The sequence below is a fragment of the Chrysemys picta genome, chromosome 23 (assembly GCF_011386835.1).
Source record: "Chrysemys picta bellii isolate R12L10 chromosome 23, ASM1138683v2, whole genome shotgun sequence".
Lineage (NCBI taxonomy): Eukaryota > Metazoa > Chordata > Testudines > Emydidae > Chrysemys > Chrysemys picta.
In genome coordinates this window covers 2679641-2751729 of record NC_088813.1, presented here as the reverse complement: position 1 = coordinate 2751729, position 72089 = coordinate 2679641, and the positions used below count along the sequence as shown (strand labels likewise).

The window sequence follows — 72089 nt, the reverse complement described above, 5'->3', positions numbered from 1 at the left end:
CTCTGAGGTTCCCTCCAGCTCTCAGTAATTGTCAGCTCTTAGTGGGGAAACTTCTTTGTTGAAACAGGCTGGGCAGAAAGGCTGTCCCACAAGGAGTGATTTCAGCTCTAGTGAGCACTTAATAAAACAAAAGACTCCTAATGGAGCCATACTTAGCTGTGTCTTTGAACAGTGGGAGAGGAGCAGATTTAAACTGTGCCTGGGGCTCTGAGATCGAGCCCACAGCTTCTGGCAGGGACACCTGTCCCCACCTCTCTTACTTTCACAGGGGTCTGCATCCAAGCCCCCGGCTTAGTGAGTTCAGTTCAGCTGAGGGTGACTCCTCAATCAGGACAGGCTAAGCACAGTTCTGCTCCCCTTTACTCATACAAAAATGTTAGCAACACTGATAACATTTCACTACCTCTGCACTCAGTAACTGAAGTGGTTTGTAACCCAACACCAGCCAAAGTTGATCACTTTGAGCAACACCGCTCTATCTGCTGGATACCTAGGGAGAGTAGGTGTGTTCATGTAACTACAGTCTGCTCCTGAAGTCTTTTCCCCGCCCAGCTAGCTGTCAGTGGAGAACTCATTCAGACCCTGCTTACACCTAGAATGGCAGAGTCTGTGAGGACTTCTGTCTGTTCCCACTAGAAGGCAAGTTTGTGCTGCTGGAAAATCAAGATATGAATTACATGTATGAATGGTTCTATCCATCTGGTGCCTCTACTGAGGATCCAAGGAGAAGTACACAGGTTGAAGTGTAAATGTTCCAACCATGTTTCTTCCAAAGTGACAGACTGACAGAGCCAGACGAGTATCCAGAAGTCACCTCCTACAAGACAGGCCCAACAAAGAAAATAACAGAACACCACTAGCTGTCACCTTCAGCCCCCAACTAAAACCTCTCCAGCGCATCATCAGAGATCTACAACCTATCCTGAAAGATGATCCTTTACTCTCACAGATCTTGGGAGACAGACCTGTCCTCGCTTACAGACAACCCCCCAACCTAAAGCAAATACTCACCAGCAACCACACATCACTGAACAAAAACACTGACCCAGGAACCTATCCTTGTAACAAAGCCCGATGCCAACTCTGTCCACATATCTATTCAAGTGACATCATCATAGGACCTAATCACATCAGCCATACCATCAGGGGCTCGTTCACCTGCACATCTACCAATGTGATATATGCCATCATGTGCCAGCAATGCCCCTCTGCCATGTACATTGGCCAAACCGGATAGTCTCTACGCAAAAGAATTAATGGACACAAATCTGACATCAGGAATCCTAATACTCAAAAACCAATGGGAGAACACTTTAACCTGTCTGGCCATTCAATGACAGACCTGCGGGTGGCTATCTTACAACAGAAAAACTTCAAAAACAGACTCCAACGAGAGACTGCTGAGCTGGAATTAATATGCAAACTAGATACAATCATCTCAGGATTGAATAAGGACTGGGAATGGCTGAACCATTACAAACATTGAATCTATCTCCCCTTGTAAGTATTCTCACACTTCTTATCAAACTGTCTGTACTGGGCTATCCTGATTATCACTTCAAAAGTTTTTTTTCTCTTACTTAATTGGCCTCTCAGAGTTGGTAAGACAACTCCCACCTGTTCATGCTCTCTGTATGTGTGTATATATATCTCCTCAATATATGTTCCACTCTATATGCATCCAAAGAAGTGGGCTGTAGCCCACAAAAGCTTATGCTCTAATAAATTTGTTAGTCTCTAAGGTGCCACAAGTACTCCTGTTCTTTTTGCGGATACAGACTAACACGGCTGCTACTCTGAAACCTGTCAAAGTGACACTGTTTGTTCTGTATCCTTTCCAGGGTTGCTGTGATGTTCCTGACTAAGGACATAGGCACTGGGGTGGGGGAGTACTTTGGCCCCTTACTAAAACTCAGTGGGGGGATTTGGCGGCTAGCTCCCAGTACCAAAAGGAAGGGGGAGGGTCGGTGGGAAATCAGGACCCTGAGACTGACAGTCCCAGGAACAATGGGGAAAGGCCAATGCTCCAGGTCAGCCTGATTGACAGGACGGGCAGGCTAATGAGGGAATCAGGTGGCCAAGGGGGTCCCATCCTCCGGGTGAGCTGGCCTGGAGCTGCCTGGACCAGAACAGGGCCGAGCTAAGGGGAGAGCAGGGGTCCGAGCTGAGCCGGGGAGCAGGGCTGTGCCAGAGGGGCCAGAGAAGCAGCCCAGGGGGCTGGAGGCAGAGCAGCAGCAGCAGTGCTGGGGCAGAGTGGGGCTGGGGCTGGAGCAGTCCGGACCTGAGTGCAGTGAGCAGCTGGAGAGAATGAGAGGGACCCTGGGCAGAGGGCCCAGTGCAGGGAGATGCCCCCCAGCCAAGAGGCCCTGCAGGCCAGACTTGGGGGGGATCGTAACCCCGACAGGGCGGGGGCGACGCTGGGAAGAAGAGTCCTGCCACCTAGAGCCTGAGAGCGTGTGGCCACCGCCAGAGCAAGTGTCCAACCCACAGCATCCCTGCAGCACAGCCAGGGCCTGGGCAGGGGCCTGGGACGCGTGAGTAGGGTTACCATATCTGAACTTTCAAAAAAGGGGACACTCCATTGGGGGTGTGTGTGTAGCCCTGCCCCCTAGCCACTCCCTCCCACTTCCCGCCCCCTGACAGCCGCCCCAGAACCTCCAACCCATCTAACCCCCCCTGCTCCCTGTCCCTGACTGTCCCAACCCCTCTTCACACTCCTGCCCCCGACAGCCCTCCCAGAACCCCCGACCCATCTAACCCCCCCGCTCCCCATCCCTGACTGTCCCAACCCCTCTCCACACTCCTGTCCCCTGACAGCCCCCCCTCCGAACTCCCGACCCCCATCCAACTCCCCCCCACTCCCTGTCCCCTGACTGCCCCCCTTCTCCAACTCCCTGGCCCCCTTACCGTGCCGCTCGGCTTAGAGCAGGTGTCTGGCTCCGCGCCCCAAGGAGCGCCCCGCCCGAGCGCTGCCGAGCGGCGTGCTGAGGCTGTGGAGGAGGGGGGAGGCGGGGGAGGGGCTCTGGCTGCCGCTGCCAGCCCCACTGCCGCGATCCTTCATAGGCGCACAGCCCCGCCCCCCAGCGCTGCCAGGCAGCGTGCTAAGGCTGCAGGGGATGGGGGGAGCCGGGAAGGGGCTTTGGCTGCCAAGGCCCCAATGCGAGCGGCGCTCGGCCGCCCTGTCAGCCGCTTTTCGGTTGATAAATAGCCGACCGGGGGGAAATCCCGGACATTTTTAGATTTTTAGAAGTTCCCCCCGGATGGCTATTTAAAGAGCGAAAAGCCGGACATGTCCGGGGAAACCCGGACGTACGGTAGCCCTAGTGTGAGGAACAGACTGAACTGCTCTGACATTCCAGAGACGCTGGTTGTGACGTCCCCGTGCCACAGAGTGGGGTGATGTGTTTTCCTTAAACCTTTCCCATTTTTCCTTATTTTTTAAATTGTTTGCTGTTTAATAAATTGTATTTGCTTTGAGCTGTTGCAATGATCAGTGGATCAGGGAAGTGTCCAGTGCATAGAGAGCACCCCGGAGTGGGGACACCCTAGCCCCTGCCCTGAGTGACCACAACAAGGTTGGGGGTTGAGCCCCCCAGGAATCCTGGGCCCAGCCTTGTTGGGGTTCCGAGGACTCTGCCACACAGGAGAGTGGAAGGGGAGCCCTCAAGGTCAGGCAGGCTCTGGGTAAAGGAAGTGGGAGCGAGGACTCAGATCCTTTCACTAGCCCACTTCACCGGGAAAACCCGGTGTATAAACCCAGAAAGTTCCCCACAATAGTGGGACCATTCCCCCGCTTACACTTAGGAGACTGGTTACTGACTAGCTGAGAAGGGAAACATGTAGTGCCGAGACTACCACAGACTTGCAGACGTGCCCAGAGGGAATTTGGGAGCAGCTCCAACCTACCATTTCTACGCAGAGCTGGAGCTCAGCACATGCTAAGGAAGCCAGATAAGAATATCTGCTACATGACACTGAACTGGTGCCCTAGGTGTTTGTGAGCCTGTGCTTCCCCCTACACTGTTCATCTGTCTTCTCCTATATCTGCTCTAGGGGATTGGTTTCTGGATGCCAGACTTCACAGCACCTAATGCTCCTAGGCTAGGTAATGTGGATAATTAGTCATCATCCCAGGACCTGGATTCCAGCAGCACATTCCAGAGCAGGACATTCATCTTGAGGTTTTAATATTTTTTAATTTTGAATATTCAGCATTCATATTCATTGGGCATCATTTATCTTTTTTTCTGAACAACGCTTCTCCACCACTGGAATCCCTGGTAGCTGTGTAGCCCAGCCCCATCTCCCTACCGTGAGAAAGGCAGGCCCACTGTAGCCAATGCACCCTGCCTTGGTCTGGAAAGGTAAAAGTTTCTCTCTCCATACCTCTTCTGGGGCCATCTGTGAATGTTTGTGACATGCAGACATTTTTGGCCTGGGCTATAACATCTCACCCTCTAACCTCCGGGCATCTCTAGATTTTGATTTTTGTTTTTTAATTTAAGGAAGGCAAGAAAATTGTCCTTTTAATTTTTTCTTTCATTCCATGTAAACCACAATAAGTTCAAAGAGGTCAATGCCAAACTAGGTGAAGCATCATGAGTTACAGCCGTCAATCTCCTCAGCTATACATAGAATATATACAGCTTCTGAGGGATCTCGATGGCTTCTCAGAAGCAGGAGAAAAGTGCCCTTGCTGCATGATGGGGCCAGACTGCGGCTAGTGCTAGCTCAGGTCTGAGAGAGAGCACTGGGAAAGACTCTAGGGACAGACACTGCACTTGGAGAAGCTCAGGAATTGCCCCTTCCTACCATGCTCAGGTCCTGAAGACACACCAAGCTCCTTCCAGCAGATGGTCCTTCAGTCTATCAGCTGCTGCATACATAGGGGCACGCTGCCATTAGGCTGAAGCCCCATCTCCTACTTTGCAGCCACAATCTGTGTCTTCTGCAGACGCAAATGCAAGCTAGCTACACCCTAGGCCTCCCACACCCTTCACCCCCCTGGATTTGTGGCCTGCAGTTTGAGGTGCAGCAACTCATGTTTTCAACTACAGTTATACTGCAGCTGCAAAAGTGAGGGTGCACATTTTGCTGATGCAGGCTGTGCCTACAAGAGAGAAGCCACCGGAGGAAATGGGAGGCCAGGCAATAGGTTTACAGGAGACCAAAATGCCCGGCTAGGGGAGAGTTGTGGCACAGACTCATCACCTTTCTCCAGGGAAGTCCTAGCGGGACATATATGTGTCCAGTCACCTATATTGTCCTGCCCTGTATGAAGTGTTGTGCCTTGGCCCCTGCCCTTAGTTTTTCAGGAAAGATCCCCTTCCCTGAGACTGAACAGATTAAGGGGATTAGATCTGGGTGAATGGCAGCATTCAAGAAATCATGGGGCTTGAGGATGCACAGTGGCTCCTGGCTAGGCTTTTCTTGGCATTTATAATACTCCCCCTTTTGAGACAGTGCATCAACCTTACCATATTTGGCCCCTAGGTGGTAAGGTGATGGTCAAGTCAAAGCAGGAGAAGAACACAGCCCAGCAGAGTTGTCTCTGGTTCAGTGCTTTGGCCTTGCATAGATGTTCAAGGTTTTTGTGGTCCACATAGACCTCTACTGAATGATGAGCTCCTTCAGGGTAGTGACATCACTTTTCAAAAGTGGCTTTGATTGCCAGGAGTTCCTTATCCAAGACCTCATAATTTTGCTCCGTGGCAGAGAGCTTTCTGGAGTAGTACATGCATAGGTGTACTGACTGTTGAGGGCTGACCCTCTGAGAAAGGACTGTCCCAATTGCCACGTTGGACATGTTGGCTTCCACAATAAAGGCTGGTGTGGGGTCTGGGTGTACCAGGATGGGAGCAGTGATGAAAGTGAGTTTGAGTTGTTTGACAACATGTTGGATTTGGGGGACCATATAACCTGGCATTTTTACAGGGGAGGGCAGTCAAGGGCGCTGTTTGGCCTGAAAAGTCTGTGATATGACACTGATAGAAATTGGCAAGTCCTATGAAGCATTGCAGGTCTTGGGTACATCAACGCAATGTCCAATTTTAAATGATCTCCACCTTTTTCTGATACATCCTGATACCTTCTGGGGACAGGATAAGCTCTAGGAATGCTGTGGTGGGTTGGTCAAAAATGCACTTCTCCAACTTTGCACATAGGCCATGTAGCTGCAGTCTCAGAATGGTTCTAACATGGTGAGTGTGCTGCTCGAGATTTTCTGAGAAGACGAGTACATCGTCAAGGTAGATGTTTATGTATTGATCCACGATTCCCAGAACACATTGTTAACGAAATGCTGGAAGATCGCAGGAGTGTTCGTCAGTCTAAATGGCATCACTAAATACTCAAAGTGAGCATAGTGGTCCAGAAGGCAGTCTTCCATTCACCCCCGCCCCACACCATACAAGGTTGAAGGTCCAGTTTCGTAAATAGCTGAGCAGACCTTATGTGGCCCAGCAGTTCAGAGGTTAGAGCTAAGAAATCTCAGTTCCTGGATGTTACTTGGTTCCATGCCTGACAGGCCACACAAAGGCCTAGGGTTCTGCCCTTTTTGACAGAAAGGGCCCAAGCTTGGCAGAGTAGATAGATTGGCAAATAAACCCTTTCCTTGATGGACAGATGCCAGACTTGCCTGGGCTCAGGGATCTGGCCTGACAAGGATGGGGGAGGGATGTCGTGGGTAGGGCAACTGCAACATCCCCTTTTTCTCCTCTCCTCACTTGCATAGCCAGTTATCAATACAAATAGCTAAGTTGATGAAGGTGTTTAAGATTGCCAGTTTCTATATGGGCTACCTTGTCTTTGACCTCTTCCTGGAGCCCCCATCAAAACTGATAAAGCTGAGACACCTCATTCCATTCTGTGACAGTGGTAAGCCATTGAAAACACATAGCATGTAAGATAGCTGGGTCCTGTCCCTGTCCAAGCATCCACAGGGCAGTTTCAGCCAACCGGGCGCAGGGGGGGTCATCAAAGATCATCAAGAAAGCTTGGAGGAAAGTGTTCCAGTCTGACAGCACCGGACTGTTTTGATCTAACAAGGAGGATGCCCAGTTGAACACGTCTCCAGTCAAGACAATGATTACCAGACCCACCTTGGCCAGGTCCAGGGAATGGGTCCAGGGGCAGAGCAAAAAGAGGAGTTGGCATTTACTAAGGAAGCTTCTGAATTTTTGTTGGCTTCTATCAAAGCGCTCAGGCAGGGGTATTATGGGTCTTGTGTAGGAGGTGGGGCCACAATCTGCGCCAGGAGTACAGTCTTTTCTTCACGTGAGCCGCCCACGTGTTCCCAAAGGACCTGAGCTACCTGAACCTGCAGCAGGTGGTTTTCAGCTGGGAGATGGGCAACCCACTCCTGCAGTTTGGTGTCCCTTGTAATGCACTGGGTAGTGGTTAGCCGGCCGCTTCCATTCCCCCCTGGGCTGTTTCCGCAGTGACGCTAGGTGTGTGGTCTGTGAAAACAGTCACAAATGGGGCTTGGGCAGTCAGGCCTCATAGTCAGAGCAGTGCTGGTCAGAGGCCAGGAACAGCACCAAAGAGCAGAGCCAGAGTCAGGAGCCCAGAGTCAGAGCTGGATTCAGGAACCTGGAGTCAGAGCCGGGATCAAGAGTCCAACCACAAGCCAAGAGGTCTGTCACTAAAATGGGAGGGGAGTCCACCTTGTTGCACGGACACTTCCTGCTGGACTTAAATAAGGTGCCTGAATCAATTGGGGCTATGAGGGAAGCTGTCAGTCTGCACTTTTGAGGCGGTACTTCCCGTGGTATTTATCTTCACAGGGCCTACGCAATAATGCATGCAGCCCTGCCATGGCTGCCAGGTAGTAGCACAGAGGCATCAGCCATCCACAGACACGGGGTCCAGTCCTGTCTCCTCAGAAGCTCACATTGGGTCTCTGTGCCTCAGCTGTAGCATATGCAGTTCTTCCTCATGTGCTAGGTACGGGAAGGTCCCAGAGTGCAGATCAAAGCAGCAGACTGCTAACATCACTAGGGCTAACAAAGAACCGGTGCTCTGTCTTGGGAGGGGAACAGAGATTTGTGGTTATGTCATAGCCCCACTTCTAGTGTCTACCTGCTAAAAGTGATGTATATTATGTGTCCTGCTAATAGGGCCTGATCCAAAGACCATTGAACTCAATGGAAAGATACTCATTGACTTTAATGGGGTTTGGATCAAGTCCATGTTGTCTGTGCTCTCTATAGCCACCACCTGGCGTGATCCTTATGTTCCCACATTGAGTAGCTGACTCTGCCAGGCCTGGGATATGATATTGCAGCCACAGAGCATGCTTGCTAGCAGCACACTGGGTACTTTATCATTTGCCTGGCCTTTATTAAATATGCAGAGTTTAAGTACACTCAGCTAGACCAACAAGTTTATTGTCCTCGGTTCCATATGGACAGAAAACATTAATCTCATAATATGATTGGATTTGCTGTTCTTTAAGACCTTAGACTGTATCTGCTGACTTGCCCCATGGTGATTATCAAGTGTTGACAGGCACTCCGGACAGTTTTATGTGCTAGTTCATTTATTTGTTTAATTTGCTCACTGCAAAACATTGCAATTTAGTGACTGGGAAAGTCACAGACAGTGTATGCTCTTGTACAGCACAGTGGTTTTTAATGTCTTTTTCTTTTTGTTTTGCTTGTTTACCTTCTAACACGTTTTTCTTCTTTTTTAAACTTCCACTTACTCTTCCTTTCCCCTCCAGCTGCTGATGCACTAGTCCAGGACATAAGCAGTTCTGCAGCTTCCCCATGGGGCGGTGCTCACGGATAGGTGCTTGTTTCTTCTCCTGATCTCAGCCCTGGGCTCCAAAGCTCCTGTGTTAGTGGCAGTGACTATTATTTATTAGAGATCCAGTTAAAATAAATGGCTAGCACAGATTTCCCAGGGACATCAGGATGCTTCCTGATAAAAGGTACCCCCAGCCTGCCCTGCCACTGATCGGTGGTTAGGAAATTCATTGAATGAGAAGCTCAGCTAAAGAATCCTTTTGTAATAATAATATATGGAGATATCCCATCTCCTAGAACTGGAAGGGACCCCGAAAGGTCATCAAGTCCAGCCCCCTGCCTTCACTAGCAGGACCAAGTACTGATTTTGGCCCAGATCCCTAAGTGGCCCCCTCAAGGATTGAACTCATAACCCTGGGTTTAGCAGGCCAATACTCAAACCACCATTGAAATCAGTGGAGACAGAGCAAGATAGACACTGGCAATGGAAGAGTCCATGAACATCTGAATGTTAGGAGCCGGAGTCTAGGTCTCATTGAAAGCCAATGCGGCTTAAACAACTAAGTCACTGAGGCACTTTTGACACTTTACCCTATATCTGCAGGTCCTGCCAAAGACAATACAATAGTGATTCCTGAAGGACTCTCAAAATTCTACTCAACAGGGAAACTAACATTCTCAGAAATCAGTCTAGGTTCTGATACTACCCCAATTCCCATGGTATCTGAGAGGGCCTTGGTAACAGATGGTATCTCCCAGAATCTGTCTGCCTACATCATATTTTTAGAACACCCATCACCATAGTATTTAAGAATAATCTAAACTCAGATCATTGTGTCTCCTGGGCAGACACATGGTTTATAAACTGGGACCCACATATGGGGTCTAGCCAGCTTGATCCCTGCCACCTGTGATGACTGGTGGATACACACAAATTTACTTAAGGATGAATGGGCTAGTCTTGATTGGACCTTGGAAGGAATCTTCCAAACTTCAACTAAATACACTGCTAGCTGGTGTTCAATGCCCTCTGGGTTCCCCAGGTGAAGGTTGGGGCTGAGTGGGAGAGGATTGCTGTGTATCTGTTATATAGCTTCTCCTTCACTGCTGTGCAAACTGCCTGGCTGAGATATCCTGTTTAGATCAATGATAGATCACTGATTTATGGCAACAACAGGCACTGGACCAAGGCACTGAACACCTAACTAAAAACTTTCCTAGCATCTCTTAGGCTGGGTTCTTCTTGCAGAACTGGTGCATTCATGGTAGCTATGGGCAGCCCATGGGGAGAAGTTGGCAGCGGGCAATTCATTACCTGCAAATCTCTTGCCACTCTTCCATTTTGTATTTCAGCTCAGCTTGTATCTTTGCCAGATGGTGGAATTAAATATTTGGTCTCCTCTCAGACTCTCTTCGTTGCTGTTTGGCTCCCAGACAAATGAAACTGCTCCCTTTTTGGAGACACATTAGCTTTTTCAAGCTTACAAACTTTAACGACTTCCAATTCAGGAGTATTGATGTAGAAGCCAATTCAGCTAACAACTTTCCTTTGGAGAATCAGCAAGTCTCTGTAACTTGTCCGAGTTAATTACCGAGAATGCTACACTACTCACAACGGAGCTGCACACTGCTTCACCACTGCAAAGCTGTGAAAGGATGGAGTAGAGTCCTTTTGGGTGTGTATGCATGTCTCAGGCAGCCCTTTAATGGCTGGGACCAGTGAAAGACCAGGAGCACCAAACGCAGCTTCCTAAGCAGCTGAAGAGGCCATTGCAGAGGGACGTGTTTAGAGACCAATCCGTGGCCATGTGATCAGCAAGCCATTGAGGTTGAGAAATAGGGGCTATTGACAGCTGTCCAATGAGAGACAGAACAACCCTCTTATCTGTGACGAGGGGTTCATGGCACCTCTCCTAACCTCCACCCTACACATCTCCAATTCTGCCTTTTGCACACTGGCGGTGTGTCATTGTCACTGCTGGTTCAATGTATTTAACAGTCATTGATTAATGGTAGCCTATGGCCCCTCTCAGGTGCCAAGGGCCATCAAAAGAAACCATCTCTTTGGACAGGGGCCATCTTTTTGTCCTGGTTTGCACAGAACCTGTCACCCTGGGCTCTTAGGTGTTATTATAACAGAGGTAACAAATAATACTAATGAATCAAAGTCTCTTAGCAGTGCACTAGCGTGGCAGCGCATCATTGCTGCTCTCCCATGTGGGTGTTCCCCAAATGATGAACTTTTCCTTTCCGTGTTAACTCTCTCCTGCCAGCCCTCTGGCCAGCTCCCTAGCTTCCTTGCCTTGACCCATGGCATGAAGGGCTTGTGCTTGAAGGATTGGACTCGCTGTACATTTCAGTACCAGAACTGATGTTTGGAAATCAATAGCAGGTGTCTCCATGATGACAGGTGAGTCATTTGGGAGCTGGGGCATGCTGGGGAGAGCTATTCAGGGTCCTTTATTCAGAAAGGTTCTGGAGGCTGCCAAGAAAATGAGCGAGGAGATAGCAGTTTGTTGGCTTAGCCAGAGGCCACAGCATCATGGCATAGATACTGTAGCAAACAGGAACTCACCCGTCACGCTCCATGAAATCCAATAAATACTGGCCACAATTCCAATAACCCTCCTCAAAATAGGACAAACTTCCTATCCTTAGGCCATAGCTTACTGGGTTAGTGCATTGCTGCGCTTGTCTTCAATGGCCTGTGAAATAAGGATGAAACTGCTCAGGCATTCGGAGCCCTTTGGAATGTAAGGGGTTCTGGGAGGCAGATGCTTTTAGAGCTCTTTGACGTGGATTGCTTAGCAATGGGGGAAGAAGCAGGGAAGGTGAGAAAGCCAGGTGACTGAAAAGTAGGTGCAGATGGGCAGGGGACATGGATGAGAGGGAGAGATGAGTACTGGGATGGACCGGAATCTTTCCTGGAGGTGGATCACATTCCGATTATTTCAGAAGACTCCACGAAGAGTCAGAAAAGCCCAGGGGCAGCAATAGAGGTAAGGGGTTGTCAGGGCCAGACCATGGGCAGCCGAGTGGGGTACAAATGCCTAGCTGTATTCATTAGAGTTGGATTAGACAGAGATGTCAGCAGTGTGGGGAAAGAGCCAGGTTAGTGCGGGGATGCGTGTGCAAAGGCCTCCCATCTGGGGTCCGTTAGCTAACGCCTCCTCTTGAAATGACACTGGTGCAACCGCTCCGGGAATACTGAACTCTATTCCTGGGCTCATTTACCAGGCAGATATTGACAAACTGGAGGGAGTTCAGAGAGGAGGCGAGAATCGGCGGGATTGATTTATGAAGAAAGATTAAGGAATAGATTATGTCCAGCCACTGGCCTTGTGCATCAGGCTGTGCAGACAGTGTGTGGAAGGACCTTTCAGCTACTGGCCTCCCTCATAATGGCCCAGCATCATTGCAGCCACTGCATCTTAAGGGGCATAGGAACTACTCTGTCCTAGCATCTCTGGGGGCTCAAGACATTGCAATGGAGTCACAAGAGCTGAGGGCAAGGCAGGGCCACAAACTCACTGCATGATATGGGCCAGCACACTTAGCTAGGCATGAAGAGGGAAGCATGTTGCACACTTCCCCTGTGCTCTTGGCTAGGCTGTACCCAATACCTCCCTGTGACAGAATATACCCCTGTGTTCTCACCCTACACACTGTTGTAATCGTGTTTGTACAAGGTATGCCTTGTGAGCGAGCATTTAAAAACTCATAATTTGTGGATCAATGTTATCATGACCAAATGCACATGGCAGCGTTATATGTGACGTTATAAATGGAGATCATGACTAAAAGTAAATCTGGGGCGCTGCGGAACCAGTTCCTCAGACAAAGGACAAGCTGACCCCCCAGCCAGGTGTAAACAAGGCTGATGGGCCATTACTTGCTAAGTGGCCATGCTTTGGCAGGAAAGGGGACAGGGGCAAAAATCTACACTTTAGCATAGAAACAACATGGAGCTTCCTTCCACACAGATGGCCTGTCGCCTTGTTCCCGGCTGGAAATGCTTCTCAAAGGGGGGACAGAACTATAAAAAGAAGGGACAGACACTCCAAGACACGCCTCCTCTCTGCCCATCGCATTCTCTGCATCTGAAAAGACAAAGGAAGCAGCCAATGGACTCTGGGGGAGGGGCCAGAAAGACTGCTGGAGCATGTGGTGAGAAAACTTTGTTTTGAATCTAATGTTTGTAATAGGTTTGTTATGTTAGGCACCAGTCAGCATTTCATCTTGATTTTTCTTGTAACCATTTCTGACGTTTATGCGTCATTACTTGTACTCACTTAGAACATCTCTCTTTGTCGTTAATAAACTTGTTTTATCTAATCCAGTGTATTCAGGTTGAAGTGTCTGAAGAACGATTTGAAATAAGAAGCTGCCATATTATTAACTTACAGAAATAATGGACTTAATGTACATGAGTTGTCCGGGAGAGGGCTGGGCAGTACAGGACATGCATTTCTGGGGGGAACTCTAAGCATAGGGGGTATGCTGGGATCCCCCTGCAGTATAACCCAGGCTGGTGAGAGCTGGGTGTGACTGGCTGGCTGCAGACAGAGTTGGGAGTGACACACGTGCTCGAGGCTGTTTGTGAGCAGTTCAGACTGGTGGCTCCAGCAGCAAAGCAGGGCTGTAAAGGGCTCCCCAGGTTGGAGGGCCAGGATGACACAGCTACTCATTGGTCTGGATTGTGCCCTGGTATGTCACGCTCCCCATGCTCGCCCAGGGTGGTGGTGTGGCTCTTCACCGTCCACCCTGTACTGCAGCACCTGCCAGGCAACGAGAGCTAAAGGGCCTGGGAAAAAATTCGTATCCAGAGAGACTGAAAAGATGAGGTGAAGAATAAGAGGGGCCATGCTGAAGCTATGCAGAATGGTGCATGGTGCAGAGAAGTTAGGTCAGGGGCTGATAATGCAGGAACAAGGGCACATTCAGTGAAATGGAAAGGTGGTAAAATCTGATCTAAGGAAATAAACACTTTTTCACATATGCACAATTAGCTTGTGGAATTCACCACCCCAAGATTGCCTGGAGGGCAGGCGCTTAGCGGGCTTCAAAAAAGCAATCAGGCATTTCTATGAACATCAAGAATATCCTGGGTTAGAACTGTAAATAGTACAAATAAGGACAACAGAACCCCACGTACTGTGGAAGGGACCCCTTCCCTGGACCCGATTCAGGCAAACCCAACGTCTAACTAAAGGAGATTAGGAGGAAACATCCATGGGGCAGGTTATCTCATAACTGCCTACTGCAGGCTTCCTGCTCCTTCCTCTGAGGCAGCTGTTGCTGGTCAGACACAGGATACAGGCCAGGTTGGATCCCTGCTCTCCTCTGGTCTGGGATCTCCTGTGTTCTAGAAATAGCTGAGGGATGTAAAGGGCAAGGAGGAAGGTATCCAGAGAGATGCAGGGGATGTAACTAGGAAGACTGGGATGAGGAGAACAACAGGAGCACTGATGCTGATGGGGCCAAATCCATCCAGCCCTTCTCGCTGCTGCCACTGAGCCACTACTGCTCTGGGTGAATATTGGCCACTGAGCACTGTAGGGCCCGTTTTCAACACTTTATTGCACCTGAAACTGGTGAGGGCAGTCGTAGGTAGCAACAATGGCTGCAGGCAGCAGGCCTGAGAAGTGTCGGGCAGTCTCAAGGACTCTCTACAGCAGGTCATTTATGTCTTAACAGGCAGCCATGTCTCTTTGGGCACTGATGACAATCTTTGAAATGAAATATAACAATGAATCCAAATGACAGAAAGAATCCCCATCTTACCTGCTGAATGAATGAGACTCTCCACCCAAACTTCCGGGGTTTCTCTCCTCTAATGAATGTTAGACATCAACTTGCTTGTTCCTTGCCGTTCTGAAATGCAAACAGTGGTGACCTAAGCACGTCCCATGTGGTTTTGTTCTCTTCAGGGGTCAAGCTTCATTATTGTCGGGTCGCAGGGTCTGTCTTTTCATGAAACCGTCATTGAATTCAAATAATGCAGCTGTGAGTTTTATCATTAAGTGATCAGCAACTATGTAGGGGGGTTGAGAAAATAATGTCCATTTCAATTAGGTTTGCTCAAATCCATTGAAATGGGGGACGGCCCATAATGCTTTCAATTATTCCTAGCAACCAAATTAAATTTATACTTGCCATCAAAAAGTCAGCATTTGCCAACAGCTGCCAAACATTGCTGTCTGTGATTACCACAGTTGTTATCATTGCATGTGGAGTGAATTAATTCACATGTAACCTTTAATCTGCAGTTGGTTTTTATGGATGTCATTTGCTCATTTTTTAAAAAGTTCCTTTCTAGATGCAGGATTTGGAAAATATGCCCCGATTCAATGTATTATGGTGCAGGGAAATCCTATAGAAGGGCTTTGGGCTACAGGGGAAAATCAAAGCATTCTCACATTGTTTTCTTTTAAAGTCAGCGGCAGCAGCTTCAAGTAGTGGGAACTGTCTGAGCAGAATGCAAACAGGGGACATTACTTCATAAACTCACAAGAGCTCAGGTCCAGATCTTCAGACACTCAGCACCCATGGCTGGGGCCATATTTCAATATGCTCAGGACCCAGCAGATTCCCATTGTGACGCTTTAGGCCAGATTTTCAGAACAGCTCAGCACTGACGTATCTGAAATGCAGAACATTTTTGAAAATCTGGCCCTCAGTACAAAGAAGAATCGGTACATGCAGAATCCTCATCAATCTCAGAGGAAGATGAAATCACACGCTTGGCTTCTGGTAGCCTTGATGCAGCAAATGAAAAGCATGAATAACTCATGACCACCTCTTGCAGGGCAATCACAGCTGATTCTCCTATGCTACATAAGTGCAGAGTATCAGTATTGTCCCTAGAGCTTCATCCACACCTTTCAAATGACCGGCTTCGTGCACAAAGCTCCTGGAGCCAGCAGCAGTTACTTGGTATCATCTCAAAAGAAGATTTCCAATCCTGCCACAGGTGAGATGGTGAAGGGACACACAACCCAGCCTGGAGGTCTCTGGTCAGGGTGTAGTGAAGAGAAACAGCCTAGCAAGCTCACCCAAGGAAGCAGCATGTGCTCCACCAGACAAACAGATCCTTAGAGCCAATGCAAAGCCGGCATGTAAAGAAGGGGAACTGCTAATGCTGGGGTTACATGTTAACAGACATCAACTGCTGCCTTCTTGGAGTTCCCCTTCCAGGCTAGCTGGAGCACGCAGAGCCAAACAGCTTGACCAGTGTTCAGATAGACCAGGTGCATATGTCATTCACTGGTAATCAACTAAGCAACAAAATGGTTCTTGCTCCTTGGGCTGGGCGTCACCTCCTTCCTCAAGGTTAGACCTGTGGATATTCCTGATCCCAGATCTGTTTCCCTGCTGTCACAACACTGGGATCTTGCAGATCCCTGATGAGGCAGGAGCTCTAGAAGTTTTCACGACCATAAAGCAAACAGGCCACATATTCTAGGGCTGGATGCAGGCTCCCTGGGGCAGGGACCAGCTCTCTGTCCTGTGTTTGCACAGCACCCCACATCATGGGGTCCCGGTTCACAACTGGTTCTCCTAGAGGGCTACCACATCAAAAATAACCAGTAATGATCCTAGTAGATGCAGACAAAGCAAAGGTCACCGATGAGGTCAGGATGAGCAGCAGGAAGAAAATGGTTTGTGAGCTTTGTGTAATGCAGGCTGATGTCATGAACATGCCAGGCAATTGCCACAACTGAGTTGTGCCGTTCATTGGCCCAGTTTCATGTGACACTCAGAGACTTCAGCTGCAAAAACACTGAGAGTAGGTTCAGTTGTGGATGAGTCCAGAGATATTTTTTTTTCATTTATTGAGGAATTTAAAAATTATTTTTCATCTTAACTTTGCATTAGGTGTTGAGTTTTTCGTACTTAATTTCCTTGTAGTTATTAATATTTTTTTTTGCCTTTTTTTCAGCTACATTTCCTGTGTTTACTCAAGTCAGCACTGAAATGGTGGTAGTATTTCTGTGAAGGTCACATGACCTAGGGGTAACTGAGCTGCGGGAGGGGTTATTGTTTGGCTGGAGCAGGTTATTATCTGTAAGGCTGGGTTAACCCCCTTAATGCTGGTCTAATCCTGTTAACCTGGTACCACAGATATTTAAACTATGAGAGCTGTAAACAACATGGGAAAGGAGAAAAACTTAAAATATGTTTTTAAAATGAAAGCTTAGAGGCTAAAGGAAAGTGCAGGAGAAATGTCTGAAGCCCACGGTTCAACTGTGCTTCTTAGAATGTTTCTGTTTCTTTGTTTACACAATGGTGTAACCCTGGCCTGCCATGCACTCTTCGAAAATGGATTTATTTAATTCATTCATTTATCTGGGTTTTTACAAATGCTAAAAATGTTCGCCATTAATATCTGAAAATGGAGCCACATTTAATTAATTAATTAATTTAATTTAATTTAAATAATGAGAAAGTATTTGTATTTCATTCAGGCAAAATTGGAGCCCTGCTGTTATTATCATTAATTTGCACATAGCAGTCCCAGCTGAGATCAGGATTCCATTGTGCAGGGTGCTGCATAAACACATAGAAGAGAGATTTGCTGCTCAGAAGAGTTTATAGTCTCAACAGAGAAAGGAAGGATTATTATTCACAGGTGAGAACTGAGGCACAGGGCAGATTAAGTGACTTGTTCAAGGCCACACAGAAAGTCTGTGACAGAAACAGGAAGTAAACCCAGATCTTCAGCCTAGTGTCTTAACCTCAAGGCCACCTTTCCTCTGTTAGAATGAAAATGTTCCAGTGTTCATGAGTAATAAAGCAAAGCAAAGTCACCGCCAGCAGCATGTACCTGTCCATATGGTCTGGAACAAACTTCTGGCCAGTCTATTACTTGCGAAGTGTCTCTCAGGACCTCTGTAGATTATGGCAGCCCCAAACTGCCATACCATGACACTGGGGTCAGTCGTCACCCTGGAGAGGAGTCTGTGCCCATGGAAGGAAAAGGGGGAGTTCTGCCTTTGGAGCATAATACCCCTCCCCACAGAAGTAGGGTTACCATATTTAAAAAATAAAAAAAGAGGACACTCCACGGGCCCTGGCCCTGCCCCTTTCCCGCCCCCGCCCCAACTCCGCCCCTTCCCCGCCCCTTCCCCAAAGTCCCCGCCCTAACTCCCCCTCCTCCCTCCCAGCCACCGGAAAGGGCTGCCTGAGCGCTACCAGCTTCACGATTTGCCGAGCAGCCTCCAGACCCTGCGCCCCCGGCCGGCGCTTCCCCAGCGCAGCTGGAGCCCGGGAGGGGAAGCGCCCAGCCGGGGGCGCAGGGTCTGGAGGCTGCCTGGCAAACCATGAAGCCGGTAGCGCTCGGGCTTCGGGCAGCCCCTATGCCTCCGGACCCTGCGCCCCCGGCTGGGCACTTCCCCTCCCGGGCTCCAGCTGCTCTGCTCCTCCCCTGACTCTTCGGCTCTGTTTAAGAGCCGAGCTGCCCGAGCCAGCGCTACCGGCTTCGGGCAGCCCCCGTGCCTCTGGACCCTGCGCCGCCAGCCGGGCACTTCTCCTCCCCGGCTCCAGCTGGCAGGCAGGGCCGGCTCTAGGCACCAGCAAAGCAAGCAGGTGCTTGGGGCGGCAAATTTGCAGGGGCGCAAGAATCCAGCATGAGAGCTGAGAACCAACAGGGGGCCCTCAGAGCTGTAGTTCCTTGGTTAGCTCCCTGCCTATAGAGCCAGCCCTGAAGCAGGGAAAGAACTACATTTCCCAGCATTCCCTTGGCCACAATTAACCAAAAAGGGAGGGGGAAGGAGTGTAGAACTGAAACCTCATGCTACAGCTTGCTGTGAATGGTAGGGACAGAGCCAGCTCTAGGTTTTTTGCCGCCCCCCACCCCAGCCCTGGGCTCTCCCCACACCCCTGTGTTGCCCCAGCCCTGGACTCTCCCCCGCCCACACCCCCTGCCGCCCCAGCTCTGGCCCCCACCTGCACTCCCCTGCAGCCCCAGCCCTGGGTTCTCCCCCCACCCACATCTCCTGCCACCCCAGCCCTGGCCCCCACCTGCACCCACTGCCGCCCCAGCCCTGGGCTCTTCCCTCCCCCCCCCGCACCTCCTGCCACCCCAGCCTGGGGCTCTTCCCCCCACCCGCACCTCCTGCCGCCCCAGCTCTGGGCTCTCCCTCAAAGAAAGAATTGGGTGGACTAAATAGACAGTGCACCTCTCTATCTGAAGCCTAGCACGGGATACGTGGATCCCACTGGAATTTAAAATGAAAAGTAAGGGAGGGGAGTCTCTACTAGACTGGGCAGCTTTAAATACAGTATCAGGCATGTAGGAGGATTTACACTTCTGAGCCATGGAAGCAGAAATTGACTTTTCTTTTCCAGATTTAGCTAATATTCAGAAAAGGAATCCAGCACCTGCCTTCCAGATTTGAACACCCTCAAAATTCAGGAGTGCTCAACTCAATTTGGGCAGCTGTTACTTCATTTCTCCCAAATCAAATATACGGATCCACTGTAACTTGCTGTAGAAAAGGTAGAATAAATTGAGCAAGAAATGCTTCCCAGTGGTTATTAGGACTGGAATTGCTATTTTCAACAGCCATTGCCTTTTTTTTGTTTATTTGTTTATTTATTTAAAAGGAAGACAGTGATTGCATTGGCAAATTCCCCATAGAAACAAAGAATGGAACAAAAGAATAATAAAGGCACCTCAACTTTTCCTCATTTATGTAGGACAGTCTTATAATATGCATCCAGTTATCCTCCAATCACACAAGCTGAAAATTGTTCCACTTTACTGCAGTTCTGTAACCATATGGGAACCAATTCTGTCTGGGTTCTGTGCACATCCAAAATTCCTGCTGAATGACCCGCCCTGGGAGCGAGTTACCAGTGACCCAGGGTGCAGGGGGGGCAGCCAAAATTTTTTTTGCTTGGGGCAGCAAAATACCTAGAGCCGGCCCTGCTGGCAGAGGAACAGGCCAGGAGAGCCAGCTGTGCCCCAAGATTCTCTTCCGAAGCACCCAGCCCTATGGTAGGAAGTGCTGAAATGTAATGCAGGCCAAGGGGCATCAATTGGCAGTGCTCTTCCCCCGTACTGCGCAGGGGATTTGGGAGGTTGTGGAGGCAGCCTTGTAGGAGCCGTGCTGTCAGGGGTTGGCAGAAGCTGGTGGGGCCAGGCAGCGGCAAGGGGCACTTTTGCTCTCCACAAGCATTCTTGCCAGCAGAACTCTGTAGCCCAGCTGTACATGAGTGAAGGGACAAGGTGGGGGAGATAATGTCTTTTATTGGGCCAACTTCTGTTGGTGAGAAAGACAAGCTTTCAAGCTTACATGGAGCTCTTCCTCGGGGCTGTGTAAGCTCAAAAGCTTGTGTCACTGATATCCTGGGCCCAAGGCATGAGGCTGTGTTGCTTGTGCCCTGTTCTCAGGATGATGCCATTGATTCCAGAGTCATTCTACCACTGAGTTCCCTCGTTTATGCTTTTGAGACCATATACTTAACGCCGGGTGTATTCTGCTGTGTTGATTCTACTCTGCTTAAGCCCCGGAAGCTAATTCTAGAGTCCAGGGCTCTGCTTCTGGTATGCTTTCCTCCTTATCAGAGAGAAAGAGAACGAGTGAGGGACTTTTGTTTAAACATGAGAATCAGGACCCCTGGGTTCTAATTCTGTGTCCACACCAGACTGGCCTTGGCCAGTCACTTAGGCTGGTATTTTCAAAACAAAATAAGGAATAGAGGTGTCCAAATCCCACTGAATTTCAATCAGGTGCTTCATTCCCTTAGGCGTCATTGAAAATCTCAGCCTAGAGTCAGGATTTTCTAATGTAGGTGCATTAAATTTGGCACCAAAACTCTTAGTTGCAGAGCAGGGGCCACAATTTCCAGTGCTCAGCACCCAGCAGCTCCCCCGGGAACAAGTGAGCATCTTCTGTGGCACTAGCCTCAGTTTTTATTTCTTGTCTCTGCACTAACTGCTGAGAGTAACTCACCTACTGCCCTTCCCTCTCATTAACTCCTCCTCACAGGTAGCATCAGCCCATTATCCTCACAGCCGGAGTTATCCTTCCCCCAGGTACAGTCTGGCACGTTCCTGAGCCCCCTCCTGCTTCACGCCCTCTCTGCTCCTCTGGCATTGCTTTGCCGCTCCTGGGGGGACGCTTTTTGAATCAGTTCAGCTCTTCTGCCGAGGGAGAGCACAGCGCGTCTCCCTTTAGCATCTATCTAGGGCAGTGCAAGAGTTCCTGAGAGGTGTGTTGAGAGCACTTAGCATTTCAATTAAAGCTACTGAATATTAGTATAGCAACAGGAGAGTACTCCAATTACCTGCTATTAATGGCTGGTGCTAGGACATGGGTTTTGATCTGATCGGGTGCATAGAAATGGAGTTTAGCATTCAAACAAATGAAACGAGATGTGGCAGGGCCAGTGGCAGGGAAGACTTGGAAGCAAATTTGTGTTAAAGTGATTTTCTCCTAGACTCCCAGTAAGCATATCTGGCATAGAGGTGAATGGGGTGGCAGTTGGCTACAAGGAAGTTTGGAAGCCAGGTGGTTTGAGCAGGGATATTTGTCATTAAATGGAGTTCTGGCAGCTGTGGGGCTAGGTGGTGGGTATGGGAGGGAGCTGCCAGTTTGAAAAAATATCTCCTGCTGGCCAAGGTGAGCATGAGATGATGACATTGCTTGGGACCTGAAGGGTCTTATGCTACATTTAATGTCCTGTGCCAGGCAGCCAGAGTTGGGGTCTGTAATGGGGCTCCACTTACCACGCTGGTGCCTTCTGCTGGCAGTCTGGGGATTAGCTCCGCAGGTCAGTACGCCCTCCCCCACTGTCTCGTCTGCTCTCTGACCTGCGTCACGCCAGGGATTAGGGTGACCAGACAGCAAGTGTGGAAAATCGGCACGGGGGGGGGGGGGGGAATAGGCGCCTATATAAGACACAGCCCCAAATATTGGGACTGTCCCTATAAAATCGGGACATCTGCTCACCCTACCAGGGACAGAGAAGTCCTTTTCATGACCCTGCCCTTTGGCTGTGCCACTCTTTTTGGTCTCCCCTTCCGGGGTTTCGTATGGCCATCCAACTATCCAACCACTTGCCCAGTGTCGATCGGGGAGGACCCAGGCCCATCCACTATTCCAGGTCCCAACCCAGGGTCCCTCTCCACCGCAGTCACTTACTACGTTTCTTTACTTTGACTTGCTGCATTTCACTGGGCCACTTCCTCATGGCCACAGTACCTTACTCAGTCCCAGCAGCCCGTTAAATAAAGAAGTGTTATTTACTCCTTCTCATAACACAAGAACTAGGGGTCACAAAATGAAATGAATAGGCAGCAGGTTTAAAACAAACAAAAGGAAGTATTTCTTCACACAACACAGTTAACCTGTGGAACTCCTTGCTAGAGGATGTTGTGAAGGCCAAGACTATAACATGGTTCACAAAAGAACTAGATAAGTTCATGGAGGATAGGTCCATCAATGGCTATTAGCCAGGATGGGCAGGGATGGTGTCCCTAGCCACTGTTTGCCAGAAGCTGGGAATGAGTGACAGTCAGGGGATGGATCATTTGAGATTACCTGTTCTGTTCATTCCCTCTGGGACACCTGGCATTGGTCACTAGCAGATTAAGACAGGATACTGAGCTAGATGGACCTTTGGTCTGACCCAGTGTGGTCATTCTTATGTTCTTATGTCCCAGCTTCTGGTAGTGAATATCTGCTTAAGCTCAGCCAGAAGTTATGGGGTTGCTTCAGGAATTACTGAGTGAAATTCTCTGCCCTGTGTTATGCAAGAGATCAGAATCTAGATTATCATAATGGTCCCTTCTGGCTTTACAATCTAGGAATCTGTGAATCTAGAAATCCTGCTTCTGTGCGTGTGTCACGAAAATTCAAATCAGCAACAATTCCAGACACAAAAGAATTGCTGGAAACATTCTGGGACAGATGCTCAGCTGGTGTGAATTGTAAGACAATGGACTTCAATGCCGCTATGGTAACTTACACCCCATGAGCATATGACCCATTGAAAATAAAAACAAATATACCCTCTGCCCCATTGTTACTGATGTTGGAACTGACCAAAGGCCCTGGAACAGGGAAATTATCTTACCTCTGTGTTTGGCACTGGTGCTTCTGCTGCTGGAATCCTGTATCCAGTTTGTTAAAAATAAATTAAATTATGGACATATACCAAACTCATAGAGCTGGAAGGGACCCTGAAGGGTCATTGAGTCCAGCCTTCACTAACAGGACCAAGTACTGATTTTTGCCCCAGATGGTCCCCTCAAGGATTGACCTCACAACCCAGGGTTTAGCAGGCTAATACTCAAACCACTGAGCTATCCCTCCCCCTTTGTTCAGAGAAGAGCCAAAGAATGATTCAAAGGTTAAAAACCTGCCTTATAGTGACAAACTCAAGGAGCTCAATCTATTTAGTTTCAAAAAGAGAAAGTTAAGGGGTGAATTAATTACCATCTATAAGTACCTACATGGGGAACAGATTTAAATTTTATTAGAGAATATTTAAAAATAAAGACGGTACAAACGATTCAAGGAGTCAGGTGTCAGTCATTGGGGGGAACATACAGAGTATGGGGGGATGTTGTTATGTTGGGGTTGGCAGCACACATAATACATACGGACTGTAGTGTCCCCAATGGGGGGGGGGGGTGGGCGAGATCAAGACCTAGTTGATAATCGGTGAGGGTCAATCATCCACGCATGGGGTACAAATAGCCATGGGCACAAGTAGGTGGGTTGGGTGATGGTGATGGGGCGACCCTCACGGGGTGGGATCCAGGGGAAAGAAGCCCTGCAGGGTGGGGGGGGTTGATAGGTCCCATCCCCCTTGCGGGCGGGTGACGTCTCCCCGGCTCACTCCTTGGCATTGACGGTGGCCGGTGAGGTTGGGTGGGTTCAAGAGATAAGGCCCATTGAGGGGGGGGGGTATATAGGCCACTTCCCCCTTGCTGGTGGGCAGGGTCCCCATGGCACACTCTCGTTATCGGCGGTGGCCGATGGGGTTGGGCGGGTTCAGGGCTGGGGCGGGGGGGGGGAAGTATGGGACCCCTCCCCCTTACAAGTGGGCAAGGTCTTCCTGGCACGCTCTCAGCACTGGAAGCGGCCGGTGGGGTTGGGTGGGAAGGGGCTCAGGGGGTAGGGATCTCTGCCCCCTTGCCGGAGGGCGAAGACTCCCTGGCTCGCCCTTGGCATTGGCGGCGGCCAGTGAGGTTGGGTGGGCGGATTCAGGGCTCAGGCCCAGCGGGGGGAGGGGGGTGGTAGGTCCCTTGTGGGTGGGCGAGGTTTCCCTGGCTCGCCCCCGGAATTGGCGGTGGCCGGTGAGGTTGGGTGGGTTTGGGGCTCAGGGGGTAAGGTCCAGTGGGGGGAGGAGGGGGGGGTTAGCGAGTCCCTTCTCCCTTGCAGGTGGGCGAGGTCTAATTGGCTCGCTCTTGGTATTGGCGGTGGCCGGTGATGTGTTCCGTGTAAATGTCCCGGGACCAACGGATAGTGTCTGAGACCATCAGGCGTCTCATGAGCCGCGCATAGCGACGGCCCACTCCACAGGTCCTCAGCACTCTCTCGTTGCACGGGTCCCAGGCGCCCAGGGCCCCGAACAGCAGGGCGTCGGTGTGTACTTCATAGCCCTTTGACCGCAGGGTGTCAGCCAGGGGGGCATATTTTTCAAGCTTGCGGGCTCGGGCTTCACGGAAGGCTGGGGTCCTGTTCTCGAATGGGATCGTTATGTCGACCATGATGACCTTTTTCCCGACCTCGTCCGTGATGACAATGTCTGGGCGCAGCAGGCTGTCGGTACCAGGGACGGTGCGATTAACGGCGACTTCCCGCAGGCGTGGGTCAATGGCCTTCACCAGGCGATCCTGGACGGCGTTGTGTCGCAGCTGCCAGGCTCTGGCATGGGGCTTCCAGCTGCATAGGACGTGGGGTAGGGTTTCGGCAACGTACCCGCACTTCCTACAGCGCTTGTCCTGGTTCCCGTGGCGGACGGCTCCGTTGAGGGGGACGCAATTCAGTCGGGCTCGGATTACACTTGATCTTAGCCAAAAGGCCGAGAAGCGATAGGCTCTTCAATCTAGCAGGAAAATGATCCAGTGGCTGGAAGTTGAAGCTACACAAATTCAGACTGGAAATAAGGTGTAAATTGTTAACAGTGAGAGTGATTAACTTACCAAGGGTCGTTGTGGATTCTCCATCACTGGCAATTTTTAAATGAAGACAGGATGTTTTTCTAACAGATCTCTCTAGGGATGATTTGGGGGAACTTCTATACACAGTCTGTGTTACACAAAAAGAAGAACAGGAGTACTTGTGGCACCTTAGAGACTAACAAATTTATTAGAGCATAAGCTTTCGTGGACTACAGCCCACTTCTTCGGATGCATGTAGAATGGAACATATATTGAGGAGATATATATACACACATACAGAGAGCATAAACAGGTGGGAGTTGTCTTACCAACTCTGAGAGGCCAATTAATTAAGAGAAAAAAACTTTTGAAGTGATAATCAAGCTAGCCCAGTACAGACAGTTTGATAAGAAGTGTGAGAATACTTACAAGGGGAGATAGATTCAATGTTTGTAATGGCTCAGCCATTCCCAGTCCTTATTCAATCCTTTGTTGATTGTGTCTAGTTTGCATATCAATTCTAGCTCAGCAGACTCGGAGGCCAGACCAGATGATCACAATGGTTTCTTCTGGCCTTGGAATCTATGAATCTATGAAACACACTGCACAGGAGAACGCAGTGCATGGCTGCCCACTGCTGGCTGTTCCATCCCCCTCTGCCCAGCTTTACTAGTGTGTGATAGTCTCCTTTAACAGACAAAAGACTTGCTCAGCTCTTGCAGCCAGAGGTCACTGGCTGACTAGAGTCGTTTCAGAGGCGTTAACTCCCTTGACTTGTTACCACTCACTAAAAATAAACCTCATTTGCACAACAGGAAATTGTAGCTTTTGGCCTGCGATTGTTTTTAGGAATTGAAAATATTCTCTGCTGATGGTTTTAACAACATACCGCTCATCCTAAAGCTGCTCAGGGAAAATGATTTGAGCTCAATCAGGGTGAACTGAAGCCCTGTGCCCTACTTAGCTGGCGTGCATAGACTTGTCAATAAGTGGGACACTCAATAACCTGCGATCTGACAGCCTTCAGATCCTGTACGGAGAGACGTCAATCATCTCGGCTTACATTAAACACCTTCCTGAGCATCTGGGCCATATTACAATATCCTAGCAGCACCAAGTTATAACCAGCGCCACACGTGCTAATCCTGATCCTGTCTCGTTCTCCTATGAATGGTCCCTGAAGAAAAAGAACCTCTTCTCTGAGCATAAGAAAAATGTAAGCTGAGGAGTGGGGGGAGTGGCAAAGAGTCTCTTCCTGCTGCATTTCGAACACATTGTGGATTTTTGCAATGGATTGGAGTGTATGTTGTATCGCAATGTTTACTGTCAAATATAATAATAATATGACAATATACACATTAGCTATCAATCATAACTAGAGCTGTGTGGAATTTTTTCTGGTGAGACTTTTCACCAAAAAAATGCAGATTCGGGTAAAATTTTTTTGTTAATTCATGTCAATTTCACCCAATTGTTTAGACTGAAACAAACAAAAATGCTGAAAAAATCAAAATGTTTTGTTTCAACATTTTGATTTTTCCATTCAAAAGTGATTTTTTTTTCACTTTCAATTTCACCTCCATTTTATTTTTTAAAAAGGTTTCAAAAAGTTGAAAACAAAGAGAAACATCATTTTTTTAATGGTTTCAGTTTGCTAAAAAAAAATTTGACAAATTAATTAATTTCAGGCTGACCTAAAATGTTTGGGTTTTCCCCACTTTTTCCATTTGGCCAGCAAACAGAAAATCAGTTTGCAGTCTGATTTCAGTTTGAGCAGCCTATTTTGGTTTAATTTCAACTTGTTCCCAGGTAACATAAACTAAACTGAAAAAGCTGCTTTCAGATTGTGTTTTCACTGCAAAAAAAGTTGTGGCTTAACACAGATGTGGTGAATTTGAGATCGTTTTCTCAATGTAAAATCCTAGTGGGAACAAGGCCTCAGTGTAATTAGTTGAGGTCACCCCTATATCCCCCAATTGGGGTTTAGCCCTACTAGCTACAGCAAGGTCAGAACTACCTGTGCCTTCTCTTCACCCAATATAAAGTGATCCTGATATCAAAACACACCATTTTTGCAGTGTACACATAGCCTTAAACTGAAATAAGAGCAACAATACTGGAGTTTGCACTAGTTTAACTAAATCAGTTTAAATTCACTCCTTTAGTTAAATCAGGGCAACTTTTACATGTGGACAACCCCCGGATTATTATATTGCCTTACATTTGATGCCATCAAAGAATTAATCAAAACCAGCAATTTATTGACAAGGGAACATATGCAGCGTTAGGGTTATTGCAAGGCCAAGGGCTACGGTTAGGACATATTAAAAAATAACATGAGTTAGGCAAATGGAGACCATAGGCTCTTCCATAAGCTGTGGCTTAATAAATTGATGATCTAACCTCTCCATCAACGGGCATCTCCTGTTGTCTTATCCTCTCACACCACTTTTATAGCAGTGTAATTCCTTTGACTAGCAGTGGAGTTAGGCTAGGGGCTGGCGGGCCATGGGCAGTGAGTGTCCTAGGCTGGGAGAGGCTGAGCCTTCCGAAACAGCCAGGCGTGGCCCCATCCACGCTCTGCCCCCAGTACCGCTATTGTCTCAGCTCTGCGCCACCTACCCTCCTGGCGCTCTGGGGCTGGGGCCGCGCTGCCCGCCTTCCCGATGCTCCAGAGCTGCAGGGGGCTGGGGCGTGGGCTGGGGGCTGGTGGCCATGGGGGGGTTCTGGGCTTCAGGGTGTGTGGAAGGGATGGGGCCTCGGGCTTCAGGAGCAGGGCTGGGGGCTAGCCTCTCCAAGCCAGCGGTTCACACGCTGCCCATGCCCGCAGCCGGATCCCAGGGCCCAAGCCTGAAGCCCCGCAGCTGGGGACTGAGCACACGCCCGAAGCCCAAGCTAGAGGAGGCAGATGGGACCAGGAGTGATGGGAGGGGTTGGGGCCGGCACCTGCTGCCACATGGCTGGGGGCCAGATGCTGAAGCCATATGGCAGGATCCCAGGGCTGGATCCTGAAGCCGGAAGCCCTGTGGCCAGGGGATGCAGCATGCGGCTGAAGCCCTGTGCTGGAAGAGGTAGCAGGGGTCAGAAGGAGGGGCTATGTGGGGTGTGAGCCCGGGGCTGGAGCCCGCAGCTGGAGGTGGCAGCAGGGGCCGGGGCAATGGCGGAGCAGGGGAAGGGTGAGTCCGGGACCAAAGCCTGCTGCTATGCCACCGTGCAGCCAGATCCCAAAGCCCTGCAGCTGGAATCTGGATCCCGCAGCCAAAGCCGGAGGCCTGTGCATTAATCCTCCACTCTCCATGACACTAGAGGAAGTGGAGTGACATGAGGCTGCCATGTAGGTGGTGCTGGGGGTCTGTAAATCATAGTATCAGTGAAGACAGAGATAGAAAAGACCCATGTTTTATGTCACCTTGTCCATTCCCGAGGGCCCAGGGCAGGATTGGTCCCAACAGGAGTTTCCCAGGATACACAGAAAGAGTCACTGACTGGTTCAGTCCATTGAAAGGTTGAATTTTATCTGGCTTGGAATTTTACCTGTTTTAGTTTCCTTCTTAAAAGGTGAATTTGGTGCTGGTGAAAGAGACTTTCCTGACAGCCGTGGAGACAGAGCCTTTTGCCTGCCAGAGGCTGTGAAAGCTTTTCCCATATAAGTACAGTACCTCAGCCTTGCACAGGAGAGCCTGGACCATCCAGCCCTGGGTCTCTGCTCAGACAGTCGACAAGGGGCCAGCTGGACATGTGCTGGTGACAGCTGTTTGGGAGACAGGCACTTGTTTACAAGGAAGTAGCCTGAGACCTGGCCAGTCCATTTCACAGAGGTCTCCAAGCAACCATCTCCCGTGTGTACCGTACCCAAACAAGGGTCTGTATGTCCCCACTGGTGCTTCTGATGACAGCTTTAGTGCAGGAAAACCCTTTGCGCGGCACTATGTGTTCAGTGAGTGAAAATAAAGCCCACTGGATCATGTGACAGCATCTCAGTGGGAATGTATTGCTCCAAGACTAGCCTAGGGCTCGAAACCTAAGACATGCTCACAGCGCTGAGAGCCCCAGACATAGTCACGTGACACAAAGTCAAACTCTTGCTCAGTCCCTTTGCTTCAAACTGCGTCTCCATCGCATGGTCTCGCCTCACCATCACCATCCACTAGTCAGCAGAACCAGATTCAAGGGAGGAGCACAGATGAGAAGCAACGTGACAGGGTGTATTTGCTATCTTAGCTCCCCTCTGCACCTCTCCATCTGAGGGCAGGTCTTCACTACGGGGGGGGGGAGGGGGGTCGATTTAAGATACGCAAATTCAGCTACGTGAATAGCGTAGCTGAATTCGACGTATCGCAGCCGACTTACCCCGCTGTAGGGACGGCGGCAAAATCGACCTCTGCGGCTTCCCGTCGACGGCGCTTACTCCCACCTCTGCTGGTGGAGTAAAAGCATCGATCCCCGAGAGGTCGATTTCTACCCGCCGATTCAGACGGGTAGTGTAGACTTAGCCTTACTGTGAGCAGGACCCTTGGGGATCCAACGAGCAGGTCCAGCATGGCCCAGCAGGCAGGCCTGTTGGCTTCCCTGCACCCCTCAAGGCCTCTGAGATGTGAGCACTTGCTGGAAAGAGGCCTGGGGTGACTGCAGAGCTGCTGCTTGTCCACTCCTCCAGCCTCAGAACTAGTAGCCCAGCTTGAGTCTCAGCCAGCCTGCTCTGCCTCTGGAAAACCTGCTCCACGACACAACGACAGGAGGAAATGGGTTTGAGGGAGGCCAGCATTCTCTGTCATCCCCTAGGATGGAGGGCGTTTGTCTGGGTCCCTGAGGCTCTCCAGGCAAAGAGAAAAGCTAGGATGTCTGATAGGGACACGTAACCTCTAAGAAGGGGAGTCCTTCCAATTCTGAGCATATAGACTCTCCACCGAGCCAGAGCCCCGAACAGATGCACCAGCCAGAAGTCACTATACGGTATCTGCCTTGAGGTTCTCTCCATCTGGAAAGGAAAGAAAGGGGAGGGGTTGAAATGGCAGAGAGCAGGAAATGCTCGTTCCTCTCAGAATCTAAAATAAGTAACACACATTTGAGTGCCGCTACATCCCACTGACCACAGTGACCTTCTGGCGACCTTGCTTCCCACTGTGAGCGAAGCAGCAGAAGTGGTTTCACTCCACTGCCAGTGGAATGGGTACGGCAGCTTGCCAAATGAGTATCTGCTGGGTTAATCACTGTGTAAATCTAAATCTACTGGAATGTGCCAGGCTCATTACTGAAATTAAATTCACCTCCACTTAAAGAGAAAGCCAGGAGCTTCCACCATGCAAAGCTGCCCCAGGCTGCTCCTCCCACTGGCTTTCCAAAAACAACAACTCCAGACCTGCTGCACTCCAGGGTTTGCTAAGTGCTGTGGGATCTCAAGAGAGTGAATTGAATCCTCTCTCTCTCCTCACAGGCTGCTTGAGAAGTGTGCTGATTTTACCCCCAACAAGACACCTTGCAATGAATGAAAACCTTTAACGACAGCATTTTCAAGGAGCACGAGTCCTTAAAAGTCAATGGGGGAGACAGTCACCTAAACGGTATTTGTGGCTTTGAAAATCTCCCACTGTGGGACTCGTGCTCCTAAGTGACTTAAGCAATGTTGATAAATGCACAGTAATGCACATTGGAAAACATAAGCCCAACTATACATACAAAGTGATGGAGTCTACATTAGTTGTTACCACTCAAGAAAGAGATCTTGGAATCATTGTGGATAGTTCTCTAAAAACATCCACTCAATGTACAATGGCAGTCAAAAAAGTGAACAGAATGTTGGGAAGCATTAGGAAAGGGATAGAAAATAAGAGATAAAATATCATAATGCTACTATATAAATCCATGGTACGCCCAAACCTCAAATACTGTGTTCAATTCTGATCACCCTGTCTCCAAAAAAGATATATTAGAATTGGAAAAGGTACAGAGAAAGACAACAAAAATGATTAACATAAGAACTGAAATACGGGGTCAGACCAAAGGACCATCTAGCCCAGTATCCTGTCTTCCGACAGTGGCCAATGCCAGGTGCCCCACAGAGAATGAACAGAACAGGGAATCATCAAGTGACCCACCCCGTCAGCCATCCCCAGCTTCTGGCAGACAGAGGCTAGGGATACCATCCCTGCCCATCCTAGCTAATAGCCATTGATGGACCTATCCTCCATAAACTTATCTAGTTCTTTTTTGAACTCTGTTAATAGTCCTGGCCTTCACAACATCCTCTGGCAAGGAGTTCCACAGGTTGATAGTGTGTTGTGTGAAAAAATACTTCCTTTTGTTTGTTTTAAACCTGCTGCCTATTAATCTCATTTGTTGACCCCTAGTGTACGAGGAGTAAATAACACTTTCTTATTTACTTTCTCCACACCAATCATGATTTTATAGACCTCAATGAGATTCCCCCTTAGTCGTCTCTTTTCCAAGCTGAATAGTCCCAGTTTTATTAATCTTTCCTCATTAGGTGTATGGAACAGCTTCCATATGAGAAGAGTGCTAGTAATAATAATAGGGTTCAGATTTTCCTGGATGCGATAGCTGATGGATTCCTTCACCAAGTAGTTGCTGAACCAACAAGAGGGGATGCCATTTTAGATTTGGTTTTGGTGAGTAGTGAGGACCTCATAGAAGAAATGGTTGTAGGGGACAACCTTGGTTTGAGCGATCATGAGCTAATTCAGTTCAAACTAAACGGAAGGATAAACAAAAATAGGTCTGGGACTAGGGTTTTTGATTTCAAAAGGGCTAACTTTAAAAAATTAAGGAAATTAGTTAGGGAAGTGGATTGGACTGAAGAACTTGTGGATCTAAAGGCGGAAGAGGCCCAGAATTACTTCAAGTCAAAGTTGCAGAAACTATCAGAAGCCTGCATCCCAAGAAAGGGGAAAAAATTCATAGGCAGGAATTGTAGACCAAGCTGGATGAGAAAGCATCTCAGAGCGGTGATTAAGAAAAAGCAGAAAGCCTACAAGGAGTGGAAGATGGGAGTGATCAGCAAGGAAAGCTACTTTATTGAGGTCAGAACATGTAGGGATAAAGTGAGAAAGGCCAAAAGCCATGTGGAGTTGGACCAATAGTAAAAGGTTCTATAGCCATATAAATAAGAAGAAAACAAAGAAAGAAGAAGTGGGACCGCTAAACACTGAGACTGGAGTGGAGGTTAAGGTTAATCTAGGCATGGCCCAATATCTAAACAAATACTTTGCCTTATTGAGGCTAATGAGGAGCTTAGGAATAATGGTAGGATGACAAATGGGAATGAGGATATGGAAGTAGATATTACCACAGCTGAGGTAGAAGCCAAACTTGAATAGCTTAATGGGACAGAGAGATAGCTCAGTGATTTGAGCATTGGCCTCCTAAACTCAGGGTTGTGAGTTCAATCCTTGAGGGGGCCATTTAGGGATCTCAGGCAAAAATCTGTTTGGGGATTGGTCCTGCTTTGAGCAGGGGGCTGGACTAGATGACCTCCTGAGATCCCTTCCAACTCTATGATTAAATCAGGGGGCCCAGATAATCTTCATCCAAAAATATTAAAAGAACTGGTGCATGAAATTGCAAGCTCATTAGCAAGAATCTTTAATGAATCCTGACACAAGGAAGAAAGGAGAGCAGCAGAATATGGACCCTGGACTTCAGAAAAGCAGACCCTGACTCCCTCAGGGAACTGATGGGCAGGATCCCCTGGGAGAATAACATGAGGGGGAAAGGAGTCCAGGACAGCTGGCTGTATTTTAAAGAATCCTTATTGAGGTTGCAGAAAAAAACCATCCTGATGTGTAGAAAGAATAGTAAATATGGCAAGCGACCAGCTTGGCTTAACAGTGAAATCCTTGCTGATCTTAAACGCAAAAAAGAAGCTTACAAGAAGTGGAAGATTGGACAAATGACCAGGGAGGAGTATGAAAATATTGCTCAGGCATGCAGGAGTGAAATCAGGAAGGCCAAATCACACTTGGAGTTGCAGCTAGCAACAAGAAGAATGTCAAGGAAAGTGTGGGCCCCTTACTGAATGAGGGAGGCAACCTAGTGACAGAGGATGTGGAAAAAACTAATGTACTCAATGCTTTTTTTGCCTCTGTCTTCACAAACAAGGTCAGCTCCCAGACTACTGCACTGGGCAGCACAGCATGGGGAGGAGGTGACCAGCCCTCTGTGGAGAAAGAAGTGGTTCGGGACTATTTAGAAAAACTGGATGAGCACAAGTCCATGGGGCCGGATGTGCTGCATCTGAGGGTGCTAAAGGAGTTGGCGGATGTGATTGGAGAGCCATTGGCCATTATCTTTGAAAACTCATGGTGATCGGGGGAGGTCCTGGATGACTGGAAAAAGGCTAATGTAGTGCCCATTTTTAAAAAAGGGAAGGAGGAGGATCTGGTGAACTAAAGGCCAGTCAGCCTCACCTCAGTCCCTGGAAAAATCATGGAGCAGGTCCTCAAGGAATCAATTCTGAAGCACTTAGAGGATAAGAAAGTGATCAGGAACAGTCAGCATGGATTCACCAAGGGCAAGTCATGCCTGACTAACCTAATTGCCTTCTATGAGGAGATAACTGGGTCTGTGGATGAGGGGAAAGCAGTGGATGTGTTATTTCTTGACTTTAGCAAAGCTTTTGATACGGTCTCCCACAGTATTCTTGCCAGCAAGTTAAAGAAGTATGGGCTGGATGAATGGACTATAAGGTGGATAGAAAGCTGGCTAGATCGTCGGGCTCAACGGGTAGTGATCAACAGCTCCATGTCTAGTTGGCAACCAGTTTCAAGGAGGAGTGAAGTTCTGGAACAGCCTTCCAAGGGGAGCAGTGGGAACAAAAGACATATCTGGCTTCAAGACTAAGCTTGATAAGTTTATGGAGGGGATGGTATGATGGGATAGCCTAATTTTGGCAATTAATTGGTCTTTGACTATTAGCGATAAATATGCCCAATGGTCTGTGATGGGATGTTAGATGGGATGGGATCTGAGTTACTACAGAGAATTCGTTCCTGGGTGTCTGGTTGGTGAATCTTGCTCACATGCTCAGGGTTTAGCTGATCGCCATATTTGGGGTCGGGAAGGAATTTTCCTCCAGGGCAGATTGGCAGAGGCCTTGGGGTTTTTTCGCCTTCCTCTGCAGTGTGGCGCATGGGTCACTTGCTGGAGGATTCTCTGCACCTTGAAGTCTTTAAACCATGATTTGAGGACTTCAGTAACTCAGACATAAGTTAAGGGTTTGATACAGGAGTGGGTGGGTGAGATTCTGTGGCCTGCGTTGTGGAGGAGGTCAGACTAGACAATCATAATGGTCCCTTCTGACCTTAAAGTCTATGATTCTATGATTAAAATGACTGGGACTGTTCAGCTTGGAAAAAGGGACAACTAACAGGGGGTATGATAGAGGTCTATAAAATCATGAATGGTGTGGAGAAAGTGAATAAGGAAATGTAATTTACCCTGTCATAAAACACAAGAACCAGGGGTCACCCACTGAAATTAATAGGCAGCAAGTTTAAAACAAACAAAAGGAAGTACCTTTTCACACAAATGCATAGTCAACCTGTGGAACTGGTTGCTGGGCATGTTGTGAAGGCCATAACTATAACTGTATTCAAAAAAGAATTCGATAAGTTTATGGAGAATAGGTCCATCAATGGCTATTTGTCAAGATGGTCAGGGATGTAACCCCAGGCTTTCAGTGTCCCTAAGCCTCTGACTGCCAGATGCTGGGACTGGACAACAGGGTATCACTTGATAACTGCCCTGTTCTGTTCATTCCCTGTGAAGCATCCGGCACTGGCTACTGTCAGAAGACAGGCTACTGAGTTAGATGGAGCATTGGTCTGACCCAGAACGGCCGTTCTTATGTTCTTAAGCTCTTTGGAAAATCTCACCCCAAAGCAAAAAGTCCCATATATGATCTCTCCCCTGTCACACAGAGCACATTACCAGGGCTCAACTACATTAAACAAAATGATGTGAAAAGAACATTAAAGTTGCAAAGTCGAGCACAAAGGTGCAGAAATGCCAGAATTAGGGTGGCTTGTGAAGGCGAGCTTAGTTCAGCCCACTTGTATGTATGCATGATGAGACAGTCTTCAATTACATGATCACATTCTGTGATTTCAACACCATCCCTGCCTCATTCCATGCTGAATATCAGCTTTAGCCAGCTGAGGAGAGGGAGGTGTAACGATGCTGCCTTTGGTGGGACACAACTGAGAGTACCAATTCAGGACAAATTGCTTAAAACAGGGCAGTCACAGCCCCAGGCTGGTGGTTCTCCATCTCGAAGGCACACCAAACCAGCCAAACAGATTTTTTTTCTCCTGCTGATGATAGCTCATCTCAATTGATTGGCCTCTTACAGTTGGTATGGCTATTTCCACCTTTTCATGTTCTCTGTATGTATAAATATCTTCTTTCTGTGTGTTCCAGTCTATGCATCCGAAGAAGTGAGCTGTAGCCCACAAAAGCTTATGCTCAAATAAATTTGTTAGTCTCTAAGGTGCCATAAGTACTCCTGTTCTTTTTGTGGATACAGACTAACACGGCTGCTACTCTGAAACCAGCCAAACATAGAGGACTTCGGTCTCACCCCACTGGGTAACCATAAGTTTTGGAAGCAATTCCCTTAGACACTCCAGTTTCCCAGTATTACCACCAGTGGCTCTCGTTATGGGGATGAATGGTTATGAAAACCAATACCCCAGTAAAAGAAAAAAGGTTCTCCTGATCCCAAAGGACCAAGCCCCAGACCTAGGTCAATATACAAGTCAGATTTTACCCACAAATCACGCTGTTGGCAATCCTTTAGAATCTAAAATCTAAAGGTTTATTTATAAAAAGAAAGAAATATAGATGAGAGTTAGAACTAGTTAAATGGAATCAATTACACTGCTCTACAGCCAAAATGCTTCTGAAATAAATGTAGTCAAACTTTACTAATTCTGGGTCACTGAGAACGAAAATGATGCTTAAAATTGTTGATTGGCTCTAGTTTTCAAGATATGCTATTGGGTCACTATATATGACCCTTGACTTGGGAATGGCGGAGGATAACTGAGTTATAAAGGGAAGGGATCTCAATTTAAACCAGAAATGACTAAAATACATCTTTGACTGGATCTATGAATAAATCTATGTCTGGGTTTGGACAGTACTTGCTTTTTAGGCAAAACAATGAATGATGCAATCTGAAGCTGGTATTGCATCATACAGGATATGAATTGCGTCATGTTATTCCTAGAAGTCATGGATGATGCAATCATAACGAAGCTTACATCACTCTGCTGAACAAATTGCCCTATATCAGCTCTAGAAATCATACAGTGTCGTGCTCTCTTATTTGTCAGTGTTTGATTTTGCAAAGGGACACATTTCTGTTTAGCCAAAGTGAGCAGAAATGCCTTGTACTTGTGTGAACAGTGCAGATAACTTCTGCTATGTTTGTGGTGAAGTGACTTTTGCATCACAAAAGCGCAGTATAACCACTATGGTTAAGAAAGCCTATCACCTTTATTTTGGCTGCAAAATTGGAGATCAGGACAAGAGGTGGGCCCCACACATATGCTGCAACACTTGTGCAACAAATCTTCGCCAGTGGTTGAACAGGAAAAGGAAATCTATGCCTTTTGCAGTGCCAATGATTTGGAGAGAGCCAACAGATCATACCAGCAATTGTTACTTCTGCATGGTGCCTCCAGTTGGGAAAGGTGTGTCAAAGAAGAAAAAGTGGACTGAGCATTATCCAAACATTCCATCAGCTATACGCCCAGTACCCTACAGAGAAGGACTGCCGGTTCCTGATGCACCAGAATCATTCTCACTTGAGTCAGACGAGGAAGAGGAAGAGGATGAAACTTCTAGTCCTGAACCATCAATGTCACAGGACCCACATTTTCTCCCATCCTCCTCCTCTGAACCACACCTCATAACACAAGGTGAACTGAATGACCTTGTCAGGGATTTGGAACTACCCAAGAATAAGGCAGAGCTGTTGGGCTCCAGACTACAGCAGTGGAATCTCCTGGCAGGTGATGTTAGGGTTTCCATGTTCCGTGACCGTCAAAAGGATCTTGTCCCATTCTTCTTCATGGAAGGTGATCTTGTAGCCTGCAACAACATCGATGGTGTGGTGGCAGCCCTCAACATCGTTCACGATCCAGATGAGTGGAGACTGTTCATTGATTCATCGAAGACGAGTCTTAAAGCTGTTTTACTGCATAATGGCAATGTTTTGCCATCAATTCCAGTTGGTCAGGCAGTCCATATGAAGGAAACCTATGACAACATGAAACAACTTTTGAGGTGCATAAACTATGACCAACATCAGTGGCAGCTTTGTGGCAATTTGAAGGTTGTTGCTCTCTTGCTTGGTCTGCAGACTGGATACACAAAGTACTGCTGTTTTCTCTGCGAATGGGATAGTTGTGCAAGAGATTCCGACTACATCAAGAAAGATTGGCCACTCCGATAGTCATTGGAGCCTGGGAGGAAAAGTAACAAGGAGTCTGGTGGCACCTTAAAGACTAACAGATTTATTTGGGCATAAGCTTTCGTGAGTAAAAACCTCACTTCTTCGGATGCATAGAGTGAAAGTTACAGATGCAGGCATTATATACTGACACATGGGCCTAGTCTTCACTTACCGGCTGGTCCGGCGGCACGCCATCGATGTTCTGGGATCGATTTATCGCGTCTGGTTAAGACGCGATAAATCGATCCTGGATCGATCCCGGAAGTGCTCACAGTCGGCGCCGGTACTCCAGCTCGCCGAGAGGAGTACGCGGCGTCGACGGGGGGAGACTTCCGGCTGCGTCTGGACCGCGGTAAGTTCGGACTAAGGTACTTCGAATTCAGCTACGTTATTAACGTAGCTGAATTTGCGTACCTTAGTCCGAAGTCCGGACTAAGTGGGGACCAGGCCATGGAGAGCAGGGAGTTACTTCACAAGTGGAGAACCAGTGTTAGTCTTTAAGGTGCCACCAGACTCCTTGTTCTTTTTGTAGATACAGACTAACACGGCTACCCCCTGATACTTGGGAGGAAAAGTGTTCAGCATCCACCGCTTGTTGAATCAAGGAAGATTTTGTTACCACCCTTACACATCAAGCTCGGTCTGATGAAGAACTTTGTCAAGGCCATTGACAAAACACAAGCAGCTTTCAAGTACCTCCGTGGAAAATTTCCAAGGTTAAGTGAAGCTAAGATAAAGGAAGGTGTCTTTGTTGGTCCTCAGATTCGTGAACTTCTTCGAGATGATGCATTTGACCATGCATTGCGTGGCAAGGAAAAGACGGCATGGAAAGCCTTCCAGTTAGTGGCAATAAATTTTCTCGGCAACAACAAGGCAGACAAGTACAGGTTGTTGGTGGAAAACCTCCTCAAGGCATACAAAAGCCTTGGTTGCAACATGTCACTAAAGATACATTTTTTGCACTCTCATCTAGATTTTTTTCCACCGAACTGCGGAGCAGTGAGCGACGAGCACAGTGAGCAATTTCACCAGGACATTGCAACAATGGAGAAACGCTATCAGGGCAAATGGAGCCCATCAATGCTTGTAGACTATTGCTGGACAGTGACAAGAGATGCTCCATTTAATGAATACAAGAGTCAAGCCAAGAAACGCCGAGTAGACACTGAATAGGACTAAATTATGTATATAATAGTTTTTTGCCTTTTGTTTCATAATACATTTTATTTATATAACCCTTTTGCTGATTTTTAAAGCATTACTCAAACAGGACAGGTGAAATATTATCATGTAAATCAACCATAAACACATGAAAAGACCTAGGTTTACAATTTATGATTAAAACTCTACTATCTACACAATATACATAGACATAAAATGTAAAAACTTAAATATCTTAGAAACAGTAGCCAATCAGTTGTTTTAATTGTCATATTTGAATTCAGCACATCAAAATACATAATAAAAAGCACATTTTATCTCTGAAGCAGATGACTTCTCAAAAATTGTAGACCAGTGTTACATACAGCAATGGTAAAGTTCTTGGTTCAGGCTTGTAGCAGTGATGGAATAAACTGCAGGCTCAAATCAAGTTCTGGAGTACATCCACAGCTGGGATGGTCATTCAGTACTTTGTTCAGAGCTTCAGTTTGTAGCAAGGTTCCTCCAGAGGTCAGAAGCAGGTTTGAAGATAAGATGGAAGAGATGCAGCAGCCTTTTATATTCTCTGCCAGGTGGAAAAATACCCCTTTGTTCTTACTGTGGAATTCACAGCAGCAAGATGGAGTTTGGAGTCACATGTTCATGCATGACTCAGTTCTTTACAGGCCAATGCCATTGTTTACATGTTAGTTTGAATGTTCCCAAGAAAGCTCAGATGTGGATTGGCGTCTCCCAAAGTCCACTGTCAGTTAAGTGTTTCTTGATTGGGCACTTACTGAGAATAGTCCTTTCTCAAGAAGCTGACTTCACTGAGGCTACTTGGAATCAAACACATTGACATACAAGTACATAGCCAATATTATAACTTCAACTACAAAATTGATATATGCATACAGATAGCATAATCCCAACCAGCAAATCATAACCTTTTTATATACACTTCACACGACAACCTTTGTACAATATTTGCTGCAAATATATAACAGCTGTTGCAACAATGATCTATATGGCCCAGTTTATGTCAATAACGTCACAGAAGGACATTTGGCATCTTACTAGCTCAAAATGCATGGCCCTGCCCAGCTGCTTCTGTGGGTACTTTGTGATGATAGCCATGATGGAGTTCTGGATCTCCAGTGTAAGCCCAGGCTGGCCCTGACTGACCAGCCAATACTCACAGTGTGGGAAGACAGAACCTCCACTGGTTTGGGGACTACTTGCATTTGGAGATGTAGCTGCAATATCAAACAAGTATGGAAACCTTTGGAGCCCTCTCACCCCCATGACCCCTTCCATCCTGAATCAACCCCAACCTCTCACACATGCACAGGAACTGCCAAACTGGATCAGGCCAGAGTCCATCTAGTCCTGTATTCTGCCACTGAGAATAGCCAGCACTCGGTACACCAGAGGAAGATGCATGGAACGTCTCCTTCTAACCCTTATTAGTTAGAAGCAGGAGGGTTTATACCCTTGCCACAACTCTTGTTCACTTATCAGTATTTACTGTTATACCTTCTGTATTTTTTTTCAAAATATAAATATGTAATCCCTTTTGGAATCCTGCCCAATTCTTGACCTCAATGCTATCCAGTGGCAGCAAGTTCCACAGGTTACTTGTGCATTTATGAAAACAGATTTCCTTTTATTTGTTATAAATTAGCAGATGTAACATTTTGTTAAATATCCCCTCATTCTTGTATTATGAGATAGGGTGACTAGAAGTTCCTGATCTACCTTCGCTAAACCATTTTTTATTTTGCATACCTTAACCACGTCTTCTCTTCTTTGTTTCTTGTAAACTGTCCCAACCTTTTCAATTTCTCATCATAGGAGAGGTTATCCAGGCCTGTACTCATCCACTCTATTTCTGTTTTAGTTTTTGAGATAGAGTGACTGGAACTGAACACAATGTACCTTAGGAGGATGTACTAGTAATGGATAAAGTGGCATTACAACATCTTCCAGCTATTTCTCCAACCCAGGCCTTACACACCCTCATTCACACACTGAGCAGAGGCCTTCATTGGGCTGTCCACAATGAAACCCAAGCCTGTTTCCTAAGGTGATACAGTTAACATGGACCTCTATAAAGGATGTGAGCCGTTCACATTATCCCATCGGATGCGGGGCCAGATTGACTTTTTGTGGGCCCGGCGCCAAACATATTTGTGGGTCCCCCTGGGGAATGAAGGGGCCGGGACAAGAGTACAGCGGGCAGGGTGGATTTGATTGAAATCACTAGTCAGGAAGACTCGATTTAATCATGATTTTCTACATAAAAGTTCATTCTTGTTGGTTGTTATAACCTTAAATACATATTCTTCACAACTCAGAGATAGATGTAGGTTTCATTTTTAGAAGGTACACGCTATACATTTTTAAACAGTGATTTATTTTGAAAACTTTTCAGATGAGTTTTACAGCTATATCAGAAAATGAATGATTGTTTGGTTATTTCATTTACCAAAGGTAATGGAAGCAGATATTTATGAAGTCATTGGGAGGTGAACTATCTCCAATTCAACAGGTTAATCATTAATATTTGGAAAATTTTCTTGCCAGGCTGTATTAGGAGGAGAATATCACCAGACAGACATTTAAATTGTTTTATTTAACTAAAACAACAACTTTATATTTTCTGGAATTTTTTTTTCTTCAACAGCAAACATAATATTTTAACAAAAAAGCATATGTCCCTCGCTTCTCACATTTATCTCCAGACTTCTTCTCCTTGTCCAGATCTATTCTGCCCCCAACAATCTTCTATTCATTGAACTTTTTGAAACTTTTCACTTTTAGAGAGAAGTAAGGGATTGACTCTGTGTACACAAATTTGCAGAGGGACAATAGAGTTGAGGTCTGTTATTTCTCACCTCTCTATATTATTTATTTATTTAAAACATTTTTGCTGTAAACAAGCATGTTACCTCTCGAGACACAAATCCACAGTTTGAGAACTGCAAAACTAAGCATCTCTGATGGTATCTTCTAGACTGAGCACTGAGTCCCATTGGGTAGATAGAAAGATTAACCTAAATAATCTATACAGAAGCCTGTGGAACTCCATAAGATTGGGTCCCTAATCCATGAACTATTAGAACTCATTTACAAAACTTTTCTTAAACATTACATGAATATATTGTCTCATACTATAGCATTTGAATTGATAATCCCTATTCCATGATGAGATATAATGTATCTTAATTAAAACTATATTTAGATAGGTCTTTTCCTCAAAACTCCGATTTAAATAAAAAATCTGATTTTTTGATTTTTTAAAAACAAGTCATTGATTTTTATCCACCCTAACAGCGGGGCATGTGGGGGGAGGATTGGTCCCCAGCTGGAGTGAGCCAGGGGCCAGGGGCAAGATGAGCACTGTGGGGCATGGGGGAGGATTAGTCCCTGCTGACTGGAGCAAGGCAGGGGCCAGGAGCAAAAGCACAGCGGGGCAGGACTTAGGGTTGGTCCCTGGAGCAAGGGAGGGGCCGGGGGTAAAGTGCAAGCACAGCAGGGCTGGGGAGGGAGTAAACAGGATCCCCCCGCCGCCCCTGCCCACATAGAGCGGGTACCTACCTTCTCCCTGGTTCTAGCCCATTTTCTTCATCTGTCTCTGCACTGAGCTGAGGGTGGGGGTGCACTGACCACAGAGCTGGGGGTGCTGGGTCTGGGAGGGAGTTAGGGTGCAGGAGCAGGCTGGGGGTTGGGGGGCAGGGTCTGGCCAGGAGCTAGGGTGAGGGAGGGGGCTCAGGGTTGGGGCAGGAGGTTGGGATGTGGAGCGCTTACCTGAGGTAGCTCCCATTTGGTGTGAGGGGTGCAGGTGGGAATGTGTGTGTGGGGGTGCAGGAGCTCCTGTTTGGTGTTCAGGGTGGGGGTGGGGATGTGGGGGGTGTGCAGGAGTCAGGGCTGGAGTCGTGGGGGTGTGTGGCAGGGTGCAGGAGTCGGGGCAGGGGGCTGGGAGTGTGTGAGGGGAGTTCTGGAGTCAGGGCAGAGGGCTGGGGGTGTGGGCTGGGGTCACGGGGGTGCTCTCAGCCTCCTGTCCTGAGCGGCTCACGGCAGGGGGCTGGTGGGAGTATTCCCTGATTCCACCCCCTTTCCCAAGGCCCCACCCCTGCCTCTTCTCTGCCTCCTCCCCCGAGCGGCAAGCGTGCTGCGGTGCTGCTCCTCCCCCTCCCTCGTGCGGGCGAACAGCTGTTCGGCAGCGGGGGAAGTGTTGGGAGGGGGAGGGGCAGGAATGCGGCACGCTTCGGGGAAGAGGCGGGGGAGGGGGAGCTTGGCTGCCGGTGGAGCTTGCCCTGGTGCAGCAGGAGCCGGCAGGATCAAGCTTCTGCCCACTGCCCCCACCGGAGAGAGCGGAGAAGAGCGGGCCGGGCTGGGGCCCCTTTGGAGCATGGGCCCAGCACCATGGTAAATCCAGTACTGCTCGGATGTGCATTGCTTTGCATGTGTCAGCACTGAATTTTATCTGCCATCATATTGCCCATTCACCTGACTTGGTTAGGTCTCTGAAATTTCTCACAATCTTTTCTCATTGTGACTCTGTGACAGACTGGACCCCTGTATTCACCCCTTGCACACTGTTTTAATCATCTTTGTACAAAGCTGTGTTCCCTGTAAGCTGCGCGCTTGAGCAGCTGCGCAGGAGAGATTTAAGAGCCGCCCGACTGATAGCAGAGCGAGCACAGCCAGCAGCATGTGTTCAGGTGCCCTCCCCCTATGTCCTGCAACTGCTCCCGGGCCCATCCTGCTGGCTGTGCAGGGTAGGGGGTGCTGATGTCAGGGTGTCCCCTTCCCCCCTGCCCCTGTTCCCCATCGCCACAGAGCAGGAGAGAGGCAGGGGACAAAGCCTGGCACAGGCCTCAGAGCTGCTGCCAGGACGGGTGAGGGGCTGAGTGCCTTTCTTAAAGAGATAGTTCACTGTTTCTGAGATTTCCTCAGCAGCCAGCTCACACAGTCTCTCTGTCTGTCTGTCTGTCACACACACACACACACACACACACACACACACACACACACACACACACACACACACACACACACACACACACACACACTCCCCCTGCCCATGTACCCCATCTCCGGAGAGCAGGGGAAGGGAGAGAACAGGGCTCAGGACAGAGCTGGAGAGCTTTCAGTGAGTGTCTTAAAGAGACAACGCAGGGCATCTCTCAGAAACTTTCCGAGCAGCCAGCACACGCGCTGTCTCTGTGCCTCACACACACACAGTCTCTGTGTCACACACACACACACACACACACACACACACACACAGTCTCTGTGTCACACACACGCACAGACTCTGTTTCACACATACACGCTCTGTCACACACACACTGTCTCTGTGTCACACACACTCTCACACACATACTGTGTCTACATCACACACACTATCGCAAACACACTGTCTCTGTGTCACACACACACACACGATGTCTCTTTCACACACACTGTCTCTGTGTCACACACACAGTCTCTGTGACACACACACACACATACACACACACAGTCTCTGTGACACACACACACACAGAGTCTGTTTCACACATACACGCTCTGTCACACACACACTATCTCTGTGTCACACACACTGTCTCACACACATACTGTGTCTGCGTCACACACACTATCACAAACACACTGTCTCTGTGTCACACACACACACACACACACATGATGTCTCTTTCACACACACTGTCTCTGTGTCACACACACACTCTCACGCACGCACACAAAAACATTGTCTCAGTGTCACACACACTGTGTCAAACACACACACACACAATGTCTCTGTGTCACACACACATGCACACACTGTCTCTCACTCACCTCCCCACACAAACTTGTAGTATTGGTGTTGTTACTTCTTGGTACTTCCTGCAATGCACATATATTCTCTGTAATTTTATTCTTTCAAAGTGTGTTATTTTAGTGTTTTGATTGGTCAATGCATTTCATAATTTTTATTTCTCTTACACTTAAATTTAATTCTTTGAGTCATGAGTTCTAAAATGCCTTAACTTGTCCTGGCTGGAGTAATTATCCCTATTTAACTTTTTAAAAATATATATCTTATATCTAGGTTTTTTGTTTCTACTGGTGGCGCACATCCCCACATACCTCAGTGCACGTAACAAAATGTATTCTGCACATGGATGGAAAAAATTAACATTGCTCATTTGAAAACTCAAAATATGCTGGTCATTACTGTCCTGGTAAAATACACGTGACAACATTGTTAGAGTTATAAGATTCCACTGTGTGGTGTAACTAAAGCATGTTCCAGGTCTGGGGAGTGGCCAAATCAGTTCCTCAGAGACAAAGGGCAAGCTGATGCCTCAGCCAGGTGTAAATGGCTACGTGGCCATTTTTTGGCAGTAAAAGGGGTGTGGGCAAAAAATCTACATTTTAGCAAAGAAACGTCATGGGCCTCCTGTCCACAGGGTCTGCCTGTCGCCATGATCCCAGAGGAGATGCCTCTCAAAGGGGGGAGAGGACTATAAAAAGGAAGGGAAAACACCCCTCCCCTCCTCCTCACTCTCTCTGTCAATCGATTCACTGCACCAGAAGGAACAAAGGAAGCAGCCATTACACAGAAGAAGGAGTCCTGCCCTAAGAAGTTTGGCCAGTAAAACTAGTGAGAACATGCAGTGAGAAAAACTTTGCTTTGGATTTGACTTAGATTGTTAAAGTTAGGCACTAGTGTTTTATCATTATTTTTCTTGTAACCATTTCTGACTTTTATACCTCATTTCTTGTATTTATTTAAAATCTCTCTCTTTGTAGTTAATGAACTTGTTTGATTGTTTGATCTAAATCAGTGTGTTTGAATCGAAGTGTTTGGGAAACTCTATTTGGGATAACAGGATTAATGCATATAATTTCTATTAATAAAACAATGGACTTTATATGAGCTTGTATTGTCCAGGAGGGCGCTGGGCAATGCAAAATGTACATTTCTGGGGACAGGCTGGCACTGCGAGCGTGCAGGGGTCACCCTGCCATACAATTCGGGCTGGTAAAAGCCTGGGCAGGACTGGCAGGCTGCAAGTGCACACAGACATAGCTGGAAGTGACTTACATGAACCCGAAAACTCTCTGTAGTTTTTCCCAGGGTCACACTGTGCTTATAGGCTGCTGCTTTTCTCTGTCTCTCTCAGTTCTTTCTAGTTTCTATGTGTCCTGCCTTCCCTCACACACAGTCACACAATATTCAGCAAAATCCTTCGTCCACTCAGTCCGAACTCCTGGGTGGGTTCACATTACCCTATTGTTTTAGGTCAGGCATCGGGGGAGGCTTCTGATTAACTTAACTTAACAGTTATGTTAACTGAAGGGTGTGTTCACATCTAGTCTCAAAGAGGTTTGTGATCCAAGCACCAGAACCTCTCAGCATAACCGTCCTTTGCTTCTTATACTGCAGATACAACGGCCTGGGATACACATAGAAATTAGATTGACTTAGCTACGTCATGCAGGGCTGTGAAACATTTTGCTCCCAGCCTGCCATGGCTAGGTCAACCTACTGACCGGTGTAGATGTGGCTACATCTATAGAAAAATTCTTCCATCAATCTTCCACCAGTCTGCCTATATCAATGGCAAAACCCCTTTTGTCAGAGTGGGAAGCACCTACACTACAGTGCTACAAAGGCACAGCTGCAGTGCTAGAGTGTCTGGTTGTAGCTGCTGTGGTGTAGACATACCATTAGTGTGACGGTCTGTACCTTGGGGGAACACCCAGCACCCCCATGTTCATCCTTGTAAAATAATTGTGTGGTATCCAATGCAAAGTTTGTCATGTCGGGTGTCATGATGCACTGAGCATTGTTGTTACAGTAATGTTATAGTAAGGTTATAGGTTATAATTTCATGTATGTAGTTATGAGGCTGAAAATGTATCCTCATAGCTTAAAATAAGCCCAGGCAAAAACTCTCCAAAAGCTGAGAGGCAGTTCACACCTCATTAGGGCACGTATGGGACAAACCCTGCCCAGCCTCACAAGAACAAAGGACTCTGGCCTAGACAGCAACAAAAGGATCGGTTGGACTCTTGAGGGAGTCACCCCCCTTCCTTTGGTCAGTTTGGAACTATGATGAGGTAATGCTGACCTGACTCTGAAGGCGGAGGGAGGGAAAGCCAAGAGGGAAGAAAGAACATGATAAAAGGGAGAGACGTTTGCCATGCTCTTCCTCTCTCTTCCACCTCCATCTACAGACATCACCACCAAGAGACTGAAGCGCTGATCAAAGGGGAGAGCCTGACTGAAGGGCAGCCAACCTGTGGTGAGAAGCATCTAAGTTTGTAAGGGCACTGAAAGTGTTAAGATCAGCTTAGAATATGTTTTGCTTTTATTTCACTTGACCAAATCTGACTTGTTGTGATTTGACTTATAATCACTTAAAATTTATCTTTCATAGTTAATAAATTTGTTTGTTTGTTCTACCTGAGCAGTGCGTTTGGTTTGAAGTGTGTCAGAGACTCCCCTTGGGATAACAAGCCTGATACATATCAATTTCTTTGTTAAATTGACAAACTCATATAAGCTTGTAGTGTCCAGTGGACAAAACTGGACACTGCAAGATGGAGGTTCCTAGGGTTGTGTCTGGGACCAGAGATATTGGCTAGTGTCATTCAGTTGCAAGTAGCTGGGAGCAGCTTACATGCTAGAGGGTGTGCATGAACAGCCCAGGAGTGGGGGTTCTCACAGCAGAGCAGGGTAAAGCTGGCTCCCAGAGTCAAGGATTGGAGTGACCTAGCAAATCACCTGTCCAGATAAACCCAGATGGGAACGTCACAATTAGTTTCTTTAGTAACCACTTAGAAGGAATTTTTTCAAAAGTCTTTGAAAAGTCCAAATAACCATGTCAACTGGTTCTCCTTTATCCATTACTTTACTCACACAAAAAATTCACTTTTTATTATTGTATAAATCTAGATAAATGAATTAAATAACAGATTAATGAGATATGCTTTTACTTTGCAGAGCAATGCTCACTAGACCATATCATATCATAATCTTTTAGGTTTTTCATTATTCTATTTTTAATTTTTTTTTCCAATTCATTTACCAGGTACAGAAATATACCTCACTGGTATGTAACTCCAGATATTTTGGCATCAGTTGATTTCTGAAGGATCTTTGGTTCAAATGGCCTCTTGAATCTTGTAATCTATACAGATTAGCTTTCTTCTTGCCTTCCTGCTTCCCTTTGCATTGAGAGGCTTGCCTGTCTCCTGAGACTCCATTGGTGCTGCCTTAGGGCCCTTACACATGTTGAACATTACAAGTAATCCCATTGAAGTCCATGGGACTAATGGTGGAACAAAGTGCTACAAAGCCAGAGACAGGGTATCAGAATCTGGCCCGTAGGTAGCCTCCATGCCAAATCTAAGGCCTTGTCTGTACTATATGGTTAGATCAACGCAAGGCAGATTACATTGACGTAGCTGTGGATTTGTCTTCACTTAAATTTGGCTCCTGCCGACGTAAGTGCACGATTATGCCAATATAATAACACCACCTTCCCGAGCGGCGTGGAGTCAGGGTCAGAGTTAGGTTGGTGCGGTGATAGTGTAACACTGCGTTACTTATGTCGACTGTTACTGGCCTCCAGGATCTGTCCCACAATGCCCCACACTGACTGCTCTGGTTACCATTGTGAACTCTGCTGCCCAGCGGCCAGGGGGACAGGAAGCCGCCCCTCCGCTTTAAAGCCCCACAAATTTTTGAAATTCCTTTTCCTGGTTGCCCAGCTTGGCGAGCACAGCTAGCAGCTCTCCACTGTTGGTAAGTATGATGTTTGCTTTCACAAAGTAGCAGGATACCTCTGTTGATTTACTCGTTTTACTTGTGCTGGAAGAGATAATGGAACAACCAAGCGAGGCAGAATTGCTATCTGCTTTTCATTCCCCTTTGGGGGGAGGAGGGTACGTGAAGCAGTTTGTTTATGTGCAGCGGGATGTCCCGGGAATCCTCCATAGAGATTTCAATGGAATTTACTCTGCTAAAGGTTTCTGGAGAGGGCTGCTTTATTTCTTTTTCCATGGTAGGCCCTTTTCCCACGCAACTCAGCAATTGCTTCAGCAGGCACCACTGTGGTACACAGGCTAGCAGCATATGGGCCTGAGCATCATCGGGATGCCAGCAGCTGTGCTCTCTCTGCCTCTGTCTCCCTCAGGAGTGAGATATCAGCTAAAATCACCACCGCCTGTAGAAAACGGTGGCAGGATTCAGTGTTGTGGCCTATACAAATATACTCATGTGAGCTGTTGCTCCCTCATTTCCCCAGCCTGTGCTGTGACTGACACCATGCTGTATCAGTCCCACGGAGAGGTGAGAATGTAGTGCTTACAACTTTTGTGGATCAAGGGGAGTTAGTTCAGTATCCTACATTTTGATTTCCTTTGTGAATGCATTGACAATGGTACCTCTGTGTGTTGCATCTGCAGTTGCTGCCATTGTGGGCTTCAGGATCTCCTCTTTCACAACTGCAGAACATCTGAACCTGATAAGGAGGAGAAAGAAGAGTACTCAGGATGACATGTTCCAGGAGATCCAGCAAGCCAGTGCTGCATCAGAACGAGTCCAGGGCCTGGAGGATCACCCTTGCAGACAGCATGGAGAAGTAAAGAGTGGAGAGGAGAAAGGCACAGGAGAAGGAGAGGGACATGCAGCTGGAGGGGCTTGGACTTCTCAGACAGCAAACTGAGATGCTGCAGACTCTGGTAGAGCTGCAGGTTCAACAATCCCATGCTTGCCTCCTTGTGCAGCCCATAGAGAACTCAATATCAGGACCTCCCTAACTCCCTCACAACATTCCATGTGGCATCAGGGGCTGCACTACCCCACCACTCCACCCAGGAGGACATTAAAGACAATTGCAGCTTCACACACACTGACCTGTGAAAGTCATGGGTGGTGTATGTGTACCTGAAATGGAATGACTGTTCTTTCTCTCCATAAGTTCTGTTCCCTTAATTTATTAAGTTGAAATTGTTTTTTTAATTGCCTGGTTTTTGTTACAGGATAAAATTATATTTTTTGGAATAAAATTCATCTTTATTAATTCACAACATATAGTGTCCAGTGCTGAGCTGGTCTGACACCCACAAATTTCCTGTTTTTTCACTGGGTCACAGAACACATAACATCATTCACCAACAATATTAATAGGTGCCTTGACAATGTGATATTCCTACATACAGAGCAATCACTACAAGATTCAGACCAGGCTGCAAAAGAGCAAGGCCAGGTAGAGCACACTTTGGCTCCATATTAAAATGTTCTTTCAAAGCCTCTCTGAGCTGTATAGCTCTGTATTGAGCTCTTCTAATAGCTCTGGTATCTGGTTGTTCAAATTCAGCAGACAGCTGCTCCACCTCCGCTCTTTGCCCCAGCAGAAACTTTCCCCCCTTTGCTTCTCATCTCAAATATGATGTAGGACACAGCAGGCAGCTATAACCATTGGGATATTTTTTTCACTGAGGTCCAATATTGTAAGTAAACAACACCTGCGACTCTTCAAATGACCAAAGGTTCATTCAACTGTCATTCTACACCTGCTGAGCCTGTAGCTGAAGTGCTCCTGGGTGCTGTCGAGGTGGCCGGTGTACAGCTTCATGAGTCATGGGAGCAAGGGGTAGGCTGGGTCTCCCAGGATCACTACTGGCATTTCAACATTCCCAATGGTAACCTGCTAGTGGGGAAGAAAGTCCATGTTGTCAGCTTTCTGAACAGTCCTGTGTTTTTAAAGATATGTGCGTCATGCACCTTTCCTGACCAGCCCACACTGATGTTGGTAAAGTGTCCCCAGTGATCCACCAGTGCTTGCATTAACATTGAAAAGTACCCCTTTCTGTTGATGTACACTATGGCCAGGTGGTCAGTGCTAAAAAAGGGATTTCATGCCATCTATCACACCACCGCAGTTTGGGAACCCCATTGCTGCAAACTATCCACCATGTCCTGCACTTTGCCCAGAGTCACAGTCCTGCTTAGCAGGAAGCAAGTAATGGCCCCACCCTGCACAATTGTATGACAATGGGCCCCTGTGGTAGATTTCCTAACTCCAAAATGATTCATGACTGACTGGTAGCAATCTTGCCTGGCAAGTTTCTACAGTGTGATTGCCACTCACTTTGCCACTGTCAGTGCAGATCTTAGTTTGGTGTTCCTGTGCTGCAGGGCAAGTTCAGCTCACAGATCCAGGACTGTGGCCTTGCACATCTGAAAGTTCTGCAGCCACTGCTCATCATCCCAAACCTGCACCACAATGCGATCCCACCAGTCAGTGCTTGTTCCTTGTGTCCAGAATCGACACTCCAGGTGCTCCGTGAATGCCGCCAACAACCTTGAATTGTTTCTTTCTGTGTCCCACAGCAATCTAGCCTCCAAGGAATCATCATGTTCCCCAGGGCTCCTCTTGGGGCTCTGCAAATACTGCAGGGTCATGCACCCTGTGCTGCAACACTCATGACAATAGTGCAGAGCTGTGCAGGCTACAAGCTCCTGTCACAGAGGCTGAACAGCAAGGAGGGACACGCAGGTTTGTGGAGATTTTGAAAAGAAGGTGTGAAATATTATGGGATGCAGATGAAATCATGGGATGAGATCACTGCATTATGGGAAGGTTACCCCATGCTCCCAATCACCCCCATGCAAATCATTCTGGCCCCATCGAGCATTGCAAAAACTTCCTAAAACACCCTTCATTGGATGGTGGAAAGTTGCCCAGTGGGATATTACCCATGGCAAACTGCATCGATGCAAGCACTGTTGGTGAGGATGCATGCTGCCGACACAAGGACTGTAGTGTGCACATGCACAAGTGAAGTGATAAATGCGGTGGCTCTATGCCGCTGTAATTTACCTTGACATAATTTTGTAGTGTAGACATGGCCTAAGAGTTTTAATCTCTCTTTTTGTGACCCTAGGGCTGGTTTAACAAGCTTCCTTGGTTTTGTTTGAACCCATCTTTTCTAAAGTTTAATGTCACTGTGCTGGATTTTGGCACCTTTTCTACCCAAAGGATGTTCTGTCTAATTAGACTATGGTCACTAGAATTCAGTGCCTCCATGGTGGATACCTCTGGGACTGATTCCTGTGTATTATTTAATCCTTAACTGAGATAAGCCTGTTTCCATGTATGCTCTGAAGCTTGCTCTTCCAAGGATCAAGGATGTGAAGTGTTGGGAACCTAGTTCCCACATGATCTAGGGCTAGTTGGCATCTCCCATTCTAATTGCTTATTACCCCAGACTCTTTGATCCCATCCTTCATTTACTCCTCATTAAATCCCACCTCCCTACCGCCACAGCCCCCCATGATTATTTGCGACTCCTCAGATAACAGTGTTGGAGTCAGGACACGGAAAGTCTAGCTGAGAAACGTTTGTTTTGACTATTACCCTGGGGGTAAAGCAGCCCTGTGCTGTGTGATATAAATGCTAAGGAGGATTTTGTTGTTCTTGTGCTTCTGAGGTACGATTTGTCAGATAAGCCACACGATGTTGCTCCTGCTCCCAGACTGGGTAATGAGCAGGCATTGCTTGCTGGCCTGCTCACCCATGCACATTTAAAATTAACATTCCTGCATGAAACTTTGACATTCACTTGCGGTGAGCAGTTTGAGGGCAGGAGGTGAACAAATGGGGCTCCACGGAATCGGTTTGCTGCCCTTTGCCAGCTCTGTTCCTCCTGCTGCGAGGAGAATCCTGAATGCAGGCACTAGGGAGAAGATGAGAAAAACTTTCATGGCCTGGGCTGCTAATAATGCATGAAACCTTGTTGGTATCAAGCGCAGACCCTGGCACTGCCCCAAGGGTTAATTAGTAACACAGCTTACAACCCTTTGCCTCTGGACATGTTCAACGCAAGTTTCCTTTTTGGAGCAGCAGCGGTCTTTGTTGCCTAGATACAGCATAATGGGGGTTTGGAGGATGGTACCTGGAGCTTCGTTAGCAGAAGATTTTGAGTGGGCTTTCTGGACTGCGCTATACTAGGTGAATGCTCACTCAGGGCAGCCCTGAGGCAAAGTGGCTCCTTGTAACTATCAACCAGGCCCTGGATCTGAACAGTGACAAGACAAATGAGGGTAATTGTCTCTCTCCCCTTAATCAGGGGCTTATGGTTAGCTGATGAACCTGCTGGATGCTTTGGGTGAGTGTGCAGAGAACACACCACAGAGAAGGAGTGCTTTGGGGGGCATGAGGCGAGGCGGATGCAGGACCGGCCAGAGAGGGCTGGAACCCAAGGACCTCTTGATGCCAACTGGCAGAGGGCACGGGGTGCTCAAGGGTGGCAGAGAGCCTCTGGGTCTGGTATCTACATACTAATCTGCCAAGGAGAAAGTCTAGGTCACACCGGTCATCATAATCCTTGTGTGGTGTATGTATAGAAAAGATGCGAAGACTTAGGTGTATACACTAAACAATGTGTTCTCTAGGTCTCTGAGTGAAGGCAGGCCACCAGAAGGTCAGGGCCTGCTCTATGTTTTTTGCCGCCCCACACACGACAGTCAGGTGGCCTTTGGCGGCACGCCTGCGGGCGGTCCACTGGTCATGCGGATTTGGCGGCATTTCTGCGGGTGATCTGCCGGTCCCGCACCTTCGGCGTACTTGCTGCCGAATTGCCACCGAAGCCGTGGGACTGGCGGACCTCCCGCAGGCCGCCGCCGAAGGCTGCCTGACTGCTGCCCTCACGGCGACTGGCAGGCCCCCCCCGTGGCTTGCCACCCCAGGCACGCGCTTGCTGCGCTGGTGCCTGGAGCCGCCCCTGCAGAACATGCTTTGCATGCTCCTGGCCGGCAGGGGAGAAGAAACGCGTATCTCACTCTGAGTGGTCACCTGCCAACTGAGTACTGTGCGTTCACAATGGACACTCATTTACAATCTGACCAACATACTGATCAACACATTGTGGGGACTGTGGGAAAACACAAAACCAGCAGGAGCTAGACTGTTTAGGAGTCAGACAATGAACTTAAGGAACTCTACCTGGGGTGCAGATGAACCCCCAGGTATTCCTTCAGTCCGTGAGGTCAAGCCACCACTGGGCTTGGTGTTATGAGAAAGGGTTTCAACTAAACTGGTTGAAAATGCTAGGAAAAGGAGTGGGATAAGCTATCTTGGAGAAGACCAGGGGAATGGCTTGCAAGTTATGTTTAGACTTTAGAAAGCATGTTATGATTTTGTTTTATCTGTAACCATGTATCTCTAATGTTCTTACTTTCCATCACTTGATTCTCTGTTCTTGGATAATTAACTTATTCTTGTTTTCACTGCAGATATCTGTAAGTGCTGTGTGTTAAGCAGAGAGGGGTCTGAGTTGAATCATGCCAGCTGGTGTGTACTATGGCTTTGGGAACAGTGGCTCTGAGAGTTCTGTGACTGTCAGTGGCACAGTCTGTGGCTGGGCACTCCAGAGGGACACTCAGAGGACTTAGGGTTGGCATGTGCCTATCGCTAACTTGTACCAACAGCGAGGGCTGTGGAGGCCTGGCTTGTGCTGCTAGAGGTTGGTGGAGTCAGGGACCTGATTCACAGACAAGACTTCCTCACACTTAGGGCAGGTGGTAGAAAGACCCTGGGTACCCCAGGGCAGTATCACAATGGCAGCGAGTTATATTCTTTCCAGGACTATTCAGGGTTGGGGGCCCTGCTCCACCAATATTTGGAGCTGGGTCTCTCCCCCGGCCCCCGCCTGCCACCCCCCGCACATCTGTCCCCCCGCCCTACCGTGTTCCTGCCTGAAAGAAAGTGGCGTGCGCCTGTCCCATGCCTGCTTGTGCTGCTGGCGTAGCACATTCCTATGTGGAGCGTATCCACACTACACCGGCTCCCAGCATCAACTGCTGTCTGCTGCCCCAGGGTCCTAGTGCCCCCCATCCGCTAATGGCAGGGCAGGCTGCCCTTACCCTGCCCTTCCGCCCTAGCCCTGAGCCTCTCCAATGCTCCAAACCCCTCATCCCCAGCCCCAGCCCTCATCCCCCCACACCCTAATCCTCTTCCCCAGCCCTGAGCCACCTCCTGCATCATGAACCCCTCATCCTCAGCCCCACAGCCCTCACCTCACACCCCAACCCTCTGCCCTAGCCCTGAGCCCCCCAATACACCCCAAACCCCTCATCCTCAGCCCCACAGCCCTCACCCCTGCACCCCTCCTATCCCCAAACTCCCTCCCAGAGCATTCACCCCCTCCCCCTGCCTCTGCACCCCCTCCCACCCCCAAACTCCCTCCCAGAGCTTGCACTCCTCACCCCCTCCTTCGCCCCCACCCCCACCCCAGAGCCTGCACCCAAACTCTGTCCCAGAGCCTGCACCCCTCACCCCCTCCTGCACACCCACCCCCTGCCCCAGCCCGGAGCTTGCACCCAGCACCCAAACTCCATCCCAGAGCCTGCACCCTGCACCACTCCTGCACCCTAATCCCCAGCCCAGGACCTGCACCCCAGACCTCCTCCCCCCACCCAAACTCCCTGCCAGAGCCTTAGGCAGGTGGGGGGCGGAGTTGAGGGGGGCGGATTCTGGGCACCACCAACATTTCTACAAACCTGCCAGCCATGCATTATAGGCAAAGTACCAGTACCCTGAAAGATGCTGCCACCCTGCATCCCACACCTACTTCCTACTCTTTCCTGGCAAGGAGGAATTACATGTGAGCTGCAAAGGGGAAGGCCTGAAAGGATGTTATAATGAAGAAAAAAATAGACAAAGTGTGTGTGTGACAGTGTGTGTGTGTATTAGGGTGACCAGACAGCAAATGTAAAAAATTGGGACAGGAGGTGGGAGGTAATAGGAGCCTATATAAGAAAAATACCCAAAAACCGGGACTGTCCCTATAAAGTCGGGACATCTGGTCACCCTAGTGTGTATACAAGTGAGTGTGTGTGTTCCATGTTAGAAACACAGGTCCTTTCTAGGCTCAAAGACTCTATCATGAGAGCAGAACTAATGACATTTGATATTGTGAAAGTCAAGGAAGTGGGAGGGGAGGTTTAATCAGCCTGTTTAACCCTTTTTTCTGATTACATCTATTTAACTCTGATGCCTTACAAACATTTGGTGGAGAGGACATTTTTACTAAAGGTCAACAGCCTCACCCTTCAGCAAAGGCATGAGAGCAATTCCCACTAAACATCTTCTGCGTCTTCACAGTGTCTGCACGCAAAACCAGGGTAGACCAGAGGTGACAGCCCTGATATCTGTAAGATGAAAGGCAAGCAGAAAAAAACCCTTTGAGGCCTTCCCTATCCCTGGGGTTGGGGGGAGGGGAAGAGGCCAAACATTCATTGTCTGACGAAGTGGGTATTCAGCCACGAAAGCTTATGCTCCAATACTTCTGTTAGTCTATAAGGTGCCACAGGACTCTTTGTCACATTCATTGTTTATAAAATCCTTTGCAACTCCTCTTTAAAGTACTTTGTCAACTCCAGCCTGTGCACACATGATGGTAGCTCTCTCAGTGGGGCTGGTAGCACACTTCTCTCTCACACACTCTGCCCCTTACTATATGGGTGTCAGAGCCATGGACAGACGTCTCCAGCCATGTATGAACCACTGTGGGAAACTGCTCCCCTCTCCAGACTTTCGGCAGTAGGGCTTCCTCCCGGTTCTAAGACCCAACTGTTGTGAAGATCACTAATTTACAGCAGCCAATCCCAGTTGCTGCTAATTACATCACCATTAATCAAACACAATTTAATTAAGTTTTGAGTTATCAGTAAAACAAACAACAAGCCACCCTTTGTCCCCTCGCTGCTCCTTCCTTGTTTCAGACAGGAAATTGCATGCTGAGGTCTGACTTTTTTTTGCCACTAGGTTTTGGAGCAGGAAGGGCCGGAAACAGCAACAGATAAAGCAGCAGCCTGTTAGTTAAAAGGCAGAGTTGGATAAATGTTGTCCTCAGGCTGAAGGATGTTGTGCAGAACCCATATTGAATCTGCTGGATGTCCTTCCTTGGAAGAGTTGGGTTGAGAGAGCTGAGGAATTACTGATTCTGCTTTGGGTCCTTTGGAAAAACAATTTAATAAAATGTTCTCTCTACTGTAGTATTTGCATGGAGTTACCCATTAAATGCAGAATGGCTTCTGTAGGGATAGGGGCAAAACTAGCTCTGAAGAATGAACCAAAAGTAAAAGGCTCGGCTCAGTTTTCAGTAGAGGTGGGTGTGTGGTACCAGGTAAATGACATATCACTTTGCTTTCTCTCTATTACACTGTAAATCCATAAGGCATCCACCCAGCAGTAAGGAGCATGCAGCCTGCTACAGAGGAGACACACGCGCACACATGCTGGGCTCGCTCACGGAGACTTTACCAAGTGTTTGCTCTTCTGGGATTGTTCTCCCACAGTCTGAAATAAGGAGTCATTTGGAATCTGGTTGTTCTTCGTGTTCAACCCAAACCCCAGGACAGAACAGCCATGAACCATAGGGAATTCCAGATACAGACTTCCCAACTCTCCCTCACCACCAGATTTTAAAGGGCAGATTACCTGTGCATATAAATGTGAAAAACTCCATTGGAGTCAGTGTCAATGTGACCATTTACACCAGCTGAGAATTTGGCCCTTTGTGTTTGCACCTTGTTTAATTCCATCCCAAAGGCACAAAGACTCACAGACTAGAAAGTACAGCGGGCAGCCGCTTTGCGGACTAGCCTAGCACTTCCATAGGGGAGTTACATGACATGCAGGGATCTTGGAGGAAGGGTAAGTTGCAGGCTATTGGCAGAACCTTGTGAACAGTCAACACCAAGCAAAGTGCCCGTGGCTGCTCTCTGGGCACAAAGAAGCAATTTCTAGCCCCCTCTGTGCATTTGCTCCCTGCTGGCTGCACGGCAGTGGGGTTGTGTGAGCCAGGTCAGATCCTGCACTCTTCAGAAGGGAGTTCCTACAGCGCAATGTGACCACTAGCTCTAGCTTTTCTACATGCCAGGTGAACATGGTATATTAACCCTTATCCGTCCTATCGGAATGCTTATTTTTCAATGGGGGTTGAAGAATAATGTTCTTCTATGGAGAATTCCATGAAGAACGCCCTTCTTTCAAAATGGCTGCCATCTCCTACTGTTCTCAATGGCCACAGGATGCCCTAAGTGTAGATGGCTACTGCCTCCACTAGCCTCCGCCTCACAGTGCTCTTCTCCATCTACTGACAGCACAAGGGGCTGCCATCTTCCCTGAAGGCACTTTGACTTCTCACCCTAAATCCACACACAGTATTTTGTTTTTAAATATAAGTGTGACAGACTGCGAATAGGTCTGTGTCAAATTATAAACCACATGCTATTTGGGGAACTCTGTTTTGTTTCAGGGCCTCTACTTTGCATTGTAACCTTCATTTTAGAGTGTGACCTTCATTCTGTTCTGCAACCTCCTTCGTTGATTTTAGAGCATCTGTTTTGTAGCAGGGGTTTGACACCTGGTGGAAGGACTGTGTCTGAGAAGCAATCAGTATATCTTAAGTATTTATATGGCCTCAGCATCCAAAGTATCTGAGTCCCTCATAATATTTAATATTATTGATGTATTTCTCTTCAACACCCTGAATTTTTTTCTGTATTGTAGTAAGACTTTGGCTTGAGCCTGGAAAACTACTCTTTTCTTGTGAAACAAACAGGACACAGACTGCAGCGATCCCAAGCAATTACTTCCACTCATAGTCTTGATGGATACACAAGTTCCCAATTGCATGAGCGTACTGTTACATCTCACCAGCATTTGTCTGACATCTAATAGGAAGCCCCTCTGATTCTCCCTGGCTGAGATAACATGTGCAGGTATAGGTTTTAGCAGCCAAACCAAAAACACAGCCTGGAGGAAGTGTAGCTGGTTAATTGGGCACCCACAGCTTGTTTTCGGGACAAAATTGGGCCCTTCAAATAAGTGTCCTTTGATTTCTGTAGCCCAGCATAACCTCACAGTGTGTGTGATGCAGCCAGATTGCATCCAGGGAACAAAAGGCTTTTGAGTATCTGCTGGAAATGGCCATGACCAGCTCCCAAAGATAAGTAGCAGCTTTCCAAGGCAGTGCTAGTACTGAAGAGCAGGACTGGGAGCAGCCGGGCAGTGGGGAGGGAAACGAGGCAGGGATCAGAGCAGGCTGGGAAACAGAATGTCCATTCTGGGGGAAATTCCAACATTTCAAAATCTGTTTTTGTTCTGAATCAGAGGAAAAGTCAAAATTCCCTGGAGAACTGAATTCCCCAAAAAATTAAATTTGGAAAGATTTCATTTGATAATATTGAGATATCATATCATGTCATATCAATCATATTTTGATCTACTTTCCTATACTAATCTATGTTCATATAATATAAAATTTAAATGAATGGAAGCGATAATATAAAAATAAAACCTTTTTATCTTATCAAAACAAAATGTTTTGACATTATCAAAATGAAACCAGAAAGTCAAAATGATTCATTTTGACATTTTTCCATCCAATATTTCATCAAAATCAACATCTTTCTGCAAAACTACTTTTCCTGATTGGACAATGTTCAGTTGATTTTTTTTGGCCATTTCTAGTAGTGAGAATGTGTGGGTTAGTGATGAGATGAGCCACAAAGTTCATATCCAGAACTAAATGTCACAGTACAGAGGCATTTCGGTCTAGGATTTGGGGTTGAACTCATTCCCTAGTGTTGACTAAATGTCATATAGACCTTGGTGTTGTCTCATGGTCATGGAGACTTTCAGCTCTAGATAGCCAGTTCAAATGCAGCGCAGGTTGGTAATGAATAAAATACAGCGCTAGCCAATAGTTTTCTGGTTGTCTCTCCAATTGTGATCTCTTCAGGGCAAGGGCTGTATTTACGCTTCTCTTATGTTCATACAGCACCTATCACAATAGGTGTATGGGGTTGTCAGGGACGGGTAGTACCTCTGATGGGGGAACAGTCGTGCTCCTAGGAGTAGCTCATCCACTTTGGTCCCCACTTGACACCCAGCTCTCACCTGTGGCTCCAAGTAGCTGTCAGCCTACGACAGCGGCCACACCCCAGAGACCATCTCGATTGGCAGGCTAAACCAGGTGAGGGTAGCCGATGAGTATGAGACTCTCGGTGAGTTAGGGCCTGTCTACCCATTGCATGTGAAGGCTGGATCTGGCTGACTGAGGCAACCTGGTTCAACCTGGTTTAGTGGTCAGGAAGGCAGTGACAGCAAGCATTGTGGAACGCTTAAGAGCACAAGACACGTAGGCGTCCTGGTCATCCACTGCGCCCTGCCCTATCTCCAGCCATCTCGACTTCTGTCCTGCCACTGGATACAGATAGGAACTGGGAAGAGAGAGTGAGGCTGACGTTGCGCAACTCTCCCTCACTTTAATCCAATTCACGCGCAAGTCTCGACATAATATCATCTCATATTACATCATATCAAGTCCTGTGGCGATGGGCGAGCGACGAAGCAGCAGGTGTGGATACACTGGGAGCTGTAGCCGCGGACCTGCACATAGGCGGCTCAGGCATAATGGTCGTTCCTCACTGACCGAAGCAGCAGTGGAGCTCGGCATCTTCTTGAGCGACTGAGCAGCCCTATTCAGGATTGCACTGCTCACCAGAACGAGGAGGAGGCTAGAAAAGGTGCCCTAAACATTGCCTGCTTCACCTTACCCTGGCCAGCATACCGCGGCTGGCGGGGATCCCACAAAAGCGGTCGAACAAAAACAAAAACAAAACTTAGAGTGACACCGATCACTATTGGCACATGGAATATGCGCACGTTACTGGACAACATCACGGCAGACAGACCGGGGAGAAGGACAGCGCTTGTCGCTAGAGAGCTCGCACGCTACAAGGTTGACATTGCAGCCCTTAGCGAAACTCGCCTTGCTAATGAAGGACAGCTGTCCGAGTCAGGCGGTGGCTATACATTCTTCTGGAGTGGCCGCAGCAGTGATGAGCGTCGCGAATCTGGAGTTGGCTTCGCCATCAAGAATCATCTTGTTCGGAAACTTGCCAGTTCCCCCAAGGGTATGAATGACCGGCTCATGAAAATGCAGCTTCCGCTTCAAAAAGGAAAACAAGCAAAAAGGAAATCAGCGCATATGCTCCTACAATGACCAACCCAGAGGATGCGACGGATAAATGCTACGAAGAACCAGATACTCTGCTATCGTCAGTGCACCGCACAGACAAGCTGATTCTGCTTGGCGATTTTAACGCAAGAGTCGGATGCGATGCCGCAGCCTGGGAAGGAGTCATCGGGAAAAATGGAGTGGGAAAGTGTAACAGCAATGGTCTGTTACTGCTGAAAACTTGTGCAGCACATGACCTTCTGATCAGCAATACGGTCTTCCGCCTTCCTACCCGTAACAGGACTTCGTGGATGCATCCCCGTTCCAAGCACTGGCATTTGATCGATTATGTCATCATCAGGAGAAGGGATAGACAAGATGTCAGGGTTACAAAAGCTATGTGTGGCGCTGACTGTTGGATGGATCATAGGCTCATAGTATCCAAAATGAAGCTCCGTATCATGCCAAAGAGACAACCACAAGGCTGTAAGGCTCTCAAAAGGATCAACGTGTCGAAGCTGAAGAACAGCTGCATCACTGAAAATCTAGCGGAAGCCCTAGAGAATGAACTTGCTGATCTTCGTATTGAGGATGACACTGAGAAAGACTGGGAGCAATTCCGCCACACTGTCCATACAGCTGCATCGAAGGTATTGGGGCCCTCCACATGCAGGCGGCAAGACTGGTTTGATGAAAATGATGCAGAAATCCAGGCCTTACTTGCTGAGAAGCACCGCCTGCATCGTGCATATCAAAATGATCCATCCTCAGTGGCAAAGAAGACCGCCTTTATCAACGCTCGCAGAACAGTACAGAACCGACTGCGCAAAATGCGGGACTTGTGGCTGAGTGTCAAAGCAGATGAAATACAGGCATATGTGGACAGGAACGACTATAAGCAGTTTTATGAAGCCCTTAACACACTCTATGGTCCACAGTCTTCTGGGAGCTTTCCCCTCCTGAACTCGGATGGTACTGTGCTCCTTACAGAGAAGACGCAGATTCTCCAGAGATGGGCTGAACACTTTGAAGCAATTCTCAGTCGCCCCTCAGTCATCAATGATGAGGCCATTGACAAGATGCCCCAGGTTGCAGTCAATGACTCCATGGATGCTTCACCAGAAGAGGATGATGTGAAGAAAGCTATCAATCAGCTGTCAAGTGGCAAAGCCCCAGGGTCAGATGCCTTACCAGCAGAGGTGTACAAAGTCAGTGGACTCATGCTGCTACGGAAACTCACTGAGCTGTTTCAGTCCTTCTGGAAGCAGGGAACCATTCCACAAGAATTTAGAGATGCGTCCATCTTGCACCTCTATAAGAGGAAGGGCAATCGCCAGGTATGCGACAATCACCATAGAATCTCTCTGCTTTCTACAGCGGGGAAAGTTCTTGCACGGGTTCTGTTGAACCGATTGATCACTCACCTGGAGAAGGGCTTACTGCCAGAATCACAGTGTGGCTTCCGCAAGGGACGTGGGACTATTGACATGATCTTTGCTGTGCGTCAGCTACAGGAGAAATGTCAAGAGCAGACTCGTGAACTCTACACAACTTTTGTGGACCTCACGAAAACATTTGACTCTGTCAGTCGCCAGGGCCTGTGGAGGATCATGTCGAAATTTGGCTGTCCAGACAGATTTATACGAATGGTACGTCAATTTCATCACGGTATGATGGCTTGTGTCCTGGATGACGGTGAAACATCTGAGGCCTTCCCAGTCACCAACAGCATCAAGCAAGGGTGTGTTTTAGCACCCACTTTGTTCAGCATGATATTCTCTGCCACTTTAACTGATGCCTTTCAACACTGCACTGAAGGAGTAGGCCTGAAGTATAGAACTGACGGGAAACTATTTAATCTGAGGCGACTGTGTGCCATCACCAAGGTGAAGGAAACTGTACTTTGAGACTTTCTCTTTGCCGATGATTGTGCTCTGAATGCTAGTATAGAGCCAGAAATGCAAGCCAGTATGGACAAGTTTTCAACTGCATGCAACAACTTCGGTCTCACCATTAACATCAAGAAGACTGAGGTCATGCACCAGCCAGCTCCCCACGCTTCGTACTCAGAACCGTCCATCACTGTAAATGGAAAGAGACTTCAGACAGTGGACCACTTCACGTACCTGGGCAGTACCTTTTCCCGAGCAGTGTCAATCGATGATGAAGTAAACTGCAGAATTGCTAAAGCCAGCTCTGCATTTGGCCAATTGCGCTCCAATGTTTGAGAACGTCGAGGGATCAGCCTACCAACGAAGCTGAAGGTCTACCGACCAGTGGTGCTTCCAACTCTGCTGTACGCCTGCGAGACGTGGACTGTCTATCGGAGTCATGCACGAAGGCTCAATCACTTCCACATTTCCTGTCTGCGAAAGCTTCTAAAAATCAGATGGCAGGACAAAGTGCCCAATATTGATGTCCTTACTAGAGCCAGTCTGCCGTCAGTTTACACATTGCTGATGAGAGCCCAGACCAGTTGGGCTGGACATGTTGTGAGAATGTCAGATGAACGCATTCCTAAACAGCTCTTCTACGGAGAACTCACTCAGGGAAAGCGCTCCCATGGAGGACAAAAGAAGCAGTTCAAGGACACGCTGAAGACCTCTTTGAAGTCCTTCGAGATCAACACCGCCACATGGGAAACTTTCGCACTGAACCGTCCAGCATGGCACAGCCTCATTCACACAGGCAGTAATACCTCTGAGGCAAGGCATATTGCTGAGGCTGAAAAAAAGTGTGAGCTGCGCAAGTCCAGAGCTGCTCATACGCCATCGACAGTGCCCTTATATTTCTGCCTGACATGTGACAGGACGTTCCACGCCCGAATCGGACTGATCAGTCATCTCCGGATTCACAGAGCCCGGTCATCGAAAGAATGAGTTGTTGAGGTCTTCATCGATAACGATGGACGAACATCATCACAATGGGGCCTGGTTCTCAGAAAAGCAGACTTTGACTCCCTCAGGGAACTGATGGGCAGGATCCCCTGGGAGGCTATTATGAGGGCGAAAGGAGTTCAGGAGACCTGTATTTTCAAGAAGCCTTATTGAGGGCGCAGGAACAAACCATCCTGAAGTGCAGAAAGAATAGCAAATGTGGCAGGGGACCAGCTTGGATTAACAGAGAAATCTTCGGTGAGCTTAAACACAAAAGCTTACAAGAAGTGGAAACTTGGACAGATGACCAGGGAGGAGTATAAAAATATTGCTTGAGCATGCAGGGGCGTAATCAGGAAGGCCAAAGCACAACTGGAGTTGCAGCTAGCAAAGGATGTGAAGGGTAACAAGGAGGGTTTCTACAGGTATGTTAGCAACAAGAAGAAGGTCAGGGAAAGTGTGGGCCCCTTACTGAATGGGGGAGGCAAGCTAATGTACTCAATGCTTTTTTTGCCTCTGTCTTCACAGACAAGGTCAGCTCCCAGATTGCTGCACTGGGCAACACAGTATGGTGAGGAGGTGAGCAGCCCTCAGTAGTGAAAGAAGAGGTTAAGGACTATTTAGAAAAGCTGGATGTGCACAAGTCAATGGGGCTGGATGCGCTGCATCTGAGAGTGCTGAGGGAGTTGGCTGATATGATTGCCATTGGCCATTGTCTTTGAAAACTCATGGCAATCGGGGGAGGTCCCGGACGATTGGAAAAAGGTAAATATAGTGCCCATATTTTAAAAAGGGAAGAAGGAGAATCCAGTGTGAACTACAGAAAAATCATGGAGCCGGTCCTCAAGGAATCCATTTTGAAGCATTTGGAGGAGAGGAAGGTGATCAGGAACAGTCAACATGGATTCACCAAGGGCAAGTCATGCCTGACCAACCTGATTGCCTCCTTCTATGATGAGATAACTGGCTCTGTGGATATGGGGAAAGCAGTGGACATGATATACCTTGACTTTAGCAAAGCTTTTGATACGGTCTCCTACAGTATTCTTGCCAGCAAGTTAAAGAAGTATGGATTGGCTGAATGGACTATAAGATGGATAGAAAGCTGGCTAGATTGTCAGGCTCAATGGGTAGTGATCAGTGGCTCAATGTTTAGTTGGCAGCTGGAATCAAGCAAAGTGCCACAGGGATCGGTCCTAGGGTCAGTTTTGTTCAACATCTTCATTAATGATCTGGATGATGGGATGAATTGCACCCTCAGCAAATTTGCAGATGACACTAATCTGGGAGTAGAGGTAGTTATGCTGGAAGGTAGGGATAGGGTCCAGAATGATCTAGACAAATTAGAGGATTGGGCCAAAAGAAATCTGATGAGGTTCAACAAGGACAAGTGCAGAGTCCTGCACTTATGACGGAAGAATCCCATGCACCGCTACAAGCTGTTCTGCAGAAAAGGACCTGGGGATTACAGTGGATGAGAAGCTGGATATGAGTCAGCAGTGTGCCCTTGTTGCCAAGAAGGCCAATGGCATATTGGGCTGTATTAGTAGGAGCATTGCCAGCAAATTGAGGGAAGTGATTATTCCCCTCTATTTGGCATTGGTGAGGCCACATCTGGAGTATTGCATCCAGTTTTGGGCCCCCCACTACAGAAAGGATGTGGACAAATTGGAAAGAGTCCAGCAGAGGGCAATAAAAATGATCAGGGGGCTGGAGCACATGACTTGAGAGGCTGAGGGAAGTGGGCTTATTTAGTCTGCAGAAGAGAAGAGTGAGGGGGGATTTGATAGCAGCCTTCAACTACCTGAAGGGGGATTCCAAAGAGGATGGAGCTTGGCTGTTCTCAGTGGTGACAGATGACAGAACAAGGAGCAATGGTCTCACATTGCAGTGGGGAAGGTTTAGATTGGATATTAGGAAAAACTATTTCACTAGGAGGGTGGTGAAGCACTGGAATGGGTTACCTAGGAAGGTGGTGGAATCTCCATCCTTAGAGATTTTTAAGGTCGGGCTTGACAAAGTCCTGGCTGGGATGATTTAGTTAGGGTTGGTCCTGGTTTGAGCAGGGGATTGGTCTAGATGACCTCCTGAGGTCTCTTCCAACCCTAATCTTCTATGATTCTATGGTTCAGATGGAGAATCTGGGTGCTAATCTAAAGTAAATGCTGAATAAAAAATAGTTATATGTAATGGGTTAGAGGTTTATGTAATAATTAGCGCAAAGTAACAGCCCATGATTTTAGTAGAAGACTTCCTTAGTGGTGACAATGTTACTTTACTTGGTACATGATAAAATGCTTCATAACAAAAGAACTCCTGAATGAAAATAGCATGGTGCTCAGAGGTAGAGCCCGGTGCCCCTTTGAAGGTGAACTTCATAGGAGATGTTGCTGTTGAGTAATGGAAGGAGTTCAGACAATGATCTCTGATTTATCTGGAGTGTCCGAGGGAAAGCCACAGAAGTTTAGCTTCGCTGTTCCTGCATGTGTAGGGAGATGCAGCACATCAGACCACATTCAGCCTTGGAGCAAGCCTTTGAAAGGAATTATCTGGATGTGGCTTTAAAGAAATCCCAAACTCCAAGGCAGAACAGAGTCAGTCCTTTGTTGTGTCCAATGGCCAGGTGAAAAAATAGACCACTAGGTAACAGAGTTCGAAACAAAAAGTACAACTTTGCTTGTGATATTAACAAGCCCAGAGTTCACAGGAGACATTGGTAAGAGATTCAGGCTGAACATTAATGAAAGCTGTAGGTATCGGCAGAGCTAAATGACAAATAAACTCCAGATAAACCAAGAGAAAAATAAAGATGCAAAGCTGACATGGATGGCATTACAAACTGTTCGTGGTAAGAGTATACTTCATAAGGAATTAGCAGAATGAGACAGCAAAAATAGGAATATTTTGGCAAAAACTAAGGCAAAAGCTGGGATAGGAAAATGTGGACCTGCATATCCCTGAATTAAGTGTGCTGCATATTGGGAAGATGGCAGAAACCGCAACAGAAAGAAGCACTATGCAAAAATATGCAAAGCAAGTGATGTGCATGCAGTCCCAGAAACTGGGGATAAAAGCGAAGTAGTAGTTGAACTTCTCATTGGAACCGTGTATCAAACAAAGGATGGAAAAGAACTGGGGGATTAAATGGAGACCCTCACACTGTTAAACATGAGACAGGAACTGAAGCTGACGATGCCAGAAAAGATTTACCAGGAAATTAGAATTAAATTTTAGATTAAAAAAAAAAGGTCAAATTAGCAACCTTGTGTGGTACTGGGAGCTCGGCTGTTCTCAGTGGTGGCAGATGACAGAACAAGAGCAATGGTCTCATGTTGCAGTGGGGGAGGTTTAGGTTGGATATTAGGAAACACTATTTCACTAGGAGGGTGGTGAAGCACTGAAATGGGTTACCTAGGGAGGTGGTGGAGTCTCCTTCCTTGGAGGTTTTTAAGGCCCGGCTTGACAACGCCCTGGCTGGGAGGATTTAGTTGGGAATTGGTCCTGCTTTGAGGAGGGGGTTAGACTAGATGACCTCCTGAGGTCCCTGCCAACCCTGATATTCTATGATTCTATGATTCTATGGGGACTATATCTTTAAGGGTTAAGCTTCCGAGAGAGAGAGAGACAGAGAGAGAGAGAGAGAAAGAAAGAGAGAGAGATCACTGAACCCCACACATGGAGTGGAGAGAATTACCAATACTTAGGGTATAGCCTGTGGAATGTACATATAACGAGGTTGAATGATCAGTCAGTGAAGTGATTATAAATGTGGATGCTCTGTGAGTGTGAAGAATTAAGACTGATCTAATGTAAAATAGAGGGCTCTTGTGATTGAAATGAAAACAACAGACTAGAACATAAGGACTGATTAAATCAGTTTGATTAAGGGTACACATGAGATTTGTTTAAACCCTGTGGTAACCTTCTTTTCTGCTCCACCCAAGAACATTCCTTTTGCACTGAGAGACCAGGTTCTTCAGGAACTAACATGCCTGGTGATTGAGTTATAGAGAATGTCTGTTTGTACCTGCTGACTCGGTAAATGGAATTATGGTTCCAGAATTCCAAGGAAGCTTTTGAGAGCATACCTAGCTCCAGAGGAATTTACTAAGGATATAAAAAGAGCTCCCTGTTTGGGAGTGGCTGCTGATGAGCACTTCATGTACCCTTCTTCTGGGAGGAGATTTCTCATTTTATCATTAGATCTAACTGCCAGGAAAGTGTTTCCTGGTATTCAGCCTATATTTGCCCCCTTTTAAATTGCATCCACTCACTCTGAGTTATACCATATGTATCCCCATAATCCTTCAAAAGCTTGCAGTGCTGTCTCTTAAGAACATAAGAACGGACATACTGGGTCAGACCAATGGTCCATCTAACCCAGTATCCTGTCTTCCAACAGTGGCCAATGCCAGATGCTTCAGAGGGAATGAACAGTATAGGTAGTCATTGAGTGATCCATCCTCTGTCGTCCACTCCCAGCTTCTGGCAAATAGAGGCTGGGGACACTCATAGCATGGGGTTGCATCCCTGTCCATCCTGGCTAATAGCCATGGATGTACCTATCGTCTGGGAACTTATCTAGTTCTTCTCTGAACCCTGTTATAGTTTTGGCTTTCACAACATCCCCTAGCAAGGAGTTCCACAGGTTACCCTCAGTCCTTATGTTATATGAAGGGGTAAATAACACTTCCCTATTCACTTTCTCCACACCAGTCATGATTTTATAGACCTCTTTCATATCCCTCTTGCTCTTAGTTTTTGACTTTTGCTAGTTGCTCTTCAAATTATTTCTTCACCTAGCTTTTATACCTGATGTCCCAGAGTTTATGCTCCTTCCTATTTTCCCCACTAGGATTTGACTTCTAATTTTAAAGGATGCCTTTTTGCCTCTGACCACCTTGTTTTCTCTGCTGTTCAGTTGGGATAGTTGACATCCCCCCTTATTATTACATTTTCTGCCTTTGCAGCCTCTCTAATCTCTCTGAGCATTTCACAATCACCGTCACTATCCTGGTCAGGTGGTCGGTAATATATCCCTACTGCTGTGTTCTTATTATTCAAGCATGGAATTTCTATCCATAGAGATTCTATGGTACAGTTTGATTCATTTAAGATTTTTACTTTATTTAAAGCTATGCTTTCTTTCACACATAGTGCCACCCCCCCATCAGTGCAATCTACTTTTTCATTCCTATATATTTTGTACCCTGAGGTTACCATTTTCCATTGATTATCCTCATTCCACCAAGTTTCTGTGATGCCTATTATGTCAATATCCTCATTTAATGCCAGACACTCTAGTTTACCCATCTTTATATTTAGACTTCCAGCATTTGTTACATAGGCACCTGTATATTTTGTCACTATTCAGTTGCTTGGCTTCATGCATTATGTTTAAATGTTAGTGTTTAATACAAAAAGGGACTGCCAGATCATCTAGTCTGACCTCCTGTATATCACAGGTTACCAGCCCCATCCAGCACCTGCATACTGAACCCAACAACTGAACTTAGGCCAAAGTATTACAGCCCACAGGAGACTAGACCATTATGTGCCACAGGCAGCGGATAACAGGGACCGAGATGCACCAATGCCCAAGGTCCCTGCAATAAAAGGGAAATTATTAAGTAAGATATACGCAGATAATCCTGGCAAATGACCCATGCCCACACACTGCAGAGAAAGGTGAAAAACCCCAGAGGTCATTGCCAATATAGCCTGGGGGGAAATTCCTTCCTGACCCCCCAATATGGTGATCAGTTAGACCCTGAGTATATGAGCAAGAACCAGCCAGCCAAGCACCTGAGAGAGTGGATGCTCAGTGCCACCTCAGAGCCCTGGTCCTCCCCACCCAATGTCAGACCTCCAGCCCTGGCCATCTCTGATGTTTCAGAGGAAGGAGATTAAAAACCAAACCAAAACAGAATACAGTGGAGGTTGGGGGGAGAGGGAGAATCCCTTCCTGACCCCTGCAGGTGGCTGGTTGAAGTCCTTGAGCATTAGCATAAGACATAAACTGGAAGTGAGCTCCAGGGCTATTGAGTCCTGACCCTCACCATGACAAGCAACGCCATCATACAATCACACTCATACATTTGTCCAGCTCTCTCTTAGCATTAAGTTATTTGCCCTCCAACTCCTATTAGGAGGCTGTTCCAGAACCTCATGCCTCTGATGGGTAGAAATCTTCTAATTTGTTCATGGCCAGTTTATATCCGTTTGTTCTTGTGCCAGCATTGTCCTTCAGCTCGAAAGGCTCTTCAGCTTCCTGGGTATTTACCTCCTGATGCATTCATAGAGAGAAATCATATCTCTTTTCAGCCTTCTCTTTCCTAGACTAAATAAGCCAAGCCATTCAAGTCTCCTGTCTCCATTCCCCTGATCATCCTAGTAGCTCTTCTCTGCACCAGTTCCAGTTTAAATTAATCTTTCTTGAACATGGGTGACCAGGGTTGTACGCGGTATTCCAAATGAGATCTTACCAGTGCCTTGTACAATGGCATTAATACTTCTGTATCTCTGCTGGAAATGCCTCACCTGATACAACCTAGGACTGCATTTGCCTTTTTTAGTGCTGCATCACATTGGTGGCTCCTGGTCATCCCGCACTCGACCCCCACATCCAGGTGTCTTTCCTTCTCTGTCACTTCCAGTTGATGAGCCCCCAGCATGTAGTAGAAATGCACTTTATACAATTGAATTTCATCCCATTTCTGTCACTCCAGTCGTCAAAGCCATCCAGATCTTCCTGTATAATATTCTGATCTTCCTCTGGATTGACGATACCTCCCAACATTGTGCCATCAGCAAAGTTCGAACACTCCTACTTTTTGTGCCAATGCCCTTAATACAAATATTGAATAAGATTGGTCCCAAGACCGACCCTTGAGGAACTCTACTAGTAACCTCCCTCCAGCTAGATAATTCAAATTTCAACACAACCCATTGCCTTCTCCCCTTTAGCCAGTTCCTTATCCATCTTACAATGCTTGTACTGATCCCCATCTTCCCTAATTTAACTAATAATTTCCCATGTAGTACCATGTCAAATGCTTTAATGATGTTCAAAGATATTAGATCTATTGCACTTCCCTTATCTAAAAAATCAGTTATTTTCTCAAAGAAAGAAATCAGGTTACTCTGATATGATCTACCTTTGTTGTATGCAGTGTAGCTGTAGCTGTGTCATCCCAGGATATTGTCTCTCTCACCAACAAAAGTTAGTCCAGTAAAAGGCATTCTCACCCACCTTGTCTCTCTAATGATCTACCTTTGGTAAACCCCTGTTGCATTGCATCCTCTTTACCGATTACCTCCTTGAATTAATGATTCTTTCCTTCAAAATATGTTCTAAAGCCTTGAGGTCAGACTAACAGCTCTATTTTGCCTGGATCACTCCCCCCTCCCCGTAAATATCAGTCTGATATTAGCTCTTCTCAAGTCACAGGGTACTACTCCCAAATAGACAGATTTACTAAAAGTCCTTGCCACCAGACTAGCAATCTCATGTGCCAGTTCGTTCAGTATTCTGGGATGGAAATTATCCAGTCTCCCCAGTTTGAGTACATTAAGCACTTTAAGATTTTTTTTACCTCAGATTTGGTAACTGCCATTTATAGATATTGGTTTCTATACTGCTTTCATGCACATGTTCAATAGTAATACCCTTATTGAAAACGGAGGCAAAATATTTCTTAGTTTTTGGACCATATCTAGATGATCTTTAATCTCCTTCCCATCCACACTGCATAGTAGCCTAACCTCATCCTGCCTTATTCTCTTTTTATTTATATTACTAAAAACCTCTTAATATTTATTTTAATTGTCTTGGCAAGAGGTAATTCAGCTTAACTCTTCACTATTCTCACTTTATTCCTACATTTTCTAACCTCCATGATATAGCTTTCTTTGCTGATCAGTCCCCTATTCCATCCCCTTTACGATCTCTGCTGACACCTAATAACCTTTCTGAGATGGTTATTCAGGCAGGATTTTGAGCCTTTCCCTACAGGTTTTTCACCCTTGCTAGGAATGCAATTTCAGATAGTTTTTGGATAGCTGACTTGAAGCAATTTCAAGCCTCCTCCACATTTAAGTCCTTGAGCTCTTCAGTACAGTTGACTTTGTTAACTGATTCCCTTAATTTTCCGTCTGCCCTTCTGAAATCAAACCCGGAAGTTAATGACCTGGTTTTGATGATCCTTCCTTTTAATTTAAACTCAGTCAACTCATGATGACTCGACCCAAGGTTCTTTCCTATGACAAGCTCTTCTATGATGTCCTCACTCTTTACTAAAACTAACTCTAAAAGTGTATCACCTTGTGTTGTTTGGTGACAATTGACGAAGAAAACAATCATCTCTCACATCCAGGAAAACGGGGCCCTACCGGTGTTAGTAGCATTTATTCTACAGTCTATATCTGAGAAGTCAAAGCCTCCCATTATGATACAATTCCCACTGGTATTTATCTCTAATAATATTACCAAGATCACTATACATGTTGGAGTCCAACCCTGGGGGTTTGTAGCAGACTCCTAGCACTGTCCCAATAGATCCTTTGTCTACACTAGCACTTCATATTTCTTTACAGTTTACTGCTTTGTTAATGTACAAGCTACTGCTCAACCTTTGCTTTTATTCCTATCGCTCCTAATCAGCACATCCCTTCTGTAACCCTTCTGT

The 72089-nt window shown here is 47.3% G+C and overlaps 1 protein-coding gene across 1 annotated transcript; it reads left to right on the top strand.

The window, feature by feature from the left end:
• Positions 1–60223: 60223 nt before the first annotated feature.
• Positions 60224–64947, top strand: LOC122173022 (uncharacterized). The gene is given in 3 exon segments (XM_065577195.1): positions 60224–60538; positions 60541–62412; positions 62632–64947. Coding segments are annotated over 3 exon segments (2961 nt in total). The 3' UTR covers positions 63406–64947.
• The last annotated feature ends 7142 nt before the right edge of the window (positions 64948–72089 follow it).